The sequence below is a fragment of the Phasianus colchicus genome, chromosome 2 (assembly GCF_987193195.1).
Source record: "Phasianus colchicus chromosome 2, bPhaCol1.hap1.1, whole genome shotgun sequence".
In the NCBI taxonomy this organism is placed as follows: Eukaryota; Metazoa; Chordata; class Aves; order Galliformes; family Phasianidae; genus Phasianus; species Phasianus colchicus.
This window is the reverse complement of record NC_143437.1, coordinates 55,984,311-56,055,092: the sequence shown is the minus strand read 5'-3', so window position 1 is coordinate 56,055,092 and position 70,782 is coordinate 55,984,311. Positions and strand designations below refer to the sequence as shown.

Here is a 70,782-nt window from a genome sequence, read left to right as displayed (position 1 = left end):
CACAGAGCTGGAGAAGAGTCCACACCATTCCTAGAGTGGCAGTAGATATCCCATCTTTATCCTTTGCTCAAGATTTGATTGGTCTCTATCCCAAACTGGGGCCAAAATTCAAAGGACTGGACAAAGAGCATAAGGTGAGGGGAAAGGGATTGAAACATAAGCCAGATTAGGGCTACAAGTCCTGGTTTGGTCAGGAGGGAAACAAGGAACAATAAGATTGAAAAAGGACAGGTTCAACTTATGTGATAAATAAGGAAAGAAGAGTTAACGGGAGTAGAGGATATAGTTCTGTTTTTGAGATCTGCACATAGCTGGCTTTGAGGGAGAAAAAGGGACAGTGTTCATGTTGTTGAAAGACTATAATAGCCTGTATGTGGAAAGGAATCTGTGTATATGGAAAGTACAATACACTGTATGAACAAGCGTAAGTGTGTACCACACATAGATTACAATCTGCACAAAACAAATGAAAAAAGCATTCTGTCTTCACAACAATTTTACCACCTGTAATGATTCAAAATGTACCTAAGTCAGTAAAAGCTACAGATGTGCAGCACCTATAAAGGCCTGTAAAAGACAGGTATGCATATTGTATACTGAATGTACATGCAGCAGAACACTAAAGGCACTTTCAAAAAGACACAATTCCTCCTGGTTTTTACAACAACAAAATCAAAAATTACTAAAATAAAGTTAAAAACAAGTGACAGGTATTACATGAATATATGCTATTTTATTTTCTTTTGTTCTTCTGGGAGTTTCTGATGCTGAAACTTGGATGGGGTTTTGTGCTCGCTAGTCATTCCTGTTCTGGTCATTCATGCTTAGAGACACAAGAAACTTCAACTTGGTTTTCTGTCATCCTTGCTTCAATAAGAGTCCTCTCGCTTATTTATTACATCAGTCACTTGGACTATAAATCTCTGCAGTGGATGCAGCCATTTAAATCTCCACCTGCACAAACAACAATCAGGCCTAGAAAATAAGGAGGCTCATAAATCTCCACACTGGTGATTAGTAATAATTTGTATCTGAAAGGGAAAAAAAAAAAAACTAATTCATTAATCAGGTCTGATATGCTGACAATCTGTTTGGTTTATACACAGAGAAAACACAAACAGGGCACGGTTAGCATAACATGACGTTAGAGGTTAGTGAATTCCCAAGGGCCTGGGGTTCGGAGATATGATATCTTAATGTACTTATCCCATTGTGAGGGGGAAGGTGCTATCTTCCAGCCAAACAGTGAAGAGCTGGTTTAAAGTTTAGATCGCTCTTTTCCTTCTAGATTACCAAGCTAAGGAACCAAGATGGATAGAGAGGGAGGAAAGGCTTGCTAGTTGTCAAAAAGAGTACTCCGCATCCTATTGAAATTTTAATCTGATGAGAGTTTATAGCACTTACCAGGCACTAATTTGTCCCTCCACCATTTTTGTTTGGTTAGTTGTTTTTTGTTTAGTGCATGCAGAAATCCTGATACAGTGCTCCCACAGGTGAATACAAGACCTTCTTCTGGCTTCGGTTACCATGGATTAACTCCAGAGCCACTGTGTGCCACAGCGACACCTTGGGTTGTGAATTTTTGCCCAGAGCTATGCCAATTCTCAGATGGACAGCTGAATAGTTGGATTTTCCCCTGCAATGAGATAAGTCATGATGGATGTGTGTCCAAAGAGAGCCATGTACAGGAGCTCAGTGCCGCAGCTCCTGCATTAAACAACCCGGCTGCTGAGAAAGTTGAGGGGGCTGTGAGGTGTGTGAAGAAGGAAGGAGTTGCTGGGGGGCTTTTGGGGCTCCACGGATGAGTCTAGCTGAAAATTTTACCAAGTTGATCATGGTGAGGAAGAAGAGCTAGGCCTTGCCTAAATGCTTTAGAAAGCTTGTTCTTCAGAGACTATCTGAAGAATCACGAATGCACTGAGCAGCTCTTCATTCAAGCTACACAGCAACATGCTCATTCACACTTTTGGTAAAACTCCTCTTCAATTCCAGCAGCTGCAGAGCAAGTCCTGATGTTCTTGATTGTGCAGCCCCACAGCCAGGGGCCTTGTTTTGCCTGTTTATTCAGGCAAAACTCCCTGACGTTTGAGTATGCATCAAGCAACAAGCAGAATTTTGCCGACATGTAACAGACTGTAACTCCAGCTTCTGCTCTGCCACAAAGTTCTGGGTGCTTGATGTGATCGCTACCCTCCAGGAGCTCCCTCTTCCCCTCTCCTCCAGCACCCACAGCCCCACTGGCCCCAGCAGTGGCACGGTGCCCGGCCTGGTTATGTGGGATGCAGGGTCCCCATCACCCAGCACACTGGGGGATTTTGGGTGAAGAGAGAGGACTGGGATACCCCAGAGGTCCAGTGAGAAGCCTGGAAAAAGTCAGCTCCTCCTGTCTCCAGAGCTCAGGCTGCAATAGCGAGGTCCAAGTGCTCCTTTCCTGGAACACACTAGTAGCTGGACAGGATGCACTCTCCAGTATAATCATCCACAAATCTCCCTCAGATTAGGTTACAGGACAGCATTTAGACGGCACGCATCACAAAGCTCCCTGGAAGGCTTTTGCTGGTGGATCTCTGCTCATGACCCATTTTGGCTTTCGTCAAGAATTGTGACACCAGCCGCCTGGGTCATGGAGGAGGCAGGGAGGAGGAGAGCAGCCCTAGCTGGAAAGGGAAGTGGGGAAGGAAAAGAGGAGGAGGAAGGGGGAGGATAGAAAGACAGGGAGGAGAGAAAGAGGGAGAGAGAATGTTGCTTTGCTCCAGTTGCGAAGATTTCAATCCCAGTCCTGGGCTCTCTGCAAGCGCTTGCTGGGATACCTAACTCCCTGTCCTGTGCAAAGGTCTGTGATTGGGGATGTGGTGTGCTCAGCGGGCAGGGCCCCTCCCCTGGGCTGGATCCGCCTCTCCTATCCCCCAGATAAATTACTAGTGTCCTCACTAAATTCCTCGGCTTTCTCTCTCTCCCGCTCACACACACTCACTCACTCCCTCCCTCAAACACAGGCAGAACAGGGTTGGGGGGCGGGAGGGTGGGGGTCCTCTCTGGACCTATATCACGCCTTAGTGCCGGAGGGGGGAGAGAAGGGGAGGAAAGTGCTGTGCCCCTTCTCTCCTCCACTGCCACCGCATAGGTTTGGGGAGCTCCCCTTCCTCCCCTCCGCCCCCTTTCCCGCCAGCCCTTTGGCATCTTCCAGACCATGTCCACTGGGTCCCTCAGTGATGTGGAAGATCTGCAAGAGGTGGAAATGCTGGAGTGCGATGGCCTGAAAATGGATACTAACAAAGAGTTCGGGGCGTCCAACGAGAGCAACGAGGAGGGATCCAATGGTGAGAATGGCTCCCCTCAGAAAGGGAGAGGGGCCTCGGGAAAGAGGAAAAAGGCTCCCCCCAAGAAGAGCCCTTTAAATGGTGTGAGCCAGGAAGGAAAGCAGGTCCAGAGAAACGCTGCCAACGCCAGGGAGAGGGCAAGGATGAGGGTCCTTAGCAAAGCCTTTTCCAGGCTTAAGACCACCCTGCCCTGGGTGCCCCCAGACACCAAGCTTTCCAAACTGGACACCTTGAGGCTGGCCTCCAGCTACATTGCGCACCTGAGGCAAATCCTGGCCAACGACAAGTACGAAAATGGCTACATCCACCCAGTCAACCTGGTAAGTCACAGCCCGCCAGGGCCAGGCACTCGTGTGTGTGTGGATGGGGAGAGGTGGGTGAGGAGTTGGGATGGGGCATGTCCACGGAGAAACCTTCACATCTTTCTCACAGAGGGTCTGGTGCCTAGCCACACAGTACGAGGGGTGGTGGAGCAAGGGGACAGGCTCCCAGCTGCCTTCCTTTCCTGTGTCCCAGGAGCTGAGTGTCCCAGTCCCTTCCACTGGTCCCTGCTATCCCATCCAGGGGTGGCAGCAGAAAGGCAGGAGCACTGTGCCTGAAATGCCTGAGCGAGACAGAAGCTTTCTACCTTCAGATGGGAAGGTATAAGAATTTGGATAGAGTATGGTATGTTTTAGGAAGGACTCAGGCAGAGAAAAGACCCAGGATTTACGCAGTCTATCCTCTTTATCATAAAGTTTTCTGCCATAACAAACCTCAAGTCGCAGCCTTTTAAAGGCAGAGCTTTTGAGGCTTTGTGCCCAACTGCTCAGAGTGCTGGGTCCAGGACATGTCTCACTCCCCCATGTGAACTCGCAGAGAAGAAATAAATTAATGTTCAGACCCCTCAGAGGGCTCTGTGGATGCCCCAGAAAGCACTCCCCAGCAGCCCCCCTGGTGTTCCCAGCAGAAACATCCAATTTCCAGCTGTATATATAGGCAAGGGATGCAAACCAGGGGTGGTCTTCAGCTGCCGGGGTCACCCCATGGGACGGCTCTCATAGGAAAACCCAGCACTCTGAGCAGTCCCCACACTGCTCACGACCTGATAACAGTACATAGAGTGCCCAGAGCAGCTCGGCTCAAACTGAATCAAGCAATGTGCCTTGCTCCCAAGGTGAGTGCAATTCCCGGGGAGAGCCGGCTGCGGCTGGGAGGCAAGGAAAGAAAACAGGATCCTAGCTGAAGCCGTGCTCCGGTTTAGGCTGTGGATGCCGGGGTTGCCGCTGAGGCTCGATGAGCATCGCGATGTGCCTTTTCATGTATGTAACCCCCTTACCACCCGTGTCTTTTCCTGGCTACAGACCTGGCCTTTTATGGTAGCCGGCAAACCCGAGAGTGACCTGAAAGAAGTGGTGAACACAAACCGCTTGTGCGGCCCGACGGCATCCTGAGCCCCGCGGCCCCGCCAGCACCGGCCCCGTGCGGCCGGGGAGGGGGCACGGGCGCGGGCAGGGCCCCGCTTTGCCCCGCTGCTGCCCCAGGTCCGGGCAGGGCGTCGGGAGAGCGCTCTGCCGGCACGGCACCGCGGAGACTGAACGCAGAGACTCCACCCCGGGAGAGCCCGACTCTATTTAACTTTATTGAGTGCGTGTGCAGTCGAGTGTCCTGCAACAAGAGCCTTGCTGGTTCAAGCGCTACTAGAGGAAAGGCAGAGATCAAACAAAACCTACCACACGTGTATCTTTTGTCTGAGACCTGTGGAATATGTAGATGCCTAGAAAAAAGACTGACTTTGACAGTCATCTCTATGAACTCATTCGCCCTAAAGATATATAGATATATTTTCTTCAAGCAGGTTTTTGCTCTATTTCTGTGAATAAACCTTCCTTTCCATTGAACGTGGAGCGGTGTACTTTTCGTTTCCGACTCACGAGGCAGTGGGAGCACCGCACCTGGCTTCCTGTGGTGGGGCGGGGGGTCCAGCCCTGCGCCAGAGAGAACGAGTGGGGGGAACAGTTGGTACAACATCTTCATACCAAACCCCCCAAGCAGGGGCAGCTCTGAGCTCAGCAGGGAGAAGGAGAGCAGTGAGAGAAAGAAACTGCCTTGCCTCTCTTTTTTTTTTTAATCGAATAACCGCAAAGCCACGGGTTTTTAACCTTCCTGAGGATCCAGCGTGGCCCTTCCTGCGCGGCAGCCGTGGGAGTGTCGAGCTGGCTTACTGACAGATCAGTATGGGGCTGAGGATTATTGCCCAGCTTGGAGTACCAGGGATTTTAGTGCAAACATCTCCCTTCTGTTGCTCAGGGCGCCTGCGGGAGATCGGGCTGAGATAAACAGGAGTGCAGGGTCCTCTCCCTGCACCGGCAACGGCAGTCGGCAGCTGATGCGCCAGATCCCACCGAGCTGTTTAATGTTTCGGGGTTATGACCGCACTGTTTACAAGATGTCTTCAGTTATTTATACTGTTATTATTAGCAGAGGGGCTTTAAATTTCCGCTTCACTTGCTCTTTCGATATCATCCCCCGGTTCCGTTGGATACCTGGGTGCTGGCGGGCGGCAAGTGGACATCTGGGGCTCCCTGGCTACAGGGCCTGCATCTCTCCTAGGTCAACTGAGCAAGGCACAGTCCTCCTGGCAATCCACATCCATCGGCTGGGTTCACATGTGGGCCATGTTGAATTAAGGCTGAAAGCTGGGAGCTGTGCAAGCATTGCGGAACTCGTTACAGAAAGGGCCGAGGACTGCAGGATTGTCCTAATGGTTTTGAAGGGCGGGCTGTTTAATTTCACTTATTCACAGCTTTATCTCCAGCCTGCACAATTAAAAGCAGACCTCGTCACCCAGCTTAGCCGTGCACAATTTCACCAGCAAGAGCAGGGCTGCGCCAGCTGATACGTAGTTACAGGCAGACGTGCACAGATTTGATGTACTTTAAAGCAAAGGGAACACCTTGAGCAGCCACAGCTCCTGTTTCTGGGAAGAGAAGCTCTGCTTTGCTAAGCACAGCTTAGCAAAGGGGCTGGTCCCTGCCACAGACATTGGCAAAGTCAAGGGAACTGCTGTTCTCTTAACGGGAAAAAGAACAGAGCCCTCTGACCTTAAGCGCAGAGCAAATGACTGATAGAGCAAACGCACAAGCACTCTTTGAACCACTAAAGTTAATCGCTGAATCAAAATTAATAATTGAATTTAACCATTCAAAATCTTGACTTAAATCTCTACTAACCAATGCATGCTCTGGGCTCATAGCAAGGTGCTGTTTAAATTCAAGAAAGCAGAAACTGAGAGGGATCTGGGATATGCATAATATTAAGAGTTACATTCAAAATTTTCTCATACATGCTTTTCTGCCACCCTGCAATGCTTACTAATTGCAGATAGCATCCTTCCCACCCTTAGCCATATTCACTGCTCATTGGCCACCTAAAAGGCAGCATGGAGAAAGGGTGAAGTGCCCCATGCAATAGTGCTCCACGCAGTGTGAGGAACACGGCTGTAACCATGTACCAAAAGCTGCAATGTAAGTAGAGTGGAAAGAGGAAGCTGTAGGCACAGTTATTTCTGTTGTCACTGCTCACTTTACGTAGCATTCTGTGGACTCAAGTATTCCTCAAGTATGCTCTGCCTTCCTCAATCCTTGCCCCTGAGCAACCGTTCAGCAACAAAGAAAAAGGGAAAAAGCAGCAAACAACAGACAAATGCAACCAGCAATATGCAGAAAGGTAAATAGCGGCTTTACTCCAACAGTAAATTTTTTTATGGCTTTATGTTCACTTTGAAGGCAAAAAAGAAAAAGATTTTCAGAGATGTGGATGTGGGTGGCAGCCCCTGATCATTGCCTGCCTTAGAATGTGAGAGAGGGCACAGCCCAGTGCATGGGTGCTTGGCATCAACAACCCCCAGTCATTAGGTGAGTTGAGCATCCTTCCTGCATTAAGTGCAATTTTACAGAAAACTATTTGCAATTAAAAAAAAAAAAAGTAAATTTAGTTTGACTGAAGCACTTAATGGTTTTGAAGGGAACTCACAAATGTGTTAAGGAAAGAGAAGGAATGGATATAAATATTAATGTCAATGACTTTAAAGAAATTATTTTGTTTGCTTTCTTTTCTGTACAAAGTGATGTATTTTAATATTTCCTGAAATATAATTATTTATACCCTTTTTCCATGTAGAAACAAAGCTGACTCGATTTATCTTTCTGTATCTACATGGATGTACACGCAGCTGTGAGAGTGTCTGTATACATTCCCTCCTAATAATGTTTGAACTCATTGCCTGATTTCAACTGAATTTGACAGAGGTCTCAAAGATAACCAAATTGCTACATTTTTTTGTGAAAACAGTCAGCTAATAGAGAAGAGGAAAAAAAGTCTTTAAATTCTGCAAATAAAAGCAAGCTTTTGACATGAACCCCTGTCAGATACCAGAGCATCCACACCCGAGCGGCAGCTGTAGGTGAAGAGCCAGGCGCCGCTGCCATCACCCACTGCAAGTCTACGGACAATCAGACAGCACTCCTTGTGCACCCGTGTTTTTTAAGATAAGAGCCATCTAAAAACAGTTTAGTCCCATTTAATTTTTAATATTATTATTCTTTTATTTATTTATTTCCTTTTTCTTTTTTTTTTTTATTCCCGAAAGAAAGCCAGTTCTATGGAACTTCTTCATACCCATTTTTCAGTTCAGCGAGGAAGTAGAAAAATCCTTTATTCGCACAGCTGCTTCCAGTGCTCGAGCTGCTGGGCTGGGTGCTCATACTGCACTGCCTGGCATGAGTTTTCACACTCCGCAAGGTCTTTAAGAACAAGTATTTTTCTATCTCTTGCAGAAAATAAATGTTAGGCTTATCTGATTCTCTTTGTGATGGAAATCTGCCAGTAGGAGACTCCAGCATGGCAGCAAACCCCTCTGCAGCCCCAGCACAACGCCTTGCTGTCCTGGGCACTGATATAGTGGTCAGGTCATGGTTAAAGCTGTGCCCTAAGGTGCACAAAGAGCATACACCAGGGAGCTAACTCCTTTAAGTGTTGCCGAGAAAGCAGGTCAAAAATCTCAGTGCACCTTGGAAATCAAAAGATATAGAAAATCAGTGTGGTTTATTCCATAGGAAAGCTGGTTTTAATCCTGGATGTAATGTTGTATTGGTAACTTTATGTCTGTATCTGCCTGGAAATATATGCTTCCCTGTAAATGTTTTTTTGGTTTTTGTTTTTGGTTTTTTTTTTTTCCAAAAGATAACCTTTTCTGAAACCCCATTGTCATTGTTTTTCATTGCTATTTGTAGTAAAAAATATGAAAAAGACATTAATTAATAGCAAGTAATAAGCAGGCTAATGGATCTAAACTCAAATGCATCTGATGTGTAAGAAGAGAGTACGAGTTGATAAAAACACAGGATATTTCTGATTTCTGATTTCTGTCTGGGGATCTGAGTGTAGATCATCACTCACAGCCTCCCAATAGGGGTCGATTTTCAGAAGAGATTTCAAAGAAATTGAAATCAGCAAACAGCAGAGCACTTTGTAATTTCCATGTATATACACTCACAGAAAAGTCCAAGTACAGAATCTCTCCCAACAACCGGTGATCCAAATCCTCCCTGTTCACTGCAGGTGCAGGTAGCACAGCCCTGTCGAGGCTGTGCTACCTGATCAAACCCACGGGGTATGAGCAACGGAGCACTCACGATTTGGCTATGGGATGAGGCCCAGTGTGCACTATGGGTGGGATGATGGGATGGGAAGTGGCACAACTAGCAACACTTTTTCTGTCCCTTGTGCTACAAAACAGCTGCTGTGCTATGGCTTGGTGACTTCCTGTAACACTGAGAAGATTTCACAGTTCTGATCTAAAATGTATGCTCCAGAAAGGATGGGAAAAACCCATCTGTTACTCTGGTGAGGTCTGCTGTCGGCAGACTCCACAGCAGCCAAGCTCTGCAAGGACCTGATTTTTCTTCAGGTCAGTTTGGACACTGGTGTGTCTGAGCTAGCTATATAAAAATGACTTTGAGGCCTAAGCATGCAGTCAGCGCATTTTCCAACTGTGGTGTGGACATACCCTAGGGTCACGACAGTCCTGAAATGACGCATTTTCTTGCCTCAGGGTTTTGCCCTTAAACTGAAACTTGTAAACAGACAAAATGGATTTCCAAGCCCATGCGCATGTGTGAACCAAGCTGAACAGTCCTCACACGGGGAGTGGAGAGATCCAAACCTTCCCGCAAGGAAAACAAAGATCATAAAAAAAGCAAGAGAATAAAAAAAACAATGCAAACCCTTCCTTTCTGTACAGTCTAAGAGGGCATTTTCCTTAAGCAAGGAGAAAAAAAACAACATTTATTTACATCCTCAGCTGCTATGTAAACTCTAAGACTATATCCAACTGTAAATATGGATTATCTACACACTCAAGTTTTCTCTCAGTTGTTTACATGCTGCTTGAAAAAACAGAAAAAAGGATAAGAAACATGAGGGCGAAAAAGGGAAGGGCACATATTCACTGCAGGAGTAACCTCTGTGCACAGTCAAGAGACAGGAGAAAGGGGAGAAGGAGGCACAGACAGCCCCTCTTCCTCTGGCTGCTGCCGCTTGGTCCTTGGAAGGGATGGGAAAGGCAGAAACTATGAGCAGCTTCACCACAGCCGGGTGGGGCCAGACCACCAGGAAGATTCAGCGGAGAATCTGAGAACCACAGCTGCCTTCCCCGGAAGGAACATCTGCAGAGCCTGCACTGGGAGGAGGAGCGGGCACAGCAGTGAGTTCCCAGGGCTGCACTCACAGAGAGCTGTCCCACTGGGCAGCTTCCCGGCAGCACATCCCTCCCCCAGCAGGGATGAAGCAAAGATCATCATGTGTTCACGCAGTCCAAGTGACAGCATGGCTTCTTGCTTCAGCATCCTGTTTCTTATGATGCTTCTTGACGGCCACCAGAAAGGGAATAGCTTTTCCTCACTGATAACATGCTGTTTTCTTCTTACATAGGGGTCTTTTTACCACTGGCACCTCAGAGACAACACCGAAATTAAGCAGAAGACTCCAGTTACCTTGGAGTGTTTCCCACCACCTCATGACCCTACGTTTTTCTGTAGGAGGTCACTATCATTCTAAGGATGGGGGAGGGAAAAAAAAAAAAGCAGAGAAGAGGCTGGATGAAGGTTGCATGTAAGCTTGGTACAGGTTTAGAAGCAACACTTTTGGCACACAAATTTATGAACTGTTTTAGACACTCTATAATCACCAGATATCTTTGCTCTTTGAAATCAACATAAACATAGGAATTGGAAGAGCTGTCAGGTTTTATTATCATGTACAGATAGTATTTGGATCAGCAAGTAAAACAGGCCATGGACCATTTTGGGCTCCAAAAACGAAGGGTGAGGCAGATGTCACATCTACAGACACCGAAATTTTATTCACTCTCAGCAAAAGGTGAGCACAGTTCCTGGCACATACTATTCCCAAAACATGCTTGGACATTTTCTGGGAGAAAGTTAGCCAGACCAAAAGCATGCCAAGGACCATGCTAACCATGAAGTACTATTAGAAATAAGCCACACGCTTTCACCATGTTTCATTGATCCACATTATTGTACTCCTATAAGCTAAAATAATAAAGATCATTGATTCTCTGTTCTCCTCTAACTTGGTTTCTAGATCAGCCTGCTATCTTCTCCAATGGGCTAGAAATTTTTAGTGGGGACTCCGCTTGCTATGTGAGTCTTGTACCTAGTAGTAACAGGTGAAGTAGGCTAGGATTTATCAGAAGAAAGAGGCCAAGTTCAAGGATGAAGTATGAGATTTTAACAAAATTATATCCAAATTTAAAACTCCTGCTCATTTATTGTTCAACTCTACTAAGCTCTACAGTACCCTTTCCACCTGAGCTGTGTGTTCACAAGTGCTAAATTTGACATATCAAGAGAAGCTTCTTTACTGAAAGGGTTGTTAAGCACTGGGATAGAGTGGTGGTTGAGACACTATCCCTGAATATGCCTAAAAACTGTTTGGATGTGGTGCTCAGGGACATGATTTAGTGGAGGGTTGTTAGAGTTAGGGTAGTATGGTTGAGGTTGAACCTGGTGATCCTTAAGGTCCTTTCCAGCCTGAGCATTCTATGAGTCATGATTCTATAACGTACTCTCAAAGAACCTCTTCCATGCTACTGCCAAGCAGATCCACTTACACTTCATGTAAAGATCTAAAATTGAGATAATCACCAGCTTAAGTGTGCCGAAAGGCTTGAAACAGCTAACAGGTGTTAACATCTTTCCTCTGAGGCAGGATACAAGTCAGTGGGGCCAAAGTAATGCTTTAGGTTGAGTCACAATCTGGGTGAAGTTTTTGTGCTTTCTATGAGCTTGATGCCTGGGGGCTGTACGATGTCATGCGCTTGCAAATAAAATTCATCATCACTCCTGAAAAACCCAATAAACCAACATTAGAAATACAGATACTGAATGCAGGAAGAAGCTTTGTTTAACAGCTCAGAGAAGAGTTCTCACTCATACAAGAGCAGGAAGGAACACTTGCTCAAGTTCCTAACAGGCATTCACAGGATCTCAATCTGGACAACAACGTGCTCTTCTTCCAATTATACAATTTTCATCATGTTTCTCTATTATTGTCAACGAAGGCTGTTAAGCATAGACTACAAGTATTTTCCAGTTGTAGAGGACAAAACTACAGATATGTATTGAATCATTTTAAAGTTTACTAAAGAAAAACCTCATCCTGATCATTTAACTTTTATTTTAGATTATTTCACTATCATTTTTTTTCATGTTAGTGTATCAAGCAGCATATCTATGTTACTCAGTATATATATACTCATAAACTGTATATTTCTTTAATATAAAATGAATAAAAAATATAAAATCATATGTATTATAAAACTTGATGGAACATTTGAGTATCATAGAGTTGGTTTTAGTGCTGCTTATGCCAAGAAGGTAACACTTTAATATAGTACTGTACTAGCATGAGTTATCATACTGTACATGGGCTCATCATCAGAGAAGTGTGATAAAACACAGTCTATAATTTCATCTGATAAATGAAGTCCTGGAGCAAAGGATTCCCACCCTGGCTGATTTCTTGCCACAGGTTTAAGCTCAAGTCCTGCTGGCTGTCAGCATGGCAGCTGTCTCATAATTAACCTGTAATATCATATGCATTTAGCTCATGGTCATTCCAGAAAATGTTATTTGTATGGAATGTGCAAAATATGGATTGATGCTAGGTATCTCTTCTTCAGACACAAATGCTTGAATATAGTCTTCTGCATAGAGCTCACAGTTCTATGCAGCTGCGTAACAATCCTAATCTAGCCTCACTGTGGGCCTCTTCCAGCTCTCTCATCCCACCCTACAAATTTCCTACAGTCTACCTTGCATTGGATTTTATCTGACTGGAAATGGATCATCCAAAAATACAGAAATCCAAATAACCACACATTTCCTTTAAGTTGTTGAATGATTTTTATTTTTTTTACAGACACCTGCAATTACATCTGAATAACAATGTCATAAAATTGCATTCTGCTCACTCCCATTGCATTTGATTACCAAACAAAATATTACCAAACAAAAATATGTGCAGTGTCTTCATATTCATATACATGGTCCTATGCAACCCACAATTCCACACCACAGAACATTCAAGCATAGTAAACAGCCTCCTTACATCTTCATCTCCTCTCTGCTTTCCAAACAATTGACTGAGAAACAAAAGCATAGAAAAAATTAAAATTACACAGCAAGACAGTGGCAGAAATGGCCTCAGTGCCTTACCTGTGAGATGTCAGTACAGCATGTGTGAAGTTAGAGCATGCACTGTTTCTGCAGGTGGGACATCACTAACACCTCAGTCACAGAGACTAGAGAGTTGCAAACAGGGATGGAGACCTCAAATACAAGGTAATGGTGAAATTGGCTGGGACCACACTTACCAAGAGTGGCACAGCTAAAGATAATCAGCTTTGTAATAAGCCTGTCTGTTTAAGTCTGAAATAAAGTGGTATGCACAACTGATGAACTTAAAAATAAAATCAGGATAGTGCCTAATCACGTCATTTGCATTCTATGACACTGTGATCACAACTACTTTCAAAAATTGCATATTTTCCAAGCATATATTTAGAGATGAAATCTTAAACACATCCCAGCTCAAACGGGGAAAGCTCAGGGTGAAAAATCAGTTGAAATTGTGGCATAGTAAGGGCTCATTTCTTCTTCAGGAAAAATATTACTGTGGTAACAGTTGCCTAAATCCAGAATTGCCGTTTTCAAAAGCGAGTCTCATTTTACCGTCTCCACCGAAATGAAACGGATCCGTTCCAGCAAACGCCACAGGGTGGCAGTGCTGCTGCGTGGTGGCGTTAGCGCAGCCCCCTCTAATGGGAAGACAAAGCCTGGGTTAACGATCTGCGAGAATCTAAATTACTTCCATCAGGAGAACTTAGCAACGAATTTCAATTTTTGAATTTAACGTAGCAGAGGAAAACATTCCAACTCTAAAGATTTTCATACTGTTTATCCTAATGAAAGCCATTCCACAATCACTTCACACATTGTTACAGATCCTCAGAAAATTGTCAATCTAGTGTCAATCCAATTGTCAATACTGTGCAGTATACACCCATAAATACATGTACAAACATATACATTTCTCACAAAGACTGACGTGTCTTTATGAACTCAACCAGACCATTTTCTTTCATTCAGGTGCTGTGCCCTCAATTGGCTCCACCGCACCCAAGCCCAATTATTCAAAAGTTCCCAAACATCACGTGGTAGATAATGATAGAACAAGGGGAAATGGTTTCTAACTGAAAGAGGAAAGATTTAGATTAGATGATGGGAAAATTTTTCACTGAATGGATGGTGAGGCGCTGACACTGCTACCCAGAGAAGCTGTGGATGCCCCATCCCTGGAGGTGCTCAAAGCCAGGCTGAATGGGGCCCTGAGCAGCTGAGCTGCTGGGGGGCAGCTCTGCCCATGGCATGGGGTTGAAACTGGGTGGTCTTTGAGATCCCTTCCAATCCAAGCCATTCAATGAGTCTAAGAAGCACAACACACAGCAAAGACAATACGTAAGTATAGGTAAACGACAGCTTGGCACAGACGGGCCATGCCACATGCCAAGGGCTGCCCAGGACAGACAGCCAGTGCCACTCCAACTGCCATCATAGAGCCCTTGGGTATCTCCTCAGAGCACGCCCCATGCACCCACTTTGCAGCAATGACACCGGCTGCCTGTTGGAAGAGCTTAAGCAGCAGTCTCACTTAAACCATTTTGACACAGAAACACAGCACTCAGGTGGACAGCCTTCTACAGGTCTCAAGGGGCTCTCAGTCCCCTCCAATAAGAAACAGACCTCTCGGCTCGGCTTTGTTTGGGCCCAACGTTCCGCTCAAACACCACGGCCTCGCACTACAGCTTTGTACTATGGAGGATCCTATCAGCACGCTGAAAAACAACGCCTATCGCAACTGCCTATCGCAACAGCACGCGCCAATGGCGACCCCCCACACACCCCACACGACACCGGAAGTGCGCCGCAGGCGCAGCCCCCTTCCTCCCCTCCCGCCGCAGCGACTTCCGGTGGCCGCTCTAGCCGGCGTCGCGTCTATGCCCGCGGCGCTGGGGGATGTTTATTGTCGCGGAGCCTCGGCCCGTCATCCGGAACGCCGCCGGGCGCGAGCGGCGGGGCGCCTAGCAACCCCGCCAGCCGCCTCCCGCCCGCACGGTAACGGCTGCCGCGCGCCGCCGGGCCGCGCTCTTCCCCGCCGCCCGCGGGCCGCTGCTTAGCGGGCCCGGCCCCACCGCCAGCCTCTGCCCGAGGGACGCGGCTCCGCCGGGCGGCCGCTGGGAGCCCGCGCCCCTTCCTGCTGCGGGGGTAGGCAGCGCGGCCTTCGGCCTCCCCTCCTCGCGGCGGCGCGTCCCCTCGCCACCTCTTTCCCTGGCGGGAGTCGGGAGGTGGGGGAAGCTGGAGGGAGGGAGTGCGGCTCGGCCGGGGGAGCGACCCCTGAAGGGGCGAAGTGCCGACGGGCGGCCGGGGCGTGCGGCGCGGGGTGCGCTGGCGGGTGGGCGCGAGGCCTTGTGTCCGCGCTTTGTCTGTGCTGTGCTCGGCTGGGAACTCCGGGACGCGGCTCGGAGGAGGCGATTGCTGCCCTGAGTGCTGCGGCACCGGGCGGGCACGTGCCGGGCTCGGCAGCACGGCTAGCGGAGTTCCCTCAGCTGAGGCGGGCAGAAAGGGAACGCGCGTCTTGCCCTTTATTCTAAAGCGTTCAGCTTTTGTGTTTTTCTCGCTAGTTTGTCAGCGTGGAACGGCCACCGAGCCTGTTGGGCCAGGCTTTTATCGCGCTTGGGACAGTTTTCTGCCTATCTTGCTATTGAGATCAAATTGATAGTTCTCAATACCTGGAGCTAGGCTATCGCTTGATGCTTTGAGGGAGACGTGGCACAGAGCTGGATGCAAAGTGATTCACACTCTGGCTATGGCAGATTTATTTTGATGGGAAGAACGTGAGGAAAATGGCCTGTTACAAGTTACTCTCTGAAAGTAGGCTTTCTCATCTAGCTCTGTAAGCAGCTTGGCTTTGTGTTGGAAGACCCCGGGTCTGTGGGCACGCAGTAGTCTAACCCAAGAGACCCTAATGCAGAATGGGAAATTTGTGTCCTACTTGCTCCTGGTGTTGAGGGTATAATGGTTTTTTATATTGTTCTTGGACAAGTGTCTACTTTGGCAGGTTTTGCACATATTTGGAAATTTCTTCCAAGCTGTATATGCTTTGGTTCCATAGGAAACAGTCATGCAACTGTAAATCTCAGAAGTTGGAAAGAGCTAGTCTGAAGGTAATGATCCCTTTTAGAACAATTTAACTTGCCACTGGAGGCAATAAAAAATGAAAGCGCACGCCTCTGGCCCTGACACTTAGAAAGCTGATTGAGTCAGAGGGTTCCTGGACAGGCAGTAGCAGTATTACCCTCTTTTCTTGGGAGTCATCCACCTATCACTGTGACAGTGTTGTATTCCAGGATTCGAGCAGTCCTCAGGTCTGCCAGCTTCAGTTCATAGGGACCTGCTTCCCCAGGGCCTGCACACAAACAGGAGGATGGAATTAATTATCTCCTGGATCCCACTAGGATTTATGTTTCGTGTTCTTCGTTCTCACCTGGACTCTTTTCATAACTTAGTCAAAAATACTTTTCAAGCTATTTGTTGAAATGTCAACAGCAACAGCAGTATGTTCCACTGGGAACACTGTCCATTGGGCTGTTGGAACAGTTTTTGGAATCAGTTGGCAAATCGCTTAGGTTAAAAATAACCAGTACAAGTTGCTTGTCCTTCTGCTGGTGTGACAGATATGTTCACGAAGCTTTTCTGATGTTAGCATCACCGTTGTTAGGTACCCATCATCTACCTTCATAACTCTGAGTTTCTCAGCTTAAAGATAGCCAAAAGCTTAAAATAGTACTTTGTTTATATACCCTTTCCCAAGTGCCTTTCCCTTCTCTTTGATGATGACAGTGGTGTTGGTTTGGAATTTTTTTTTGGAAGTCAGAGCAAGATGGCTTTTTATAGATTGCAAGATTTCAGTGCAGGGTGTGTTTCTCTGTGTGTGTTTATATAGTTTCAAAAATAGTATGGCCTTGGTCCTAATTGAGGATGTATGGGTAATGCTTTGTTCAAGAATTGCAGTGTGCAATCTTTTTCTCTCTCCTTCCTTCGAAATGTTCTTACTCTAAAGTGGGAAGTTTCTCTAGTTTCAGGGTAGAATACACTACTTCTTATCTCAAGAATATTTGGCTCTTAGTTTTTATTGTTCTTATTCTGATGTTCTTTGCTTGATCTATTTGCTTTTCTTCCTTTTTTTTTTTTTTCTTAATGACAATATTTCATTGGTTTTCCTGACATCTGTGTTTAAGAGAAAACAAGCTTTCAAAATGTCTATGACAAAATAGAATAATACAAACTTTTGTGAAGATGCATTTATGAATCTTTTCTCTCTTGCTGTGGATTCTGTTACATTCATACAAGAGAATTTGAATTCAAAGTTAACTTGTTACTTGCTCTGGAGAAAGCTGAATGAAATGCACAATACAAAAGTAAAGCTGTGTGTGTAGAAAAGTAAATGATTTTATCTTCTGTTTTAGTCTGTTACTAAATTAGCAGTGGCTGGCAGAATGTACTTTTTGAAATGGGATTTAAGCTGCCAAAAATTTAAGGTTCAGATGAGAGAACTTTTGGGTGATATTAATCAGGAGAACATAAGTTGAGCTCAGTGAAATCAACTTGGAATTTGTGAACCCTAAACAGGAAAGAACCAGATGTTAAGTTTCTGTTCAGTCCCTCTGCTCTGCAAGTGCATAAATACAGGATAGTAAAAGGCAAGTACATAAGGCTGTTCCTTAATATCAAAATGTCTTTCTAAAATCATGACATTATTATTTTCCCTAGTTTGCAGATATGAAACAAATGTAGAAATTCAGTTTGGAAAATAACAGAATGGATCAGAGCTACCCATAAGGGATCATAGAATGTCTTGGGTTGGAAAGGACCTTAGAGATCATCTGCTTCCAACCCCCCTGTTGTGAGCAGGGCTAGCACAAGATCAGGCTGCCTGGGGCCCCATCCAACTTGGCATTGAATGGGATGCAGTAGGGTGCATCAATAATCAGAGATGAGAAGGGAAAACTGGGGAAGAGGAGCATCAAGGCACTGGTTACAACTATGTGTTCCAGCTGGTTGTGCTACTGGAGAGAAACAGAAGAAAGAACAGGGTTTTTGTTTTGTTTTGTTTTTAATGAACCTTCTTACACTATTTTTGTAAAGATGGTTTTGGAACTTTTTATGTGGTGCATATATTAGTTTTTTTTTTAAATCATTAATTTCTGTTGAAGTGGTTGCTGCACATTTGGATTTCTTTATGACTTCCTGAAGAAGGAGCACATCTTTTTCTGAACAGTTTTTTCTTTGTTGCTGATACAGCGTGAGACATCAAAATGAACACCTGAGGCAGAGCTTGTAGCAGGTTGTGCTCACTGTTCAGCAGAAGCATCCAAGTATAGAAGCAGCTTGTTTCATCTAGTAATTCTAAACCACGCCTTGGAAGAGGTTGGTGCTGTATTTATTTGCTAAATGAGAATGGACATATTGAATCTGAAATTTTCCACACTCAGATTTTGAAGGAATTTGGGTGGTATTTAGCAGCAGCAAGTGCAGTCATTTTAGTGCAGATGAGAGAAATTTCATAGTGAATATTTGAAATGTTCAGCATTTGAATGAAGTGTTTCAGTGAACTTCTTTTGTTAGATCAGATAATGCTACAGTCACAAAAAGGCAGTTTTTTAGTTCTTATGCTGTATTTACATAACTGGTCTTATGAAAAATTCTGTCACTTTTTAACTGAACGTTGCAAACCACAGTCTAGAATATTAGCTACAATTCAAATTAGATTACAGATTTAAAAAGGTCCTCCCTATATGTCTGTTGTCTTGAGCTTTCAGAATGTGGCTAATGAAAATGGGGGTATGGTACCCTAATATCTTACTATTTTTCTCCCTTAAAACTCATTCAGGTAAATTGTACACCTAACTAAGATACATAGTGATTTCTGAAAACCTTCTTACAGACAGTTCCACAACACTGACAGGGATCTCTTGGAAAGAGTCCAGCGGAGGGCCACAAAGATGGTGAAGGGCCTGGAGCATCTCCCCTATGAAGAAAGGCTAAGTGAACTGGGTCTGTTTAGCCTTGAGAAGAGAAGACTGAGAGGGGACCTGATCCAGGTCTATAAATATCTGAGGTGTGGGGGGCAGAGTGGCGAGGCCAGACTGTTTTCAGAAGTGTGTGGAGACAGGACAAGGGGAAACGGCCAGAAACTGCAGCATAAGAAGTTCCGCACCAATGTGCGCAAGAACTTCTTTACAGTGAGGGTGACAGAGCACTGGAACAGGCTGCCCAGGGAAGTTGTGGAGTCTCCTTTTCTGGAGATATTCAGGACCCACCTGGACACCTACTTGTGCGACTTGGTGTAGGGAACCTGCTTTGGCAGGGAGGTTGGACTCGATGATCTCTGGAGGTCCCTTCCAACCCCTACGATTCTGTGATTTTAACATTGAGATTTTTCCTGTAAATTTCCCTTTAGTGATCTTTTCCTTTTAAGTTGTAATTTTCATGTCTCTCAATTGCTTTTTCTTTTGTCCTTAAAGCTTTTCTCCCAGGTTCTATTTAAGACAAACTGCCGGTGTTTCATGGAGATATTCTCGTACAGTATTATAGTTTGCTTAGCAGTTAGGAACCTTTTGAGGTTCTTCTGCACGTTGGCATTATTCTTCCATAATGCAGAGATTGAATATGCCAGTAGGAACCTGGTGAAATCTGGGAGACAGTGCCCATTGCAGGTATCTTCTTGCCCAGCATTAGTTCCTGGGTTCCAGTAAGTGACTTCAGCAAAAGTCAGGACATGGAGCCAGGGTGGAAAACAAATGCCTCTCTCAGGATGCCGTGGCTTCCAGCTCCTCGTTCTACGCTGTCCCTGCCTGTGTGCTGTTCAAAGTCTGCATATGTGCTATCTTTGGATCTGGTGCCATAAATTGCTAACCCAATCTGTAGTAGTCCAGCAAAACCAGATGGAACAAGTCATTTGTAACTTCATAGGATTCATATAATTTTGAATTAAAAAAAAAAAAAAAAAGATCTGGGAATACTAATTAGTAACTGTTTGTTCTCTTCTCTGCCTTCTCTCCCCCACACGTTGCCTTTGGTTTTCTCCCTCTCTTGCCATTTCTTCATCGATTTCTGTGTTAGTCACCTGCCTCTCCTTTTCTTATATTGGACAAACCAATAATTATAAAATAATTCTTTTAGCTGGGAGCCAGCTGCACAATAGAAAAGGTGACTGTCTTAGCAGTTTATCAAGTGCATTACACACATCTGCACTATACATTATTCTGTGTTGGCAGTGAGTTTTATTGTGACATTTAGGAAGTCATAGTCAAGTGGAAATAATGATAATAACATTGATAAGTTTGTGTCTTGTAGATTTGATACGTAAAACAAAAGATTTATAAGATTATAAATGTGCATTGCATTGAGTTATGTGTATGGGTGTTTTTGATACATAAGTCTTCTACTTTTTCAATTGCTTTGAATGTGTAGAGCATGTTGCATATCTGACAATTTTTCTTTGATTTTGGCCTTTGCTTTCTTCTGGGATTCATTTGGGATGAAATTTTACTAACGTTTTAAATGAGTGGCTCAAGAGCTATCTGGGATACTATTGCCTCTAACCCTCAGACTGCTCTCTGCTTAACCTCATTCTCCTGAATGAGAACTAAGATTTTTGCATTCTTATACAAATAAAAATATCAGAGCTTATTAAAGAATTTTTCTGTAAGTCCTTTTTACTTTATACCAATGTTCTTGCTCTTTATTTCCCCCACCTTTCTCCAAATACTTCATCTGGAATTTATCTGAAATACCAGCCATCTTGGCTTTGGTGTGCTTACAGAAGTGATGCCATTAGTTGCAGGATGGAATTGAGCAATATGCCTGCTCCCTGTCTCACAGTCATTTTCTGGTCAATGTGTTTGGTAGGAGCATTACCCCTGGCATGCATAGGCAGACTGAGCAGTTCTTGGCTCCATTAGGTTTGCTGTGTGTTTGCTGGGTAACTGTCCTGTACCTTCATAGTAACACCCATAGTGTTCCTTAGAAACATTTGATTTTGCTGTGTGCACACCGTATGCTCGTTCTGTGTCATTCCTGTGGCAGAGCAGAAGGGGATGAGAGGCTCCTATGTCTCATGGCCTGTTGCTGCCATCAGGATAGTTTGTATAGTTCACCCCATGCTCTTACATTTGAAGAGTTCGGCCAAGAATGCTGGGTGAGAAGTAGGTAAGCTTTGGTCACAGACTGTCTACAGGCTGCAGTGTGTGTAACCTCTGAGTTTCAAAGTTATTCAGCAGGCTCATCCATTTCAATACAAATGATAAGCTGTTCAGAATTATCAATGTAATCAGTGAGAGAAATGCATTTTCCTGAGGCGTCTAGTGACATTGTCAACTCATTCCTCAGCTCATTTCTCATTTATCCTTTGAAGCTATGGAAAATGTTTTAATAAGCTTTGCAGTATCCTAATATAGTTGCTAAGAGCTGTAACATATTTAACCAGTAGATTTAAAAATAAAATACATACATTTTATGTGTTAAGTCTGGCAATGTGGCTTCAAACAAGCAGCCTCCTATTTTATAGTGCACAGGATGCAGACACCCCCACCCTCTCCACACACACTGGACTTAAATGAGTCAGACTGTAGTCACTTCTGCTTCTTGTCTCATTTAAGGGATGAGTGTATACAAGAACAGTGTTAATAGGCAATTTTCTACTGGTATGCTTAACTTTATTGTTTTCATTCTCAGGATGTGATCTTCATGGTGAACTGTTGTGAGAACTGAGTTGTAAATCACCCCAATGGATGCAGACAGTGATGTTGCATTGGACATTTTAATCACAAATGTAGTGTGTGTTTTTAGAACAAGATGTCATTTAAACTTGAGAAAGATTGCATTAGAGGGAGCAAATGTGATATACAAGCGTGATGTTGGGGTAAGAGATTTAACATAACACAGTTATCTGTTTTTACATATGTTCCTTAAGCTAAAACTTCATGCATCTGATATCCACGTATGATGGATAGAGAAGTTTTATTTCTGTAGTTATGCAGAATGTTTGAGTTATGCCAAATGCTAAGCCTGTTTATTAAGTATAAGATATCTGATCTCCCTCCTATGCGTTAGGGTCTAACTTGTCTCCTCCAAATTTGATTTTCTTTTCCCAGAAAATATATCCTGATAAGAAATTAGCAGTGTGATAGTCGTGATAATAATAACAAAAAAATAATGGTGCCGTGGCTTTCAGCTTTTTTTTAGAGAGTAACTTTTTTCTGTGTTAAAATTGAACAGCTAATCCAATGCATGTTTATTTAGCTCTTCTCAGGAGCTTACTTTGTAATTACTGAAAGAGATAAAGGAAAAAGTTCAAGACTTATAAAAAATAAATAGAATATTATTAGTGTAGTTAATTTTTTTTTCTTAGTATGAAATTGAACTGATTCCCAATGCTTCATTTTCATTTTCCTTTTTAGAAAGTATTAATGAAACTTAGAAAACCTAGGATTACAGCCACAATTTGGTCCTCAGGAAAAGTTATTTGCACAGGAGCCACAAGGTGAGTTCATGAAAATCCTTTCTGTGGATGAAATTGATGTGTATTTTAGAACATAATGTTACAGATGAGGAAGTTAGCAAGAGGCAGTGCTTGCCACTGTTAAGATTCCCTCACACTGTATCACGTTCTTGCCAACTAAGCATTTGGGTGGAATTTATCTATGCAGTATCTGCCTTGGACCAAATTGAAATCTTAAGAAACATCATTTCAGCCTTCTGGAAGAACAGTTGGAAAAACTACTTTATGAAAAAAATCCTAGTGATTTCACTTGAAAACTCTCTAAGAAATATGTATATATTAAGCCAGAACTTGAAATCTAGAAAGGAATCATGTTTTTTAAGGAATGTCTCTTTTATTACTACATGAAAACCTACCTGAATTTAATCAGATTATATACTACTGAGGGACTGGAAAGAAGCAAGAGCAAATTTAATTCAGATACAGGAACTCACTGAACTCATTGAGGCTCATTAGGCTAAGTTCCTCTTAAGATGTGTGTCCACACTGTGGATAAAATACAGTGATAAATTTGTATGCTTTTTGTATATGTTCTCCATCTCAAAATGGATAATGTTTGGTCAGTACTACCTTCAAATGATAGAGTTGTTTGTTTTCCTCTCTCACTATGTAACTGTATGGTGAGCTTTTCTCCTAAACTTTTTGTTGTGCTTTCTACTAGTAGGAATGTTAAACACTGCATTCTTTCTATACCTCCAGGGAAGTTAACACACCCATTGTAAAGGAGAGTGGGGTGAAAGGTAACCATCAGTCAGAATGGCCAAATTCAGGCTGCTTGTGGTCATATTTGTCTCTTAAGAGCATTTACATATAATCAAAGTATGACTTCCACTGCAGCTCCTACTGACTTGAACTAAGCGCTGAGATAGTCTTCAAATATGGTATAAAGAATTCTATTTGAATATCTAGACAGTGAAAATAGAGTGTGGTATGTACAGCCGGATGAAATAAAGGCTATAATAAAGACATATAGTCTGATCATCTATTTAGTATGTGTGCACGTAAGTATATACTTTATTAATGCTAGATTGTCTTTCTACTTTACAGTGAAGAAGAAGCTAAATTTGGTGCCAGACGATTAGCTCGTTGTCTACAGAAACTAGGTTTTCAGGTAATTCTAATGAAAATGAAATTGTGTGACTTAAGCAATGCTGGTAGGCATTCATTTTAGAAAGAAAAAATGAGGGAACGTAGAAGTTCAGCAACAAGCATGTTTTCACTCAGATGCCCCTTTTGTTACAGAATACATTTTCCAGATGCTATCAAAGAGAATCTGTCTTACTTTGTGGATTTGAGTTTCATTTGGCAGCTTAGAATTGTGCTTTTTCTTTGGCTGATGAAGAGTATTTGTTAAATGAACCACCCACAATTGTTTCTTGAATCTTACAATGTATTTTTCTATTCATTTGGAAGAAGTGCTGAAATGTATAAGCCAAACTGTCATTTGAAGACAATTTCCTTCATTTATGGTGGAATAGCAAATGCATGTCTATCTTGTTTAGGGCACGTTTTAGCCCTGTTAATTACAGTGGAGGGAAATGCTGCTGTGTTGTGAGATTGCATAGCTGAAAGTAAGTCAAATGAAAAAGTCAGGGCATGAAGCTCCTCTTTTCTGGATTTGGGTTACAGTTCCCAGTCAAAAATACTACTTGAACTGTGTTGTAAGGGTTATGAATGACTCACAGTATGAAAATGTGTTTTAAAACGTCCTGATAGTCAGTTCTGCTGTTTGTCTGCAATTTGTGTTTACCAGCAGGCCATCTCATTCAGGCTGTATTCGACCCAAGCAGAAGTTAGGCAATTTTATTGCTAAAAATGTATGCATTAGAGCCAGGCTCTAAAAGCTGGAGCAGAACATTGGATAATTGGGCGATGAACAGTGCCTCCATTGTAGATGCACAAAGTTTTATAATAAAGTGAGTGGTTTAAGTAGAATGTATTTTAAGGTTTAAAGTAATAGCTGACCTTTTTATAAGGTTTGTTGCTTCCACTCATACTTCTTAGAAGTTTTGACTGAGGAATGGTCACTTTCTGTTTAATTTGTTTCAAATACACTGAAAGAAATATTCTCCATTGATCTTACTGACTATTGATCAGTGCACTTGTTTAGGTATCGTCTGTTGGCTACTTTAATGTAGGATAGCCGTGAAAAGAGAATTACAATGTCAGTGGTCTGTGGTAGGCCGCAGAAGGTGAAAGACTGTAAAGAAGAGGTTGCCAGAGTGGAGATTTGAAATGAAGCAATTTTTGTCTTCTTTCTTATTCCTACCTTTAATAAAATCATTTATAGCAATGAAACACTAAAGATACTTTTTCATTGTTAAAAGAATACTTTGCAATATGGAACTTTTTTTTTTTTGCTTGCTTTGTCTCATGATTTTAGTTTGCTTTCAAATTTGATGTGTTTAATAGCAATGAGTTGTTTCTGCATCTCATTCTTAAAGTAAATTGTACTAAAACCACATAGTGCAACTGTGAAATAGTAGTACAATATAGTACAACTATTGTACTATAGAAGGATAAAGTAAATGATTTGAATCCATTAAGTACTCTTTAGACTCTTATCAGAAATGAATTAATCACATTGATCAAGATACTATTAACTAGTATTCTTATAGTACTCTTTTAAGATTTTTTGCAATGCATACGTCTCTGCTTCTCTATGAATTGAATTTTTAATGACTCTTTCCTCTCTTTTTAAAAAGGTAATTTTCACAGATTTTAAAGTTGTGAATGTTTTAGCAGTGTGCAACATGCCCTTTGAGATCAGATTGCCAGAATTTACGAAGAATAACAGACCTCATGCTAGGTACGGTAGGATTTTAAAGAGTAACAGTGCTTGTATAACTCTTAATCTTTTCTTTTTGAGTTTTGACCTCTTATTTTGTTTCCTAGTTATGAACCAGAACTTCATCCTGCTGTGTGCTACAGAATAAAAACTCTCAGAGCTACCTTACAGATTTTTTCAACTGGCAGTATCACAGTTACAGGTATTTTGATGCTGTAAATATTTAACTTGTTGGGAATATTCAACTTCAGGGACAGTTAGTTAGGAAAAGATGACATACAAAATAGATACGTTGAGTAGATTGAGTGGATTTTGTTTCCCAGTGCTTTTGTCTAAATTGTTTGCCAGAGGAGTTACATAGAAAATGTTATGATTGATAGGCTTAAAAATTACCTTGAGTGGACAAGGTCTGGGGGCTTCATTTGTTTGTATTTTATTTTTTCCATTTTTTAAAAATCTTCATAATACTGTAAACTACACTACGTAAAGCATTGACAGCCCTTTCATGAATGTATGTTTCCAAGCTTCGGATTTATAGAACCATGTAATAGAGCATAGCATTTTGTCATTACTGAGTATGGCCAGTGTTTACAGTGCTTCAGACTTCTGCTCTCTTCTACTGAAGTTCAGCTGGAAGAGAACTGCTACCTGAATTACAGGCATCAATGACTTTTCCCAGCTGTGAGAAAATCTCATTTTTAAGGAGAACCCATTAAAGTAGCATAGAACCAGAAAACACTTTATATCACTTCAGCTGGAATTCTGTCTTGTGGATGTTAGAGCTCAGCTAGGGGTATCAGAAATTGTGTAGAGATTTTTATTTTTGTTTTAATTTCTTGACAAATACCCAGACTTTGTGAGAAATGTTTATCACAAGATTTCAAGAGAATTTTGTTTTTGAGTAGACAAACTCCAGAATTTTAATCTGAAAACATACTGCGAAAAAGTATTTCAAGATTGAAGCATGTATTCTGAACTAGTCAAACTAGAAATTAAATTTAAGATAACCTGGAAGCTTGAGCATCCTTGAAGTATTACAAGACTCAGTGCATCACATCATCTCAGTGCATCACATCATCTTCTTAATGAGATTTAGCCTTTCTGTAAGTCTGTGTCTGCTCCTAGTGCTGCTTCCTGAAGGCTGTCTCGTGAGCTTGTGTTTATACAGTAGCAGACAACTTAGAGAAATGTGCAGCATCTGTCTAGAAGGTGGAGAGCGTTACAGGCTTTTATCTAAGCTTAAGCGAACATTTAACTCAGTTTGCTGAGTTTGAAAACACAAGAATAATCCTGGTCCACTCCATTCTCTTCCTAACTTAACATGCAAGTTCAAACAGTATTTTCCACATTACATAAATAAGACATAGACAGTAAGTAGGTTATTTGTGATTCTGGGGAGCCATTTTGAATGGTTCTCTGTACTTGACATTAACTTCTGAAGTCCAAAGGGGCAGTAAAAAGAAATTGAGTTCTTAGGCATTGAAGCATGTGAGAAATAGCTGGTTTTCTGTGTCCAGTTCTGGGCTCCCCAGTACAAAAAAGACAGGGATCTCTTGGAAAGAGTCCAGCGGAGAGCCACAAAGATGGTGAAGGGCCTGGAGCATCTCCCCTATGAGGAAAGGCTAAGTGAGCTGGGTCTGTTTAGCCTTGAGAAGAGAAGACTGAGAGGGGACCTGATCCAGGTCTATAAATATCTAAGGTGTGGGGGGCAAAGTGGCGAGGCCAGACTCTTTTCAGCAGTGTGCGGAGACAGGACAAGGGGAAATGGCCAGAAGCTGGAGCATAGGAAGTTCCGCACCAATGTGCGCAAGAACTTCTTTACAGTGAGGGTGACGGAGCACTGGAACAGGCTGCCCAGGGAGGTTGTGGAGTCTCCTTCTCTGGAGATATTCAAGACCCGCCTGGACGCCTACCTGTGCGACCTGGTGTAGGGATCCTGCTTTGGCAGGGGGGTTGGACTCGATGATCTCTGGAGGTCCCTTCCAACCCCTACGATTCTGTGATTCTGTGATTCTGTGGTTTCATTTATCTGCATCACCACACTTCTGTCCAGGATGAATTTCTTTTGGCATGTTTGTTGCTTGTTCATTTATGACCTCAATTGTTCATTGTGGAAAAGAGTCTAGTACTGTTAAAAAGCACTGGTAGTTCATTTTCTTTCCTCAAATGTTGGTAAATCGGATACCCAACAGCTGCTTCATCTTGGGATAATAATCATTCTCTGGCTTTCAAATGTCCTGAAATGAATGATTGGAGCTATTTGCAAAATCAAGATTGAAAAGTTTCGAAGATAAATTTGCTTGTAACATACTTAAGTTAAATCCAGCATTATTTAGCAATAATTTTTGTTTGTAGCTATTTAAAAGAAGAATTAAGTGTAGCCAGGTCATACAAATCTGGGTAGTGCAAATTCCTAGAAGAGTAGTATAAGTAAAATTATTTCTTTTATTTCTGACACTCAGCTGCTACATCTTCCCTGGGCTGATTGATTAAGAAATATGAAACTTGTAAGGAAACTAATAGTGTTTATTTGTAGTCTAGCCATTGGCCAGGGTGGAACATCTTACAGCTTCCACATTAGAGTCTTTCTCTTGTAAGTAGAAGTGATGGGAGTAAAAGATTCTTAATTATTCTTATTTACAAAGCAAAGTTATAGTAGCTAAAATTATTAAAGACAATTGTTGTTTTAATTTGTGATGGTCTGATTTATTTCACGTCCTATTGCTTTTTTTTTTCCCTTTTTTTATTTAATACATCTCAGGGCCAAACGTAAAGGCTGTCGCCAGTGCTGTGGAGCAGATTTACCCCTTCGTGTTTGAAAGCAGAAAATAAGTTTTATAACTCACCACTTGATGGTTAGGTTCCCTAACCAAGCACCTTTAAAGACTGCTGCACATTGGACTAAAAGCAAAAAGGAAAACTGGACCAACTATTGCAGAGGAATACAGACTTTTTTCTTGTTCATGGCCACAGTATAAACTCCAGTCCTTTTGGATTTTACTCTTAACAGTGCTGTATTGTAAAAACAGAAGTTTACAAGATATGAAATTGCTGCTTTTAAAAAGACATTCTATTTATTTTTGCAGTAATTTCTGTGTATTCATAAGCAAAGCTGTCACGATGTGCACTACCTTAAAACTTTTTTTTTTTTTTAGTTTGAGCTTGTGTTTTATTTGTGAATAGTCTTTTACATTTTTGTATGCTGAATATTGGGCACCAAAGAAGCTGTAAAAGTTATCTTTTTCACCTGATGAATGTGCACAAATAAAAGTTTGGAAAATATTTCTCTTCATACCTGTTCTGTTATATTCCTTTCCTTTTTTCTATTACATTAAAATTGTATAGTTGCAAATTAATTTGAAACAATGTAAGATAGTCTTTTGCTGATAGCTTCTGTTTCTATTTGTAGTATGTGTAAAATTTTGTGTGTGGGTTAGATCAAAATCTATAGTAGTTACATATGTTTATCTAAGGATGAAATTTGGTTTGTTCCCAGTTCGCTTAACTACATGCCAGATCAAGTATTTTCTTGCTGTTAAAAGAAGACATTTCTGAATAATGGAAGTCTACAACAGGTGTTTTGCTGTAGATGATGAGGAAATCTTACCAACTAAAGAAGCTACCATAGAAAAATCAACCACCTTGTTCTCTTACTGGATACAAAAGGAAACAAAAGTTACTATGTGAGCTTCAGTGTTCTGGAAAGCGTTGTTACTCTTCAACTCAAGAAGACTAATCCAGTCTCAGCCTATTGCTTAATGACAAATATAGGCCTTTTCTACACTCAAGTTATGTATGTTTTCATGACAGGAGCTGCCAACAAGCAATGAAGCTTGATTCTGGCATGTATTATTATTGGTATGAATCTTGGACATGAAAGCCAGTAGATGTTTCTCTCAATAAGTGCACATTTGAAGCAGAAGAGAGGTGAATGCTTAAAAGAAACTGCAAATGCTACTTTTAAAAAATTAAAATAAATATGTATAAATGTATGTATGTCTTTTTTCCCTGAATGAAGACAAGTTTAACACTACAGCTTGTGCTGCAAGTAATATGTGATCGTGTGGGTCCTGCAGACTGAACAATTAACCGTTAGTATACTAGAAGATACCTGTTTTGGAAGGAAAGTGGCAGAATATCCTGAAAAAGCATATTCCTAGTATAATGTATATTGTCTGTCTGAGGGGTGGTATAGAAGTTGGTTATCTGCTGTGTCTCCATGCAGAAATTATGGATAGAGTTGTTTATGAAGTGCTCAATCATACCTTTCAGAACAACAGTGATATACTCATAAAAGCCTTTTTTAGATCAGTGAAGGTAAGAAAACAAAGGATTTGTGACTATAAAATACTAAGTAGAGTTCCACAGTCACAAGACTCTTGTTAAAACACATGCAAAGGAATGCTTGCTATGTATGACCTGTCCAGTTAGTACAAAAGACAGCACGGACCACAGCACTCCTGACAGTATTTTTGTGAAACATCACAGCAGTGGACAAACAACTATTAGGGAACACTAAACTTGTATTAGCATGATTTTTAAAAAGGCATTTGAACAATTAACAAAGTTGTATGACGTTTTCAGTAAACAAATATATTGCTATACTGATGTATGAGAATTTGGCTGCTGTATCTACAATAGATACAGTGGGTGAGGTTTGGCTCTTTCAGATCAAATCTTGAAATGCTTGAATGATACTAGTGTAGTTCTGGAGCTTTTTTGAAGCATGTATGTCTCCTGAATTTATCTATGAAAAAAAAAAAAAACTTTCTAATTAACACCATCATGTAGTAAGAAATCTACTTCTTGTAGGAAGAAAAGGTGTAATAGCCCACAATGTATTGCTGTTCAGCTGGGCTGGTTAGCTCAGTTTGTTAGTGTGCCAGTGGGTTTGAGTTCTTCGTGGGCCATATGTGATTTTCTGTAGCAAGGACACAGCAATATTGGGTACAGGGACAGATTGGGAGAGGAGTGGCTAGAAAGTAGCTCAGCAGGAAGGGACCTGAGGGTGCTGGTGACAGCAGGCTCAATATGAGTTAACAACCAAGAAGACAACCTGTTTTTTGGGTACACTGAACAGCATAGCCAGATAGTTAAAAGAGATTCTCTTGCTATGTTTAGCACTGGTGTGGCCTCATCTTTAATATTGTATTCAGTTCTGGACTGCACAATATAAAAATGATGTTAAGGTCCTCAAAATCATTCAGAGGAGAGCACCAAAGCAGGACATGCCTCCCAGACCTGTCACCTAGGAGGATAGGCAGGTAGTACTTGAGTTGTCCAGTCTAGAGAAGAGGAGGCTCAGAGGCAACCTCTCCCTGCTCTCTGCAGCTCCCTGAGGATGGTAAATGGACAGGGAGGTAGTTGATGCCCCACACTTGTCAGTGTTCAACATGCATTTGGATAACGCCCTTGGTAATTTTGGCTTTTGGTTAGTCCTGAAGTGGTCAAGCAGCTGAAGGATATGATTTTTGTAGGTATCTTTCAACTGAGGGATCTATTCTAAAGTAAGAATAGTTTCTTATAACGTGTTTCTTAGATTCATGCTAATTTAGTTTTGTTTGAGACCCTAAAAACAATCAGTAAATGAGCCAAAAAGCACCCTACCAAACCTGCAGACAAGGCAGCACTGAGAAAGAGAATGATAGTAAATAAAAGATTTATTGAAATATATGTTTCTATCTCCAAGGGAGACTCAGTCTGTTTGTGACAAACATAGTCAGTAATCACAGATGATGAAGTTGGTGGTGTACACTTATCTTCAGGGATATCACTGCGTTCCCAGTCACTACTGGAAAATTGCAGGTCCCAGCCACGAGTTACTGATGCTGTTTATTTCTGTATACACAGGCACAGTGCCTCTCCTCACATTTAGATTAAATCTGTCAGGCAATCAGCTTTTCCTCAATAGCCTTGGTTTCCATAGTTCTACCTGTTTTCTCCTAGATTCTCCAGTTGGATCACACACAGATTTCTGCACAGTGCTCAGCTGTATCACTAGCGGTGCCATAAGAAGTCTATTTCATTCCTTCGAGAGAACAGCCAGTTCTATTTATACAACCTACTAAGGACTCGTTTTTACAGCAGAATGAGAACTGACTCATTGCTGGCTTTTGAGTTGTCATGGCCACTAGATCTTTAACTGCACGTTCTGATCCCCATTTTGTCATTCGCTGACTTGTAGTTAGACAGCATAATCAGAGAAATTTGCACTTACTCTTCTGCAATTACAGTTTTGTGGGTTTTTTTTTTCCCATAGCCTTCTTAGAACTTTGCTAAGCTTTGAGTTCTAACACAGTCCCTCTCACTTTAACACTGCCTGCAAATTTAATAAGCACATTTGTTCTGTAATCCACTCTGTTAATCAAGTCAGTGAATAATTCTAGATTTTCAGAAACTTTTTAGGTAGCCCTTCAGAGAGACGTGATGCATAAGATGCCTCTTTTTGCCCTGTTGTAATGCTATAACGGGATAGAAAGTATCACAATAACAGCAGGGTGACAAAGTCTTTAGCTACAGCAAATGAGAACAAGCCCAAATACAACAAATGCAAAAATGAAGGGAAAGAGCTCCCTACTTTCAAAAGACCTCAGGTAGGTAGAGATCTCCAGCAGATGATGCTCTCACCTCCACTGCCAACCCTTAAATGAAGTCTGGGAAGGGGTAGATCCTGGCTCCACCCCTTCCAATCACTGAGGTGCATTGCATTCACCTGAGCTCCCCTGGGTTGACCCTGCCTTCCCACCAGGTGCTCAACCAGTTTCAGGCCATGATAGCATTTCTTCTACACCTGTATTTTAATAGTTATTTGGAAGTTGTAACTCTTAGTTCTGTGTCGTCAGATGTGCAGGCTTTTTTATAAAAGAGAGGCATAATTATGGCTACGTTTACAAGGCTATGTAAGTCTACGTCTATAGGACTACAATTAAGACTAAAGCTGTAAGGAGTAAAAAAACCCTTGGCCTCAGAATATTACCTTTAGAGGTACCTGAAACTGTTAGAGTCTGCAATTCAACAGTGTTGGAACTATGCCTTCTTCAAAAATACTAGATTTTTTACTTATTGATTTCTGCACTAAATGTTGTGTGTGGAAAGCTCACAGAAGCTCACCATGAAGCCAAAATCTCTGTCTCTGGGGAGACAATTCCCATGGTATATTCCAAGTTAAATTTATTTTTTTGATAACGCTTACAGAATTTGTTACAGCAGAGATTTATTTTGGAAGCTGTGATGCTCAGCAGGATTTTACAGATGCCCATTGCACTCAGTGTGATGTAATAGAAATTATAAGCCAGTGTGGGCTTGGATCACATGTGCAGAAGTATGTTCAGCTATCCAGAAGCAGTACCAACCAGAGCAAGTAATGCTATTGGAAGCACTGACAATCACCATCAAATCACAGATGCAGGAATTTCCTACAATGTGCTGCCACTAAAACTATGTTTTATTCCTTGATTTAATCTCAGATGTTTGTTAGTATAGGAATGAATGTGATAAACCAGTAGCATATTTGAAAGACTACCAGAATCAGCTGAAGATGTCTTGCAAGGCCGGTTTAGTACAATGCACATGAATGAAATGCAGCCACCAGCAGGTGGAGAGATTTCAGTAGACATCAGTGCTGATCAACATGGGAGGTGCCAACACGCAGAATTCAAAAGATGGTGGATCCAGTCAGGTTTTTTTTGCCAAGTGTTTAGAACAGATGGTGTAACTAGTAGGTTTTATTAAAAAAAATGCAGTGTTGATGTAAAAAAAAAAAAAAAAAAAAAAGTGTTACAGTATTAGCAGGACTGTAGTAGCTCTTTACAGGTGCTTGAGAACATCTCCCAGATCTTCTGCTTTTTTCCTAGTGCTTAGTAGGCTTCGCATACACTCATTAGACATTACATGCCACCAACAGTTTAACCAATATTTTAATATCTTTCAATTTCAATGATAGAATGTTTTGTTGTTGTTTTTCTCCAGTAATAAGGCACTAATATTTGTCAAAACTATTCTTCACTGTGGCTCCAACCCAGCTATCCTTGCATTGTTATTCTGTGACTGAGCTTTCAAACATTTTGCATCCTTTTCGTGACTATTTGAAGAAGTTACAGGAATGCACTTACCTTTGTCACTGCTGCAGTGTTGAATAAACTGTTCCTGGTGCAGCCAGGAAAATGCAAGGAGACTCTTAGCTGCAGGGTCTCTTCCATGCAGTGGCAAAGATGCCTCTTCTAACAGCTTGTTATTTATTGGGACTGTAGTGTTCAAACAAAATTCTAGGCAGGTCTTCATTTTTTATTGGAAAATTCAAAGTAATGGAAGCAAAATTTTTCCACTTCTATGGGAAAGTTGGAAGTACATCTGGTCCAGAGTGGGATTGGAACTTGGGATGGGAATCCTGTACATTATTACCAACTTGGCTAATCCTTGCAGCAATGAGAATCTGAAGTCCTTGAGCTTACTCCTGGAGGAGATTTCACCCTGAATCACCTCAAGCTTAGGTGCACGGCCCCACTGTTTGTGTAGCCTGTGTGTGCTTGGTCTCTTCTTGCTTCTTAAGGACTATGTCAATAGTACTTAATGTACCTTTATTGGAAGATTTTACATAATGTTTGATGTGTGTGCCCTAATCTATATCTTGCTGAGCCTTATGTGCACTGTTATATGCATTTCTGAAAGCAGATAGATCTTATAACACTCATGAGGTCTGTCTATCATAGCACTGATGGCTCTTGGATCAGAACAGAAAAAATAAGGCAACCATAAGCCAGCTAGCTCACCAATCACCTAGAAGTTTGGTGGAAAAGCTTCAGCAAGATTTTTGGTTGTTTTAGCTGACATTGGATCTTCACAGTTAAAAATCCTGTGTTGTGATGACCATTTTCCTGACCTTTGTACAAAAAGTCCAACAACATTTTGACACTAGTTCCCTAAAATCTTGCAGTGTAAGAAAGTTGTGGCATAGATTTGGCCAGTAGATAGCTAAAGTCCTGAGGTAGCTAAATTTCTAGTGACTTTGGTAAATCATGACCTTGGCGTCAATAGTTTCTTTTCAGGTTTTGAACACACGCTAACTGTATGAATAGGTGTTCTCCTCTAGAATTACAAAATTAGTGTGTAAATGTGTGATAGTCTCAGAATCTGATCAGAACTGATTCAATCTGTCCAGAAGTAGAACTTCACTTCGATCATTAAGTTCCTTTAGTGTAGAATGTGGTCAGGTGGTTTTAATGCTATGAGACAGTAAATAAAATGGGATCATGTGGGTAGTCCAAAGTAGTATCAGTACTCCAGCTGACCGTGTCACTCTTACTTCCTCTATTAAATGCTGAGAGAAATGCCACTATGTGGCTGCTGAGACAGTTAGTATGCTTTTAAAGTGTTTGCAAGTTCTTGATCTGCTAATTCTTTATCTGCTAATAAGTATTAATCTACTCATAATTCTACAACAGTTCGTTAACCTTGTAGGAAAAAACAGACTTAAGTTATTTCATGGGAGCCATATAGCTAACCCTTTATAAGGCTGGTTCAGTAATTTAGGATACATTTGGTGTGAAATAACAAAGAGTTGGAGTGACATATGTCTTTGGCAATCTCTTCCTGTGAGACAGACTCTTCCTTCTCCTTGGCACCCGGTAGCTCCTTGCAGCTCTGAGCACTTGCTGAGTATAGATAACAAGGACTGTGCACAGCATTCTGGCTTCCATGCACCTCCTGTGTGTCAGAGTAACCTAGGGGAGGTGAGGGATTCTGGTTTGAAACAGATGGAGCCTGGTGTTCCAGTGAGTTACAAACTACAACAATCTTTAATGCTGGCCATAAACTACCATTGAAAGAAGCTCTACTAAGAAATAAGAGAGAGATTATCTTGTGTATAACAAAGATACCATATGTCCCATTGTAGTGTCAGTATTTTTTTTTTCTCGGAGTCAGTCTTTTGGCAAAGGCTGCCTTGGTTGCCTCAGCTCTAGTAGAACTGTTCTTTCTCCCTGTTGGGTAGTTCCACTGGCACCAGCTTCTCCCTGCGCTGGCTCATCCAGCACAAGGGGGTCTTTGTGTATTTACTGGAGAACAAAATAATAAAAAAAAAAAAAAAAGATAAATAAATAAATTAAAATTGCTATTGAGTGTCAGTAGGACACGTTGCATGGGAGGACTGCCCCCAATCACCACCACCACCCCCACAGGCTTTGCAAGGCCCATGCCCTGAGCCACAGCCAGAAGAGCGTGGGAACTATGCTGTCTTTCGGTTTGGGGCTGGTAAAAAAGTAGGTACACATCCTCTTTTGACACATTATGGGAGTCTGTGAACTGAAAAGGATGGGGAGATTAAGAGCACACTGATAATAAAAATTGAGTCTACAGGGCCACTAGGCTCAGTAAACACATGCAAAAAGCCCCCATCTAACAAAGCTCTCCAAACTCACATGGAGGCTTGAAGTACTGGAGACAGGGTCATTGTCCTTCCCTTTTCCTGACTGCAAGCCAAGGCATACAGCCCAAATGGGAAAGCAGGGCTCCCTCCTCCTCAAAAGGCCACTCAGCAAATGTGCTGGGGAGTCAGGCAGTCATTAGTGTTGCTGGAAACCACCATCCCTTCTGGGTCAGTCCTCCCACAACAACAAAGCATTTATTTTGCCAGAGAGATTAGAGATGTGCAAGCTCAAGCCTTGAAAAAACATGACTTTTCCAAAAAAATATCAACTTGTATTCCCTTTTTGTTAGAACACATCACTGAGAGGCTTTGTCTCTCTGGCACTGTGGGGATGCAGTCATGCTTTGTACTTACTCTTTAGCCAGTTCCATGGATATTTGCTCCAACGAGCATCCTTTCGTCTCTGGTATAAACACAATAACAAACGCCAAGGATGCTAGGCTCATTACTGTGTAAATGAAACACACCCAGGACAAGCCAATAAGCTCTATAAAGGAAAAAAGAATTCTTTAATTTTCAAATATTACTTTTTCTGCTGCAATCTTTCTATAGGATACAGCCCCAAACACATAGGAGATGTTAGAAAACAGGTTGTTATTCTTGGCTTTTTCATTTGTGCCTGGCTATAGCTTGAAATGTTTTTGCTTTTTCAGTCTTTATGAAAAACAAACAAACAAACAAAAAACTAAGCAACCCATATTGACCCATTTAGCATAAACCCATTGATTTATTTTGTTTGCTGTCACTTTGGATAGAAAGAGTGAGCAACCATTGTTGCTGTTTCATGCCAGGGCACTGGGGGTCAAAAGTGCCTTGAAATTCCACCCATGTCTGGTTTTTTTGCAAATTCTTTCATGAAGCAATAAGAGCATTTTTCACACTGTGGCAGTTGTCTCAGTTAATCCCACCAGGCTGTCAGTTCTGCTGCAAGCTGTGGGTTCTGCATTAAAAAGAGACGCAAAGATAACTCCTAATGGGGCCAGCTAAAAACTCAGAGTTTTTGTGGTTTGGTTTTGTTGGCTTTTTTTTAAGTTTAAGGGGGCAGAAGGGACCTCAGGCTGAAGGAATGGACTCTGCCACTACTGTCATGTTCTTGGAAAGCTCACCTCATACAAGCTTCTGTATAGACAGGCCCTTAGTGTTCTTCCCTGTTAAATCTAAACCAGAATGCTGAGACACTTGTCAGTTGTATCATGAGCTAAAAATTGCAGCTGAAGCTTCTGTTCCAACTGCTATCTTACACATCACATACCTGCTGGCCATACTGACCTGCACATAAATTTGTCTGAAGACAGATTTTCCAATTCTGCCTTTCTACCCCAGACTAGGAACTTGTAATTGCATATAGTTTCACTTTCAGAAATCCAGATCACATCTGCTAAACCAGCAAAGTTGCTGTGGATCTGCATTCACCGTAACTGAGACCAGAGCAATGGCTACGTATGCATTAACAAGTAGTGCTGCATGACAGGAAAGTAATTCCAGGTCATCTAGTATTCAAGATGCACACCATCTGATTTCAGGAACATCTCCTTAGCTCTAGTGTGGCCCAAGGTCTGAACACACATTCGCAGATAGAGAGCATTCACAGTGCATTTTCCCATTTGGTTTTGTTGAAAAGCAGTTCAGGACTGCTCTGTGATGGAGACCAAAGTGTCACAAGTGTAGACAACTGGAAAAATTTCTTCTGAAGAAGCTAAAGTGCCAGTGTAGACACACTGAACTTAACCTGGCATATTTTGCCCTAGTTCTGATAAAAGAGAACTTTTTCTCTCCCTCTCTCCCTCTCTCTCTCAGAAAATGCCAATGTGAAATTCATTTTAGTCATAGATCACACTTAATTTAAATATTCAATTTAAAAATATATCTGACAGGATGAAATCACCTCAACTTTTTGTGGATCTGATAACAGTTTCTTGCCTGCCTCTTCATCTGTTGCTGAGTTATGTAGAATTAAAGTAAATTTGGAATCTCAATACTCTCATATAGTTTGACTTTCAGCCCATATTTTCTTCAGAGAAAGATCGTAAACCAAAATTTGCAAAACTTCCTATGAAATTAAATTAGAAAAAAATATTTGCCAATCAATGAATTTCCAACTTGGCATTTAAGCCTTTCCCTTGATTATAAATTATACTATGGCAATCTACTTTCTTGTATTAAAACATGAAACACTTTTACCTTCCAAAGACACCTCTTTCTAAAAGAAATTTGCTCAAAGTCAGGATAATCCTGCAAAAAAAAAAGATTGATATCTATAGAACGTTCTCTTTTTTTTTTTTTTTTTTTTTTTCCCCTGAGGAAAACTATGTCTGATCCAAAAAGCTGTGATCTAATATAGAGCAGAACTTTCACTGACTTTAGAAGGAGCAGGGCTAAATCCTAAATATCATATATTTTCATCTTATTAAGGAAATGACTTTTTTAAAATGGTCTGTGGGAGACACAGAATTGCTACAGGCAGACTCAGAAAGGTGTGGAGGAAACTAACATAACATCAACATAGATCACCCAAGTAAGTCTCCGAGTTTGGCTCCTGGGCACAGTGGGTGCAATTTCAGCAGCACTGTTTGCATAATTGAGACTTATGTTATGTCCACGAGGAGAATATCAGCTCAGGAGAACACAGAGAAATCTTACCAGTGACAGTCAAAAATGTCAAGGAAATGAGAAGGTTTATTCCCCAGTTCATGCTAGATGTCAAAGCCATGGCCCGTCCCCTGATCCCACCAGGGAAAATTTCACTCAGGACCAGCCAAGACACTGAAATGGAAGGAAAAAAAGAGTAAAATATCTTTGAAAGGATGACTTGCTGTAACTTCAGATGGCTTCAGTTGGAGCCACCTGGCAGAATAAGGCAGTTTGAAGGATGCTTGGCGTGCATGGGCCCAGCCCCATGAGGGCCCACCCTGAGCAGTACCAGTGATGGGAACATTGTCACCTTCCAGACATTACCTGAGAAATAAGAAAGTCTGGGAGGTAACTGAGCCCTGACAGCACATCTGCTCATGAAAGGGAGCACTATAAACAACTCAGTGACATAATGCTGATGCGGCTGGAGCAGCAAACCAAAGTAATCCCAGGCTTCAGAGCATCACTGGGTGTTTCTTCCACCTTATAAATCAGCCCACCATGCTGAGGGAATTTCACTTTTCCAGTTCTCTGCTATGAATCACTTGAGATCACTAAGGGATAACCGAAGGCAGACGTCCTGATTTTTGGCTCCTTCGTATCACACCATAATTAAGTGACCTCAGTGCTTGTGTTTCTGGTCGATAAAAAATTAATTCAATCATATAGAGCTGGCTGAATAGCAATCTTGGTGGCAAGAAAAAAAAAAAAAAACGACACCACATTTTTGCACCATTCTTCGTTACCTAAAACAAGGATTAAAGCAAGCAGCTCAACTTCTCTAGCTCATAAACAAGATGCATTGTCTCAAAGTTGCTTTGTGAAGAAGTCGTAGGCTAGCAGGCAACCAGCAAAAGGGCAGAGAGGTACATGCAGACAAACTATATCTTCAGGCCCTAGGACATTACAGGTTGGTTCTCTGATAGATGTTTTCTGCAAGATAACAGATGGACACACACACCAGGTGGTCTTTAAGTTTTATTGAGAAACCTGACCTTCTGTGACCAAGCATGTGTCGTTCTGTGTTGTCCCTTTGGATGACTGCAGGGTTCCTCTGTGATTGAGGTGGCGAGGGTATGAAAGGAAAAATGCTGTGGAAGAGACTATAAGGACCAACTGAAAGAGAAAGAAACCTGAGCCTTAACTCAACAGAGTGGATTCCAGCAATCTCAGATTTAGATCTCTTTGTACCACAGATTCAAATTCAGTAATAATTTTTGGAGCTGACTCTTTTATGGAGAGTTACAGTGAGCTTCCCTCTCATGCTGGGATCCTCTTGGCACAGTGGTGATATTAGCCTATGTATAGGACCAGCATTCAAGACCATGATGCATTCAAGAGCTTGATGCTGTTACAGAGACACATGAGCATCATACAGTGAAAGCTGTAGAGAGACTTCTATTTTGCTGACTTGAATCACAGCAAATTCAATACACTCTGCTGAGAAAGCAAACTTTCATCTAAATAAATGGTTTAGTCTGAAGTTCTACATGGTCTCTAAAATAATTAAGGGGAGGTGGGGGGGGGGGCAAGTGAAAAGAAATCTGGTATCTGAAGCAGATATTCTTCACTGTCAGTCCAGCTTGTCTGGCTCCTGAGCAAAGTCAAACCTTAGCAATGCATGACAACCTTGCAGCTGTGTTTTGTGCCGCTTCAGTATCAGGGCTGCTGAAACACAGATTGTTAGCCACAGCGATACAACACATCACTGCAGGAAGTGCCAGGCATAAAGCAACACAGAGAGCAAGCAGGATGCAATACACTGTTTCTAGCAGCAGGTAACCAGCCTGTGGGCTTCATTACCGTAGGATATCATTACAGCCAGAAGCCGATCAACACCGGAGAAATTGATTATACACCAAGACTGGCAAAGAAAATGTTCATAGTGCAGGGTTAAAATAGACTCTGAAATAATTCAAATTTGATTTCTGCAGAGGACAGGCCAATCTCCAGATGACAGGATTAGGAATAAACCTTTTCCCTGGGAATTTTGTTCTATTTTTGCTCATTCAAGGGCTTTCTTGCATTCAAGCACTTGGCAGTGCCTGCTTGCAGATGCTCTGAAGGTGGACCATGTTCCATTTCTGCTAACGGGGCAAACCCTGAGCTGGGTTAGCATGAGGGGCTGCATTGTACCACAGCTGAAACTGCGATGCTGCAGCAGCTCCAATGCCATGCATTTTTGCAAGGATAGGTTGTCCCTTTTTGTCTTAATGTGATTCATCTATGGGGCTGAAATGTGATGTTTTCCTGCTAAGAAACCAAAATTCTTGAGCATTTGCATCAGCTAGAGTAGTGCTTAGCCATTATTATTTCAACAATCTATTTAGTTCAGGCAGGCTTACCAGATCTGTTCTTCATGTCTGCTAATGGTAGCTGCTTCCTCTGGCATGCCTCTGACCTCCGCTTAACTGGCTAGGAGTGGAGAGGTTTATTTCCCCGAGAGAAATAGCAATTGTAGAAATCCAACACTTATTACATTCTGTTTATCCCCTTCCCCAAGCTGAGGCAGCGATAACGATCGATTTTTTGCTTTTAGCACCTCTCTGGGATTGTTTTTACTATTTGTACCGTTGCCAAAAAGCAGCAGCTGCTGTAGGTACAGAGGGATGTGGCTTTCTCCTGGGGAGCCGGGAACTAGGCTCTGCTCCCAGTCACAATGGCTGCTGCTACCTTGTGCATGCAGCCCTCAGAAATTTAACCTGCACGCTCCCATAGTCTCCGCAGAGAGAACTGGCTTCTGTGCCTCCACCAACCTAAGCAGTTGCATTGTACAGGGGAAAACAGCCCTTGTTTGAAACCAGGGTTCCAAATCCCCTCCCACCACCACCTTTCTGTCTTCTAGAGAATCCTACATTACTGCAGAAAGACACTGCAGTAAGAACCACACTGAACACACACAACAGTTTTCAGTGACTGATTCAGCAGCCCCAGCTGCTGTTGGTTGAATAGATGGGGAAAGAGCTGGTGCCTTCCAGTTCAGGTGGGATAAGAAGTGAGGCTCAGAGCCCAGAAGGAGTCTCTGTGAAAGAGGATTTGTTCATGCAGAGGCTGCATGTAGCATTCACTTCACCGACCTGTGGGGAAATTGTACAATTGAGTGATCTCTTGTGGCAAAATCTGGAGAAGAAAAACCACCTAATGGTTGTTTGTGGATGTGGTTAATACAAAGAAAACATTGGTCTGCATTGGAAGGCTTTTAACTCTGAGCACAGAAGTTCCTTACCCAGATGGGAAGAGCAGAGGATGCAGGTACAACACAGTCACTTGACGGATTGGGACAAAGTACAAGAGACTGCAAAGGAATAATAATTATAATGATGGTGGTAGAAGATTTCAGCTACTCCCATTCAGACTGTATAAACAGAAAGACGAGGTACATTGCTGGGCCTACATTTTATATGGCATAGATTATGGTTCCTTTTAGCCATTTGCCTGATAATTAATGAGAGAATAAAAATGTCTCGTGTTTTAAAGCTGAGCAGTTGTTCAAGGTGTAACTGTCCCAGAGATGCTCTGTAACATTTCAAAATCAAAATCAAAATTATTGTAGAAATGAAAAGAGCCTACCATAATATTTTGTTTCGAAAGGAGAACGATATTAGAAAAAGCATGATTTCTATAAGGAAATTAACAGGGCTGTTGGAGTGAGTGCTCTAGTGTTGGTATGGAGAATGTTTGTTATCTGATTAGAGGCTTAAAAGATAGGTATATGACTGAATAAAACGAAAAGAAATATCTCAGCACAGTAAAACAACTGAGTGAAGAAAGCTGTTAGAAATACAGTAGTGCCTCCCATAAATGTCATACCCCTGACTTGGATGTGCTGTGTGCAGGTTTGGTGAGCTCAGAGCTATAAGTGCCACATAGAAAGCTGTGGAATTGGCCCTGAACACAGCAATTAGGCAGATGAGGACTCCAGCTTAGAAAACAGTGGAGGGAAATAGACCTTACTTATAACATTGTGAATGTGAACAGGAGAGAGGTTTACATTGCTTTTTAAAAGACACAAACCAGGAAAAGTTGAGTGAAGTCAGCAGGAACAGCTGTTAGGGGAGACAGGAGAATATGTTTCTCCTGGCAATGCTTATTTTAACTGCAAAACTGGCTTGAACAGGATGCTTCATATGTGAAAAATATTATTGAGTTAAAATGACGAAACACTGGATATTAAAACAATATTTCCCTTTGTGTGTGGAAAAGGATTCATCAGGACTGTCAAACAACAGTAGAAATAAATCTCCAGCATTGTTCTCAAAGACCCAGAAAGACTTGCTGTGCATGTTGCAGGTGCCTTCTTTTTACATGTTCCCTCAGCACCTGCTGCTGGCTGTAGATGGAGATAGGTAATGGACTGAGAAGCCCTTTTGTTTGAGCCAGTGTAGACAATATAATAAGCTTTACATTAGGGCCATAAGTAAAGAGGTGTCTTAGACCCTTGTGTGATTTCTTCCTTATTCTATTCATGCAGTAAGTAATAAACAATAATAATAATTAAAAAAAAAAATCTCAGACTTACTTCAGAGAAGCAGAAACATCTGAGAATATCTAAGCAGTGCTGTGAGGTTGAGATTACTCAACATTCAAGATGCATGAATGAAAAATGTCCTTTTTTTGTCCTCATCCCTGCCAGGAGGCAGAAGCAAATTGGAAACTGCTCAGCAGCTCTCATTAATGAAATATTAGATCCATTGCTATTGATTTGCTGCTTAGCATTTTTTTTTCCTTTCCTGTACCTGTATTCTGAGAGATCAAGCTCTATGTGGTGAAATTTAGAAGCAGCTGTTGGAATTGTTGAAAGAATTCAAGTTGCTGAGGTACAAACCCTGGAAAGAGATTAAGTGGGTTTACAGTTTAGCAGGGAAGTAGCAAGAAGTACATAAGGCTCTGGAAGGAGTGTAGCAACCAGAGATCCAAGCGAAGAGAAGGATGGGATTATCCCACCAGCAATGCAGGCAGACCCTCTAAGAACATGTAACAAATTAACAAAATTAAGGAAGAATGCAAGCAAGCACCTGTGGGGCTGCCATGAGAAGAAGGAATTCAAAGGACGTATCTTTACCAAGACCACGTTTTTCCAGGCTCATGACCTTGCCTGAGATTTTCATGTACATGGTTTCTGGACTAAAATTCTGCCCACATTTTTTTTTTTCCAGAGACCAAAGCAGACACTGTATCTATTTAATGAAATCTAATTGTCTGTGTGGCATTGCCCCAGAATATGAGATTGAAGTGGCTGCTCAAAACTATTAGCTGGCAACCACAGAGTAAAATGCAAGGCTTTATTCATTTGGAGAGCAGGTGAGCAGCCAGCAGAGTACCTGCTGCTTCTATGTCCACATGGAAAGGAGCTGAATGCTTCTACTATTGAGGGACAGGGAAGCCAGGAGAAGCCACAGGTGATCTCATGTTTCTTGCTGGATCCCGTGTCTGCTGCTGAAGTTAACACATACCTCATTCTATGGCTTTTGAGGTCCTGTAAAGTTCAACTATTGCTTCTCTCCAAGCAACTTTACAGCTTCTGAGGCCTAACACTGCTGATGATATGAAGGAACATGATATGGCAGAGCTTAAATTCTTCATCTTTTCTTCTGATATAGTACATTTCTATTTCTAATGGTTAACACTTTAGGTTCAAGTATCATATGGTAATACAAGTGGGATTTTATCTCTGAGGATGTAATAGAGTACATAAAAATAATTATTCACAGTTCAAACTGTTTGCACCACTAAAAGATGGCCCAAACAGGCCTCACAGTGTTAGAGGGAATTCACTCTTCACTCTTGCCTCCTCCCGTTCATGTTCAAACTGCAGGAAGGTTTTGGGAAAGAAACTGTGAGACCAGTGCACTGGCTCCTTCCCCTACTTCCCAGGCCATTTGAGGAGGAGGGCAGCAAGACATGCATCACCTCTGATTTTCTCCCAGTATCTATCTCCCGTAAACTGTTTATCACCATTGTGATCTTGCATTTAAACTTGCATTTCAACACATATTTTTATTTGCTATTGCAATTTTAATCTCTGTGAACTTGAAAAAATACATATTGTCCGGCATGAATTTTCCGGTTTATGCAAGCAGTTCAATATTTTCTTAGGTCTGTTTTCAGTGATACTCAATTACTGTTCATCTGCTTGCAGTTTCAAAGGTGTCAAAAACAAGAAGACTTTTCTAATATCAGTGATTCCTACCCAGTGATTACTAGTCAAGAACAGAGAGGTGTATAAGGATCTAAGAGTGATGGAATTGTCTCAGTTAATGTGATTTGGGGCCCATCTTAACCAACAACAGTGCATTAGAAGGATGCATCATAGCTCTAGCATAGACAGGTATATCATTATCTACACCTCTTTTCTGGTCCCCTAATAGAAACAGATTTAAGATGGCATAAAAGATGACAATTCTGTTTGCAAATGGATTTCACATCCAGCATCTCTGTCTCTCATCCTTTGTTGTATAGACACTCATATGTACCCATCAAGACAGAATAGCTTGAAAAGCAAATAGAAAGAAAAAAAAGGAGAAAAAAAACATAAAAACAATCTTCCAAGAGATAGAATGTTGACTATAATAAATCACATACAGTCATTCAAAATGGTCTTTTAATTAAAAACTGAAATGTGTATTCCTGTTTATAGGTGTTTATTTGTTCAGAATATTGAATCCAGGATAATCCTGTAAGGCATTTGCAGAGGAATGACTGCAGAAGCCAGAGGCCCTAATCCACAAGAAAACTGAACATGAATTAATTCATATTTTCACATATTTCACATCTGAAAAGAAAGGAGGAGAGAAATTACCCAGCTGGGTGGGGCAAATGAACCTGTTTTTCTAGTATCTGATGACCTATGTTGGGCCTTGGAAGGTGCATAACAGAAAAGTGCTGTTGGGACATAACAATTGGGGGAAATTTAAGCTTTTGTTCTTGCAAAACAGAGATTTGTGTACACACTTCAGAAAACTCCCAGTGGAAGGGGTAAAAAGCCTTCTAAAATAGAGACTTATTTACTGAAAGGACCACAGTGGTCCATTTTTTCAGTCCCTCTCTATTCACTGCTGCTCATGCTTTGCTTTGGTTTGTGCTGGAGGGAGGAAGTAAGGAGGAATTTTGAAGACTCTGGGTTCACCCATCACAAGACACCTTTCAGTGCTCCTTCACTCATAAGAGTGGATTTTCAAACAAAACAAAAACTGGGTGCCTTCTTGTGCTCCCCTTCCTTTTGAGGAAATCTTCCATGTTTTCCTCCCAGAACTCAATAAGGTCCAGGAACTCAGATGCCTAAGTGAAAAACCATCCCCTAACTCCATGCAGTGCCTTACCCACCAGGCCACCCTCTGTACTTTGTCTGCTAGACTCCACCTTCCTCAGCACTGCCTGTAAGTTATGTGGTGGCCCAGTTTTACTTTGTTGGTATATATTTTTCTCATACTTTATAATGCATGCTTTTTTGATGGCCTCTACAAGTGAAATAAAATATTGTCCTTGCACTCAAAATCCTTCTTAGAGTTCTAATTTTTTTTCACAAAGCTGGCCCAGGATAAGGTTGCCTCTAAAAAATTTGTCCCAGCCCCCTCTCTCCATGGAAACTGAATATTATGAAGCTTGACATATGCCCTATGAACTTTTTCACAGATCTCACTGTAACAATGATTTTCCCTGCAAGAACATGCTCAAGGAAAACTAATGTAAAATTGTTTATTATCTTTGATATGATTATCAAAGGCCACTGTTATTTACTGAATGCTTAGACATAACACTTGGCCTTCAACATAAGAACAACAAATATGGCTGATAATAGACAGCCTCGATGATTGCAGGAAAACTCCTACATGACAGTATGCTAGATTCACTTGACAGTGCACCACTTAGCTGAAGATAATGTCCTAGAGGAACAAACAGGAATTACTAGGTTCAGTTACTAGTTAGCATCCCAGCAATATTCACTATGCAGATTTTTTTAAGTGGGTCTTGTAGAGATATAGCACTTATTTTGGTCAGCAGCTACTAACTAATCTGAACTGAACAAGTACTTCTTTGGTATGGATAATTTTAAGCATGACAGCTATTCCTCTTAAGCCAAGTAGTTCCTTGGTGTTCATAGGTTTATTAACATAAAACCATTAGCATGTCTATATAATTCAGTGCACTGAGATCAGAATATTGACTCTGATTACTGTTTAAATCCGACATATACTATGTCAAAAGATATGTAGCCATCTATCTTTTCTAGACAGTTCTCTTATGGCCAGATTTTGTGCTCAGCAAGTGCAAATGGAAGCACTGTTGCTGAGGAGGCATAAGAATATGACATGAAGGGGCATGGTGTCGTTATCCATTCTGAAAATTCTGCTTTTCAGAATGAAAAGCCCTCAGTCTAATCTTCTAAAAGACACTCCCTCATTCACCTTCTTGAAAGTACAATAATGAACAGGACAAAGTCAGTGAAACAGAACACCAAAGCCAGTGAAAACGACTTCCCAATTTTCAACTGTGCAACTCAATGTACAGCCAAATTTCGATGTAATGGTTAAACAAGACTACTCTGTTCCTTGCAAAATTGGAGCTCTAAAACAGTTAAGGATAAACTCTTGCTGGCTTTGCCATGCTTCAGTAATATAAAAACATCCTTGCCTAATGAAATTTTTCAGGCTTATAAAAGGCCTCCTGGAATTGTAGATCCCAGTAAGTTAGATAAAACAAACCCATTTGGCTGGTATTTTAAAGAACCCCTCCTTGCAATTTGAAATTCAGTAATTCAACATCAAGCTATCCAAAATTATCTTAAACTGGCTTGCACTTCACTTCTATTAATCATACTATGAAGACACAAACTGATTATTCAATGAAGTGTCATGTTAACAAGAGGATGTAAATAAAGCTTGTCCAGGGCAAGATAATAGGATGAGTGGGCAATTCACAATCCTTCCTCTATTTTTCACTGTTATGCCTGTCTTTCTACTGCAGCTTGGTGCAGACTGTGTGAAATAAAGGCCATACAAAGTAGTACTTGAATAACACAAGAATAATGAACCAGATAAATTCTAGAGGTGTCATATTCAAACCACATATATGCATGCATTAAACTATGATTCAGTACAAATGCGGAATGCAAGGAATCTTATCTTAAAATAAAGAATCCAAGACCATTTTTAATTAAGTAAAATAAGACTTTCTATACTGATTCACAGTGCAACATTTCCATTTCCCAGGTTTATTTTTCTGGTTCAAATCCAAGAAAGCATTTAAGCATTTGCTTATTTTTGAGCACTTGATATAATCCCCACTGCTATCTCCTTTTCCAAAGCAAATGACAAAACAATGTGAAACCAATGTTGTTCATTTCTGTAAAATATAAAGCTGAGCCACAGATGTTCTGCAAAATGTAGAAGCTCAAAAATAAAGCATTGCAAACAAATGTCATGCAAGGCAATGCTAAGCACGAATGCCTGTTAATGTCAAATTAATGTGCACTATAAATTAGTACAATAGCTGCATGTTTTGTAGAAACCTGAAATACTGCTCTAACACCAAAGATATTGATGTGAATTGTAGGCACCCCTATCTCTCTCTAGTTAGTTTTCCAAGTTAGTGCAAGGCCATATGGCTTCCAAAACAATAGGGACAACTGACTAAATCAACTGAGAGTTAACATTTTCTTAGTGATGGCTCTCTTGTCCACAAGGTTTTTTTAATTTCTGGTAGGGCATTTATTGGCCTAGTATATGTCCAGGAGCATTTTTTTACAGAGAAAAAAACAGCCTATGCAGTCTGGATCATAAACATGACAGGAGACATGACCTCTGTGGTCAGGTCCCTGGGCTGTTCAGTGTCATGTGTGAAAACAGCTGTTCTGGGTTTTCTTACACATACATATAACTGAGGAGGAAGACAGAAAAGGTTTTGCATTTAACCACGCTAATGAATCATGTCTTCACTTAGGTAGCCAATTCATCTAAAAATCACAGAAGCAAAGTCCAGTGAACCAAATTTGTTTCCAACATAATTCTCTGGACTTCCAGAGAAATGTTCCAGGTCTGGGTTTTGGCTTGGCTAATAGAATAAAGTGTTTAAAGAAAGACAGCCACATAAAATTTAATAAGGGTAGTGATAGATTGAAAAAAGGACTTATTTCCTTCATTACCACCATGGTTTTCCCTTTTCTTGAGAATCCTTGAACTTCCATCATTCTTCCATCTTCCCTATTTTCTCCGGCACAGGTATAAAATTTTGCATTTGAATGATGTAAACGTTTCACAGCAAAATATAGGCAAAATAGGTGGGTTTCACATGGGAATGTAATTTCACAGTCCAATGTAGCTTCCAGAGCACCCTAAAATCCCTCAATAGCCACTGAGGAAAGGAGGGCTGCTCCAAAGAAGAGGTCAGGGAGCAAGGATCTGAAATCCCTCCCCATAGATGGAGAGAATATCTTCCTCTGCTAATTATCTGAGGAATCTGACTCACATATCAGTTAAATGTCCAAGCAGGTTGGAGATTCCCTTTCAGGGAAAAAAAAAAAATTAAAAATATTTAATTATTTAAATAATTTAAAGCATCAATTCAAGCTGATATAAATTAAACTCTGATAACTCAACATAGCAAATCTTCCCAACTTTAAACTAGTAACAGGCATTTGTCAGCTCAAGTTAGGGCTTCATCTATAAAAATTTGCTCTTAAGATTTGTCCTCAACAGGAGATTATCCTCACTGATATCCCCACGTGGAGTTTGTTCTTCTTGGGGCTGACAGCCCCACGCAAAAAGCTGCATGGAGATGGTGCATGCCAGCAGGGCTTGCTGAAAAGTAGGGTCACTGCTCACTCTTGGGGGCACATGTGCCAGAGAACATGAAACTGCAGTCTCTCATATGGGAGGAATTTTAACAGTGTAAAACCAGAAACTCAAGGGCATCTTGGTAGCCTGCCATCTTTCCCTGCTCCAGGATCAGATGGGTGCTCAAATCTGGGTCTCACACACCTCATATTTAACTTATTCCACTGGAAAAACAAGGTTTGCTGTAAGTTCTAAATCTTCCCTTTGGCCTCATTATGCATGTATTTGTCCACTACAAAACAAACAAACAAATAAACAAAGAAAAACACTTATTTTATATTTTCCTTTGGAGTTTTCCTTTGTGCCAGGCCCTGAGACCCAGAAGACATTCCTTCAGATGCAGGTACTGGTCTGCTCTGGGAGCATTACGTGTGTGCTATTTGGGCTTCGAGTGCCAGGGTCAGGGCATTCCAGTAGATCTGAGAAGTCCTCTAGAAGAGGATCCTGTGATGCCCTTCAAGATCAGAGCTCTGAGAGTCCAGCCCTGGGCTCTGAAGAGCTGCACAAAACTCACAGATATGTAGTAATAGCACATTTTATGTCCCAGTTCCACAAAGAGATAAATACCTATGGACTGTTTCCATCTACACAGTTTTGAGGATGGATCTTCTCAAGATAATTCCTCTCAGTCCCACTTGTAGGTACTTCCACTGATTTGCATTCACATCCTCCACAGAGCTGATGAAGTTTGCACCAGCTAATCGTTCTGAAGTTCATTGGCTAACTGCATAAATAACTTTGTAGTTATATAGGGACCTGTTCCAAGTACTAGCAGAGGAGGAGGAAAGAGATCTTCTGAGCAAGACAACGGTGCTGTACATCCAATCCAAATACGTGCATTCAACATCTGTCTCTCAATTAAAGCATTCCGCACTCCACAGCAAAAAAAAAAAAAAAACAACCACCTGTGAGCAGCACTGGGCTTCCTTTCTTGAACTGCATGCAGGACTCCTACATTACATGTAAGACATACTGCCCAAGTCCTCTTTCTTTTACACTTAATTTTAATGTGCTAGAACAAATTTAGGCCTAGGAAACAGATGCCATTTGGCAACAGACTCAGTTTACTTGCTTTTCACTGCAGGACTTTCTGGAACCCTTCTGGTTTTTGCAGGATGAAGAGGATTAGCTCCAGGGCACACTGCATTTCTGTATTAACGTGCATGGTGCTACAATCTTTCTTCTACCTACTTGCTGGTGAGATCACCCAGAGCAAAGACATGGGCTTATGCTTTCAAAGATATCTGTGGATGTATGAGAAAACGTGGAGGCAAGCTGCCCACACGTGCGTGATATTTAGTTTTTGACCCTAAATGGTGCAAAAGCAGCGGATGAGGACAGAGGATCAGATCTTTGGTAAACAAGTGCCATCCAACACCCAAACCTGGATGTTGTTTTTTGGGTCAGTGAGAGAAGCACTTGAAGTTCTTGTGAAGTTCTTGATACTCATTCTATTTCAGAAAGGCTAAAGGTGCTCTACAGTTGTTAAGAATGAAAACTCTCTTGTGTACGCTTCATCCAACTCCAGGAGTCCCACATTTACAGGTTTTTTTTGTTTGTTTAGTTTAGTTTTTTTTTTTTTTTTTTTTTTTGTTTTTTTTTTTTTAAGTAAATGTGCTATTCCAGTAGTTTGGATTTCCTCATTCCTACAGCAGTTCCAGTTTGATCTGTGCCATATGTGGGCCTGGCCCTGAATAGAAGTTTTCTGTGTTTCCTCCATGTTAAAATCATTTCCAGGGTCACACCTAGCTTTTAGGTTCAGTGACAAATTGGTGATCTACCTCTACACTGCATTCATCTTGCTTGCCTGCACGCACAGCTCCCTGTGCAAGGCCCGGCAAGTCTACTTCTTTGAGGCTCAGATTTCCAGTGGTGCCAGCAGCCTGCCTCTCTGCAAACAGCCATGGAATGCAATGCAGGGACAGACCTTCATGTTCTTCACTCTTCATGTAGACTGAGATTTCCCATAGTCTCTGTAAGTATCTTCCATCTTCATATGACCTTCCTGATGTACAGAAAAAGGCAACTCAGACAAGGCTATCTGGCAGATAAGATCCCTTTGCTAGTAACTGCTTGGAAATGCCTCTGCAAACACCCCTGAAGATGCAACACTGATTTGCTGTACCTACAAAACATCCTTAAGATTGTGTGAAATTGAGTGTGAACAAGCAGTAGATTCCATTTCATCAAGCGTAATAAATCCAAAACAAGCAGCAGAAATTCTCCTTTCTTCTTGCCTAAGGGTTAGTGATATAACACAGAACACCCTGTAAACAAAAAAGTGACTATGCAGATGCTCAATGATCTGTGAATTCTTTAGTAATGCAAAAATGGCTTTTATCTCTCACTGTTTATTTATGAACACTCATCAGTGTGTTTCCTGAGTGCTTTGGTAAATGGCAGTGAATACATTTAGTGTATGTTTCATTTATTAATAATCCATCTACTTCATCTAATTTGGAGATAAATGATAAATAATGGAAAAATACAGCATTTACAAATGTTTGCTGCACACATTTGGACAGTAACTAGCTCTTTGACTTGAATCCCAGAAAAATAAGGAAAAAAAATTACAACAAGTTGGTAGAGCTCGGGTTGTATGATCTGCCCTAAGAAGGATGCATCATTTTCTTAATGGCACTACACAGATTCTCTTTTATCCCTGAAGAATGTAGCAAGGACACAAAGTGGCTGAATTTGTTCCAGAAATGGTCCAGTAGGGTGGAGAGAAAGCACAAGAACCTCTCTGTGATTTGTCCAAAAAAGCCTGATAAGATCTGTAGATCACACATTCCCAATATTGCCACCACCCTAGCCAGCATGTATAGGAGACATTAATTCAGAAAATCCAGAGGTGTGGGTTGGCAGTACTTCTGCCTACAAAGCATCAGCCAGCTGTGGCTCAGTGAGTGCTGAAAGAAGTGCTACAGCCTTGATGCCTTCTCGGCAAGAACAGCCCCTCGGCAGAACAGGTGATGGCAAACAGTCTGGTCTAGGCCATAAATTGGACTGAGATGAATAACATGAACATGTTAAAACTGTTTATTTTATAGAGGCTGGGGGGCCCAGTTATTCTTTACACTAAGAAAGACACACTAAGAATAAGAAATCTAGGCTTTCAAAATACAGGTGTTTGGACTCTAAGTAGCAGATGTTGAAGGCTGCATATGAGACAGGAACCATGGCCTCCTCCCCAATTTAGCCTATGCAACCACAAGAGAACCAAGAGAACATTTGTAGACTTCAACAACTTCTTGATTGTCTTACTGTAGCATTTTCTATACATTGTTAGTTTAGAATGAGCACTGTGTGTACTTGCATTTGGAAATGTCCGTACCCCTCCTGTATCTTACATTCACTTCATTTCACTTCACTTTGCTTTGCTTCACTTCATACAAACACACCATGGTTTTATCATACATGATTTTTTTCAAGCTGGAGCTGAGACGGTGCCCGTTCTTACCCATTTGCTGTTTGAGGGCACTTTCTCAAGAAAGAGGTCAGGAAGCAAACAATGGCCTGAAAGGTTTCTCAGATTAGCCTGGCAACACACCTCGGTTTCCATAGCCATCAGGGAAACAGGCATTGTTATCAATAGCGTCACACCAGACCAGCCCAAATGACCAGGAACCCAGTTACAGCCAGGTCAACAGGAAAGTAGACTACAGCAACAGTCCAAGCATTAATCCCTGCCCTGAGGGTCGTTAACTCTGTGTTTGAAACACCCAAGAAAAACCCAAGAGCAACATTTCTTTTCAGGGCTGCAGCCCTGGTTTTGAGCTTGTGTCACTGAAAACAGAATCTAGTCTCCACAGGGTCTGCAAGAGAGGGAACAACACCACAAGAACAAGGCAAAGCTTGCTGCCCTGGCTATAAATGTTTATCTCACATGGCTCTCCCAGTGAGCAATGTTTAAGATAAATAAATACTGCAGGGGAGTTGCTGTTACTGTAATTGTTGGGCTTTATTCTTGTGAAAGTTTTTTATCATAATAGTGCAGCAGAAGTACAGTGTGTTTGCAAGTCAGGTTTGAGCCAGAGCACAGGAGCACATGAAGTCAGTTAATAGATAATTAACTCTGTGCATGTGGGGTTTTTTTGCAGCATGGCTTAAAAAAATCAACACCTTCAAATACAGTAATACGCATCTGCTATTGAAACAAACTGAAAGAAAAAAAAAATGAAGAGATTTAGCTCCTGGTACCTGGAAATGGCACAAATGTTCTCCTCAGGAGAAGGTTGCACAGCAACCCTCCTTCATGTTCTTCCACCTGTGCTGCTTCAACATGGGTGGCAATGATGATGCTGCTGAAGTTTGCTCACTAACTATGATGCTTTAAATTTCTCCACTATATCTGAAAGCTGTTATACAGTCAGGAGGTCAGAGCCTCAACTGGACTTAGGCACATCGCCTTTTCATGGATTTGATGGTGCCTTTACATGCAGAGGCCAAGAGCTCTTCATTGTCTCAGGTTTATGGGTTAGAAGCAGCAAATATCTACATCTCAATCTTCCCAGTGTAAAGAAACATCAGAGCATGAGGAGGAAAGACAGACAGGAGCCCTGAAACTATTCTGTACAAGTCTTACACCAGCTCCTAGCTTCGCTGAAGGTGAAAAATTAGTTCACCTTCAAGGGAGATAAATGCAGTAATTTCAATGTGTGGGACCTCTTTGCAAAAGGCACGCTCTAGGCCCATCAGGACAGTCTGTAATAGTACCAGTGCACATTAGCAGAAAACACTACTTGGCCCATGTGGGAAACTGCCTGATGGGCATGTCATCCAAGCACTTAACTTACTTGTAAATAAATAAATACAAGGAATCATAGAAAAGAAACACTTACTTGGTCCAAGACCTATGGAAAATGCAGCAACGTAAACAAGCAGGCTGGCCAGCGAGACCCATTTCAGGACAACAGAAACCTCCCCACTCTCTGTGTGAGACCCCATCATGCTTTTGCCTCCTGCTGGGGTAGTCCTGTTCAGTTCTCCTGTCCTGGTGACATCAAGATTTCTCTGTATGTCGAATAAGAGTCTTTCTGGTAAAGCCATACTAGAAAAGAGGTCCCTGAGGCTCCCATTGGTGACACCAGTGAGGTTTCCTGTACTCTGATAGGTATCCTCTGGAGACTGGCTTCTACAGATACTGGTGAAATTCATGTGTATGTTACGGTTCACTAAGCCCATAGTGACCAATGATATTGCCATAACAGAAGAGCCAATACACAGAAAAGTTTTACTTCCAACTTTATCCACAAAAACTGTGGCTGGAACTGTGCTGACCACTTTAACCACTCCAACTCCAGTAGAAGCCAAGCTGGCAGCTTCATTGCTCTGAAACCCAACTGACTTCAGAATAGTTGATGCATAAAATAAAATATTAGGTTGCCCAGTTGTTTGCACAAAAAAGACTAGCGTGAGCCCTACCAGCATTCGGGCCCTCATGTTGTTCTTTGAACGAAACAGATCCACGAAACTATACTGATGTTCATCTTTCAAGGAAGACTTGATCACAGTGAGTTCTTTAGTAGCATCTGAAGTTTCCCGTAGCCTCTCCAGTATTTTTCTTGCAGCTTCATCATTATTTTTCATGACAAGAAAACGTGGACTTGGTGGAAGGAAATACATGGCAATAGCCTGCAAGGCACCTAATGGAATTACAAGGCCAAACATATACTTCCAGCCATGAGATACGGTGGCAAATGCATAATTTGAAATATAGGCAAAGAGAATTCCTATCACAATCATGAGTTCATTTAACGAAACGAGAAGGCCTCTTCTGTGCTGCGGGGCAATCTCAGCAATATACACACATGTCGCAATTGATGATAATGATATGGAAATACCTATGGCAATTCGTCCCACAATAAGTATTCCATATGATTCATGGGGCAGTAAAATCAGACTTCCCATCACAAGTAGAGATGATGCAATAATGATAGCAAATCTCCTTCCAAAACGATCAATCAGGAATCCACCAGTAAGTGATGCAAATAAGGCCCCAAAAAGAAGGGAACTCACAACAATTTCCTGCTCTTTGCAAGAGAGTGCTAATATGCTACTCATCTGAAGAAGAGCTCCAGAGATAAGGCCCAACTCATAACCCATTAGAAGTCCACTTACAGCAGCAATGGCAGAAGATAGTAAAGTAAATGTTCCACAGCCTGAAATAAGACAGAAAACGAAATTGAAAGTGTGACTTCTGCAGCATTCACAATCAGTACTAAACATATGATATAACCAGTACAAAACTTTTTTTGTAATTTTTAGGCAAAACAATTAGGTACAAACAAACCCAGAAGCAGTAGCTATATACAATGCTATATATAAGTGTGTGTGGAATTTCTAATTCATATAATATTCTTTAATTTTAATGCTTTTAGGTTTCTTATATCTCTAATTTGAAGTCAGTAAGGTTTTGGTTGAACCCTAAATAATTAAATCTTCTGCAGAATATCTTTGCAAAAGGCAACATTGACAATGCAACCTTTTGATAGGAAAACAATTTTTGCTTTGAGACATTCTCAAGGTGAGGAAAGCAATAATCTTCCAGCCAAACTGTTTCAACCTTGACTTGAATAACTAATAAAACAATCCCTCGCCACTTATTAATTCCTTTGTTTCACCTAAGGATGCCATGACAGCTGCTGATATCAGTGTTTTTTCTTTGCCATACGAAGGCTGATGCATACTGCCAGGATATTCAAGGGAAACCAATCCCCAAGGTACAAATTTCCAAACTTTATGGGCTTTGCTCATCATTTTTTTGGAATATCAGAAACAGATATTTCACATACTTAGGACAACCTCAATGTTAAGAATAAAAAACAGATGGCAAAAACATAAACCAAGTGGAGATTATATGCCTTTGAACCTCCACTTTAAAATAAACTCATTTTATACACTACAATCCATTGTTTATTGTTACAAGATAGATTTCACTGATCATATTCTACTAACTGTGAAGCCTTTTGCACTCTAGACTTTGAGGAATATTTCAGTTTGTTGTTGTTGGTCTTGTTCATTCTCCCAGCATGATTTTCCCCTCGCCATGATGTTGGCTGCAACACAGCTAGGAAAAAAAGTAAACTGATTTCTGATTTCCTGCTTAGCTGGAGAAATCACATGTGCCTGAGGAGAGGTAGCTTTTGCAGCACAACAGAGTCCATATTTCAGTTAATTCTCCTGTTATATAGTATAACTGAAAATTATACACAGACTGTTTATTTTTAGCTTATTTTTCTAAGACATTAAGGTTCTCTGTTCATGCTGACTGACTGCCTGAAGGTCCTTGCCAATAATTTTGAGCGCGTTGGCGAGAATCAGCCCCATTTGACAGAGGTTATTACATTTCTGAGGAAAATCAGGCAAGTGGAGGAGGAGAGCAGCCTCAGCAGGATGTTTGCACTACTAAAACAAATAATGCCAGAGCCCAGGCCCCAATACTGGAAGGGGGCCATGGATCCTATTAAATTGCTGGCACAGTCTCTGGCATAGTATTGCCCATGCCACCTAGAACTCTGCTAACAATTCCTGGACGTGACTTGGTGGCACAAGGCCACCATCACACCCTGCAGCTAGCCCACAGGAGTTATTTCAGAGCACAGAAGAGTTTAAGTGTCTGAGTATAAGCCATGCCTCCAGGGGCAGGGGGTATGTGTAAGCCTGATAAATGTGTTAAAACAGGTACTGCCCATCAGTTCTCCTCCCTGGCCACTGGTTGCTTTCCTTGGGCCAGGCAGAAGCTCAGAGGCAGTAGCCCCATATCAATGAGCATATCCAATGCACCTTAGCCTGCTTTGCCTTGTGCTGAGCAGGTTGGCAGGTCTAGATAGAATCATAGAATCATAGTATCATCTAGGTTGGAAAAAATCTCCAAGATCATATCATCCAGTTCCAACCATCCACCTATCACTAATATTTCCCACTAAACCATGCCCCCCAGTACAACATTTAAATGTTTCTTGAACACCTCCAGGGTGAGGTGTGACTCCATCACATCCCTGGGCAACCTGTTTCAGCACCTGACCACTCTTTCAGAGAAGAAGTATTTCCTAACATCCAATCTGAATCTCCCCTGGCACAACTTGAAGCCATTCTCCCTAGTCCTATCACTAATTACATGGGAGAAGAGGCTGACTCCCACATCACCACAACCTCCCTTCATGTAGCTGTAGAGAGCAAAAAGGTCACCCCTGAGGCTACTCTTCTCTAGACTAAACAGTCACAGTTTCCTCAGCCTCTTCCTTCACTCTTCATAAGGCCTGTGTTCCAGACCCCTCAGCAGCTTCATTGCCCTTCTCTTAACACACTCTGGGGCCTCAATGTCTTTCTTGTAGTGAAGAGCACAAAACTGAACACAGTACTCAAGATGAGGCCTCACCAGAGCTGAGTACAGAGGGATGATCACTTCCATGCCCCTGCTGGCAACACTATTTCTGACACAAGCCAGCTAGGCGAAATACAGGCGAAAAATGCATGGTTGTGCATGCACATAAGCGTGGCACTGATTGTGAACAGAGCTAGAAGCATAGAATCATAGAATCATAGAATGGCATAGAATTGAGTTGGAAAGGACCTCAAAGATTATCCAGTTCCAAACCCTCTGCCATGGGCAGGTTTGCTGATCATTAAATCAGGTACTAGACCAGGCTGCCCAGGGCCCCATCTCAGCCTGGTCTTGGACACCTTCATTGATGGGGTATCCACAGCCTATCCAGGCAGTGGGTTATGTACATGACTTACGTCAAGTTATGAGTGCAGTACTCATTTTATTTTGCAAAATCTAATCTCTCCATTCCTCCCACCCCCCTCCTTTCCATTTTTTGACTTGTTTGCTGACTATATATTACCAGCTCTGGAAAACGTGCCCGTCCAGTATATCCTGACTGAAAATCAGGGCTGAGGACACAATAGTGTTGTGCTGAATGAATGAGCTTGGGTATCAGAAGTGAGATTGTTAATTTTTTTCACAGTGCTCTGCCCAGGCTAATTTCCAGTACTGACGTCTGTGCTTGCTTTGATATCCCTGCATTTTACAACATCAACCCATGAAGATTTAACCTAAGATTCTGGTTTATTTAAATATTATGAAGCTAAAAGAGATCATTGTGGTCATCTAGTCTAACAGGAACTTAACACTTTGGACACAATTAAATGTATTCTTATTTTAATTAGATCACTTGAGATATTAACCTTTGATTTAAAAATTTCTGGTGTTTGAAAATCAATGTCTTTAAGTCATACATTGTTCCTGTGGTTAATTGCTTTAATTTTAAGTTATCTGTAATTTATTTCTAGCTCTAATTTCTGCATCTTCAGATTACAGCCATCAGATCTTATTCTCCATTTGCCTTCACTTACCCTTATTCAATATGTACAAAATTACAGCCTGTCATCAAGTCATCCCATAGATATCTCCTGGATAATCTTCTTAGCCTGTGAGTCTTCATAAGTTTCTCAGTCTCTTAAGCATTCAAAGCCCAGTTCACTGAACTCTCTCCATGTTGCCAACTTCTATAATAAACTGTTAATAGGACCCAGTGCTTCTGTAATAGTTGCACAGTGCCAAATGGGAGTCTTCTATAACTCTTCCACTCCTAATGCAGATTTCTCTCCATACCCATTAAATGATTGTCACAGCAATGCACAGGAACTCATCTTCAGCTGGTTACTCTCCAGCACCACCCATTTCTTTTTTGACTGAGTTCTTTCCAAGGCACTCAGTGCCTTTCCTTTTTATATGGCCTGACATCTTACATCTTAACTACAAATGAAAATTACATAGCATTTGGCTGTGTTAAAGGACATAGGATGGGTTCAGGTTCCCTGTGAGAAATAAACAGCATCTTTAGATTTCTTCTGTTACTACTTGTAAAAAATAGGCACTTCTAGATGTTTGAAATAGGTAAGATGCCTATTTCTCTCCAGTGACTATAAAAGGAATCTGTTGCTTGCTCAGATGCAGATGCCTAAAGTTAGCTGTGAGGAGCCTCAGACATGATATTCACTTGCAGTCAATAGGTCAGGCCATCCAAATTTCCTTAAATCAGTGATGAATTCCATTTATTAATCACCTTTATCACCCACAAATGTTATTATCTTTTTCCAGGCAACAGAAAACTGTTAAATAACGGGAACAGAAATTGATTTTAAGGATCTCCGCAGAAACAAAGCAGCCTGGGCAGTGTCACCTACTTATGCTTTGAACTCTGTGTTCTGCACAGCTTTTAATTCTTTAAATGTGCAACCGTCTGTTTGGTATGGTTCCAGTTCCTTATTCAAAATGGCAGTGCCAAGACAAATATTTTAAAGGAGTCTGCCACCAGCGCTATTCCTTACATCTCACAGTGTCCTCTCCTCAACCCCTGGTTCCCCAGAGCAGTGCAGTGGAGGTGTTTTTGTTTTTTTTTAATCTGAGAAAGATTGCACAAGCTGGAGATGGAGCTTGGACACTTGAAAGTTGCTAGAGAAGCAATGTATGTGTGACTTAAGGTTATACATAAGTTTTGCATCCCCAGGTAAAGCAGCTTCACGTTTGTTTTTTGCTGTGTCAGCTGGTATCCTTGCTGGTGACACATGTTCACAGTGGTATAGAAGTAGCCATGGACTGTAGCTAAAGCAGACCTCTGAGTGGAAAGAAGGTTCTAATGTATAGATATCCAACCTTTTGACTTGTTTGGGCTGCACTGAGTAATGAGGAATTGTTTTGGGCCGCATATACATAATCTCCTCTGAAAGTAATTCTTCCTATTTATTTCCAAGGAAACTATAACAAAAACAAAGTGCACAGTAACATTATTTGATAGAACAAGTTCTCAGCTACAAAACACTATTTTTCCATATAGTCAGTGCCACTGATATTTTACGAACGCTTTCTTTCTTTCCTTCTCTCTCTCTTTTTTTCTCTCTTTCTTTCCTTCTCTCTTTGTCTTTTTCTTTAGCTTTATCCCTTATTCCTTTTATCCTAAAATGCTTGTTCCTCTCATTTTTAGGAGAAGCCTGCAAAGTATACGGTGATGTGCAGCCCAAGGGAAAATCTGTTTTAGTGATGGCTTACACCAAAGAGAGAAGTTTCTTCTCCTGCCTGCAACAAGCTCTATGGCTAACCAGTGTGTGACTGGTATGTGACAAGTGATTAGAAAGTCTCTTGTTTAGTTTTCCCATGTAAACAAAATGCTTTTTCATAACTGTTACTCAGGTCAAAAGCAGCACTACTTGGCAAACAAACTTATCTTCAAGAACATTTTCTGGAACTGTTTATACTTTGTTCCTGAAAAAGAGACCAAGAACAGTTGCAGTATAGCTGAGTGTGCTGCTGATGGGATGGGATGGGGCTGAGTTAAAAAGAGTGTGCCCCTTTCTACTTCTGTTCAAGTACTTGGGAAAATAGACTCCTTCCAAAGGCAAAATACTTGGTTTTTCACCAATACAAGTATTGGTGTACATTGGTGCCCATGAAGTACAATACATGTACTTCATGGGCATTATGGATAAATGATCTGAGCCAAGGACATCTAATTTGCCCATGATAAATATTAAAACTACAGCATTTGTATCTGAAAATTTTAAGCTATTTTTAAGAACTTTTTTTTTCCTGCATCTGAGTGCCAATTGACATACAAAAATTTTGCCTTCATGAGGAAATAGTGTTCAAAATTCCCCAAACTGTCATCAGGGTAGCATTTTGCTAGTAAGTAGCATGTGGATCATGTGATTCTGTAGCATAAATATTTAATAGCATATGTTGGGAATCACTGCATAATTAAATTGTGGATTTGTTTCTCATCAAAGGTGATTATCCCATTTTCATGCCATCGTGATCTTTGCTGCACTGTCACAGTTATTTTCTGTCTCTTGCAGGTGCACAGTGTAAAGAGATATATGTTACCCCACTGATCTGTTCTAATGTCTTTATTTAGAACCAGTACTTCTTCAATAGATACACTACTTATATGAGCTAGGATAACTTTGAACTAGCCATCTATCTAGAAGTTTTGTGTAAGATGTGAAATCATTACTCTACAAAACCCTATGGGAAGAAATAAAATGCTGCTTTGGGACGAAGTTATGCTACAATTAGAGACGGACATTCTCATAAAATATTAATTGTACTCCAAAATAGCATCAGGGCCAGGTAGTGTCATAACTGTTTGACAAACACAACTCTTGCTAGCATGAAAGACAAACCCAAAGCTTTTTTTTTTTTTTTTTTTTTTTAATTGAAGTTAAAAAAAGAGGCAGAAGGAAGCTAATGTATTGCACATTTTCATGCATCTTCATTCCTACAATGGTGGGAAATAGTGTGTGCTTTATACATTGTAAGCTTGGTAAATGTATTGTGTGAGTAAAATTCATATTTTATGAACAAATTATCCTGGAATCAATGGAAAGAGTGCAATGCAGAGCCTGGGCACCTTTCTTAGTGCTCTGACATGCTTTTTCATTATGTCAACAGGCAGCCTGGCTCTTCATTATATTAAATGGGATCTGGTGTTTCCTTATTTTCCAGTAAGAATCACCAATTTCCTTTAATTCCTAGTGAATTTCTCAGGTTACTGCTTTAATTCCTGAGGGTAAGCCCAAGCGTGTAATTTGCTCGTCCACTTTTAACCATAGCTCTCATGCTGCAGTAACTTCGGTCTCAGCTTATTGTAACTGCTGTGCTTCCCTTTGATAACGCCATCCTGTAACAATGTGCATTGCTCCCCCATACCCTAGGGTAATGTTAAGTACATCTGTCTGCCGACTGGCTTTCTGTTCTTCATTAACCTCTGTTTCCTCTGCTCCCAGTTGTCAGTAGAAGCTGCTCGACTGACTGTTACTGCACTCCAACAAAGCATCTGTGCCTGTAGTATCTGAGTATCCATGGCTCAGTCAGCTCATTCATTTTTAAGTGAACAAAACTTGCTTGTGACATCACAGTCATTTCTGGCTTGCAGTGGCACTTTCCCATTTGGGCACAGCTGTCTTCTGTGTGAGAAAAATCACATTTGTGGGCCATTTCACTAGATCTTATTGGCAGTAGAAGAGCTGTGGTTAGATGCGAAACTATGTGTGACTTACTGCTGGGTGGGACAGCAAAGGTGAAGAGCTATGAAGTTCAGCTTCAGCACTTGAAAATCTTTTTCAGAAGAAATTCTGCAGTTAATTTCTGAATGTCAGCATGGAAACCCTGCTTCTTCATGAAATACTTGGGTAGAAGAAATAGGAAGGGGCACCTGGCACCCTATCCCAAAAACTCCCTCTGCATGAGCAGGTGATTCTCACATGGCCTTCCTGGACTTCTCCTCCTAGGAATGAATCGAGCTTGCATGGGTTGAAGCAACACTCTTATCTTATCTTGGATGCAGTGGGTCCCCTGATTACTCAGATAACTGATTCCCATAAAAGAAAGAGAATTACACAGCAGAGAACTCATACACGAACAATGGGCTTGAGGGAAAAGTATCGCATATGCCACCACCCAAAACTGCAGACGGTGTTTCCCTCCTTACTTGCTATTTCCCCACTCACACTGCTAGGAACTGGGACAGTGTGTGCCCAAGTCCACAGGCTTTTCTGCTGTCTTCCCGCAATCCTGCAAGCTACACACGTGCTGCTGATCAGCAACAGCTGGTGCCCGGTCCCGCCACCTTACCTGCTGCAGCTGGCAACTGGCGGAGGTGCCCGCTGCCTCTGCCACCTTCCTCATCCTCCCCTGCTTTCATCGCCTGGCACTGCTGGCCCAGCTCCTCTGCACTCTGCACGGGTGCCATCGTCGCCTCAGCTGGAAGCCTCTCAGAAGGTGGCTGTCTTTCCCAGACCGGACAGGAAAGCCCAGATGATTTTCGTCATTGCAACAAGTTGCTGGAGCTGGCTGAAACCAAATGCGGACCGCAAAGTGGTTTGTGCACAACTTTGTTGCTATTTCAGAAGGCTTTGCCCTTTGCAGTGACACAGGCTGTTGCTATTCTTGGGAGCCTATTGCAGGCGAGGGGAGGGACATCTGTCGGAAGCATTGCTGTTGCCTTTTAACAAATAGTTGGAAACATCAGACATTCATGCACAGCACGGCGCACATTCCTTACCCACTAGCTTAAGGGATCTCTTTTTTTCTCTTCTCCCTCATGATCATACACGTGTTTTTTTTAGCAGAGAAGGCACATGGAGGGGAGGATATGGAGTGTGTGCTGTGTCAGCTGAATTTCAGGCGCTGAGCACACATGCATGCAGTGTCACTTCATTCTTTTGAGGCATGAGCAAGTTGTGCTGAGAAACAGCAGCAAGGAAAGAAAACTATGACATTCCACTGCAGTCCAGGAAGGTAAAAGGCAGGACTTTTTCATAGCATAGATGCACATGCTATTTAACAACCAAATATAATGGCAAGCCAATCTCTCTCCTATAACATTTAGGGAAAAGCTGAGATTGTCTCATTTTTATGGAGACAAAGGCTTGATTTTGAGAGCTGCTGGAGTTGCTCCATGCCTATTATCTTCAGCAGAGGCAGTGACCAGAGGTGGACTACATGAGCAAAGGAAGGCTACAGCAGAGGAAGTAAGCTGTCTTTGTGGTCTGCCTACCTCATCCTGGTCCTGGCCCTGCTCCTCATGCAGGAGCCTCTGCATGCTCTCAGCAAACCCACTGGCCTTAGTGTGGCAAGTCATCCAAGTTAACCCCAGTGGGAACTGCTGTTGTATAATCTGGCAGCGCTGCAGGCTCTTTGTTTGTTCTCTTTCTTTCTTTCATGACTTGTTGTTTTGTCTTGGTTGGTTTTGTTTTAACACAGTGATGTCTGCATACAGTGTGGGAGGGAAGGAAGATGTGGAAAGTTGGTGGCTTTGACAGTATTTCTAAGAAGGAGGAGTGCTAAACATTTTTTTTTTTTTCCTGGAGTAGGCATGACACACCTTTTATCAGTGCTTGCCTAACAAGAAAATGTGACAAAAGACTGTGATACTTCCCCTTCTGACAGATATACCGCTGTCAGCTTCAGACACTGAAGAAGCAGTGATGCTGCAGGAGTATGGATTCCAGGGGGTTTGGTTTCGGCAGCACTTTTGGTACAGAGATGATAAATGAGTATGGCGACCTCTGCTCTAATGTGCAATGTATTTTCCATGTAAAATGCTCACCTGCCAAATAGGACAGGATGCTGCCAGGACTGGTAACAGCTTCTTGCCTTTTCCAGAGAGATGTTACTTCATCATGTTTTACACGTGAAATAAACAATGTCATATTCTAAAGAATATATTGTAAATGAGAGGCTGTTCAGACTGGGGAAGGAGAAGAACTCTTTCCTAAATTCAGCTATGACAAGATTCCTCCGTTACAATCTAATGTATGATCAACCTCCTTACATGGCCATACCTCATATAACCCATAGTTCAGCTTAAGTGATGCTCTCTGGAAACTCATTTAACACTGTATCTACAGTTGTTCCCACCTCCCAGAGATCTTCCTGTGTAGTGGTCCTGGAGAAGTCAGAGAACTGCCATGACCTCTCAGGTATTTGCTCTAGGAGCATGCTTTCCAAGGAGAATGCTCACTCCCCAGCCCAGAGCCACTTCCCAGGCAGGGATCTCCCTGGGCAGAGATTCCCACTGCCTACCGAGGAGCCAGCAGAAGAGAGGTTCAGGTTCACAGAGAAGTGATGAGAGGCTCACTGGCTCTTAAGAGAGCTCTGGAAAAATGAATGGAGAAACACCCAGTGGAATGTTAGGCATCCTGGACAGCCTGAAATGATATATTTCCAAGTAGAAAATATTCACCATCCTTAGGTTATCAGATATGCAAGAACTGACTACTTATTTTTACTATTAGTTTTTGGCATCCAAATGATAGGAGGCTGCTTTGCTGGAAATTGGAACTGTTGAGTGTAATTATCTAGACAAGTTTGCAGCATAGCATCTGTAGGACTGGAAATATGTAACAGTCCTCACATTTGTGAAGATCTACAGTCTCCCTTTGTCCTTTCACTCCTCTGTTCCACCCATAAATGGTCCTGAAAAAGTCTAGGACTGCCTGTGCAGGTATCTTCACTTCCATCACATTTGTAGAGTGTGCTTCACCTGTGAGCTGAATCAGATTCATCAGCTAGAGGCTATTACTAATTTTGACAGAAGTGAGAGGTCTAATGTGACTGCAGCTCCCTAAATGTTCAAAGCCTCTCCTCTACATGTAGTCCTCCAACTAAATATACTAGTTATGTACAGTTGTCAACACCTGTGTACTTGGGAAGAATTTATCATCAAAGGCATACTACCCGTGGGAGCGAATAATACAAAGAAAAGGTTGCTCTTCATCAAGTTTCCAAATCTTGTGATGAGCAAACTTTAAGTGATGAATGTTAAGTAAATACACAGTGCATTCCATTCATTTTTGAATGACACGGGGGAAAAAAAAGAAAAAAAAAAAAGATATTTTAGGCAAACAGTGGGATTTGTTTCAACTGCATTTCAACCTGGAGTTCAGTGCTATCTACATTCCCCTCAGAAACCAGAGGCTGGGCTGATTTTGAAATGTTCACTTCTGTGTTTACTCAATAGCTGGGAGACCGATCTCCTCCAAATTAACACCTCATACTCTATTTTTCCTTCCTAACTGCCTTTACTTCATGGTACTTTTAACAGCAGCCATAAAGCAAGTGGTGAACTTTTCCTCCTGTGGTAAACTCAGGAGGTGGCAAGATCTGATTTATGGTCAAGAAGCCACTTTAGAACAGAGATCACAATGTCCAGCCAGAAATAAAGGAAGGTACTGACAGGTAGGCAGTGTTGAAAGGGTGAAGGACTCTACAGGCATTTTGAGCCTGGCCACCCAGAGCAGTGCACACTTACCATACTGAGCCTCTTCTGCTAGTGGTGGGTCACCAGAGGGGTTGTGCAGGGCTGCTTCTCTTCAATGCTTTAATCAATGACTTGGATACAGGACTTGAAGGTATAGTAAGAAAGTTTGCAGATGACACTAAATTGGGTGGAGCTGTTGACTCCCTCAAGGATAGAGGCCTTGCAGAGAGATCTTGACAAATTGAAGGTCTGGGCAATCACAAGTTGCATAAAATTTGACGAGGGCAAGTGCTAGATTCTGCACCTGCAATTGGGCAGCTCTGGATATATGTACAGATGGAGGGATGAGAGGTTGGAGAGCAGCCTTGTGGAAAAGGATCTGTGTGTTCTGGTTGGCAGCAAGTTGAACATGAATGAGCATGGAGCCCAAAGGGCCAACTGTATGCTGGGATGTATCAGGCTCAGCATTGCCACCATGCGAGGGGAGGAATTGTCCTGTTCTGCTCTATGCTGTGCAGCCTCAGCTCGAGGATCAAGTGTGGTGTGGGTGCCACAGTATAAGAAGGACATAAAGCTATTACAGAGCATGCAAAGGAAGGCTATGAAGATGGTGAAGAGCCTAGAGAGCAAGTATGAGGAGTGGCTAAGGTCTCCAGGTTTGTGCAGCTCAGAGACAAGGAGGCTAAAGGGAGGCCTCATGGCAGCCTGCAGCTCCTCACGAGAGGAGCACAAGGACAGGTGCTGATCTCTGCTCTCTGTTGACAGCAACAGGACATGAGGGAATGGCATGGAACTGGGTCAGGGGAGGGTCAGATTGAAGGCTGGGAAGAGGTTCTTCACCAGAAGGTGGTCGGGCCTGGAACAAGCTCCTCTGAGCAGTGGGCACAACCCCAAATGCTGGAGTTCAAGCAGTTTTGGACATCACTCTCAGACACAGGGTTTGAATTTTGGGTAGTGCTGTTGCATCTTTGTGGATTCCTTCCAACATGGAATATTCTGTGATTCTATGATCTTGCAGAGGCACCAGGAAGTCTTCAAGGCTTTGACTTGCTCTCTCAGCAATACCCCATGCAAAACACATTATGTGAGGATGATAAACACTTCCCTATAAGAGGTCTTGGGGGAAAGTGTACCCAGCAAGTAGAAATGTGAAATACTTTATTTTGAGATCTGCTGTGTGGAATTGACAGGAGGGATTTTTTGAGACATCATTGGTAGCCCTCTGATAATGAAGAGCCACAGCTCAGCAGGTGCAGGAGTCTTGTTTCACAATTATGTCTGGAAAGCTGAGATATTAATATTTTTGGTATTAACTGGCATCCCATAAGAGGGACTGCAAATAGGTTTGTTGTAGCTAATGAAAGCAGACAGTGGGAAGGAAAGTAAACAGCTTATGCTGGTCCTGTAGCCAAGACAATTGCACAGGGATCTTGAGACACAGCAATGGTGAAACACTTGCTGGTAGTCTCCACACTGTGGTCCCTGAGCCCTATCCCCACTCTGTTTTCTAGCAGGAACAAACAAGCAAACAGCCAAGCAAAAGTTCAGCGCAACAGCTACAAACAGAATAAGGTGGCAAGGGGCTGCCAGAGGATTTGCAAAGTGAGAACATCATGACACCATTCTGTCCTTGTCATAGCTGTATGGATAAGGAGTCCTGATGAAATAGGGACTGGGGAATACTCCAGAAAGATTCCAAACAACAGGAGAGACCAACAGTGACACTCCAAGCAGTATATAAGCAGCTGTTCCATAACTGTGCAGTTTGAAGCTGAGAAGAAGGTCACACCATTCAGGATAAAAAAAGAGAGGAAAAGATAAAACAGCCTAAAACAGGAGAGAGTCAGGAGACAGTCCAGTAATGTGAGTATAACACTGTCATGAGATTCCTCTGTTTGTTTTGTCCAAATGCATTTGGCAAGAAATCATCTTTCTGATATTCGTACAATTCCTTGTTTTCAAAACTGATTAAGCAGTTTATAATTAGAAACATGATGAGGCTGAAAAAAGAAGATAAGATATTCACATTAAATTGCTGAATAATGTGCCCAGAAAACCTATGAGGCTCAGGTCTGCATTTTTTCTAAAAGTTCTCTGGTCTGAATTTGTGTTTGTCTGCATTTCCAGTGAACAAATACTTCAAATTTGGGATGGTGGAGAGATGGAAAAGTCAGCGTTTAGCCAATGGGAATGTACCAAGAGCTGAACAGCTTTCTGAATCAATTTTCTCAGGCCATTTTTATAAGTGGTGGAATAAGGAAGATCATCTTAGTTCTCTGTAGATTTTATGACTCATGAAAAGAAGATAATGGAAGTCTCCCAATTCATTTCTAATTAAATATGGAAATAGAGATTAGGACCAGAACTATGAGATTTAGTTGACATATCAGCTGAAGTTATGTTTCCTGAATCTGTGGTTTCTGGGCCTTCCTCTCAGGATAGATATTTCACTGTTTACAAATGAGTTTCCTAAGTTAGCCAGCAACTGACAGTGTGAGAGAGGCTGGGAAGAAGACAGGAGGAAAAAGACATACAGCAAAAAAAGAAGCAGAGCAACAAAGCCAAGAAAAGCATTCCATTTATTCTAGGGGAAAAAAAAGGGGCTAATCTAAAAGTGGTCTTCCCATTAGTTGCGTTGACACATGGACACTCCCACACAAGGGAGAAAAATTACCAACATTCCAGTCACAAAGAAATGGAAAACTGATTAAAAAGACAGTGAGAACTATCTTCAGAAAATGAAATGATCCATCCTTAAGATGCTTTGAATATAGAAAAGATAAGTATTGTCACTATTATGCAGTAAATGAATTGCAATTCAGAGCTGGCAGTGCAAAGAGCCTTTTTTATAAATATAAGATAGATTTCATAAATATGATATTATGTTATTTAATTTGTCTCACTTTACAAAAGAATGAAATCAAAATATATCAGTAAATGGATAGTAACAAGAAAATGAATGAAATAGCCTGATGGCATACAGTGAGTTCATGTCAGAGCTGAGAACACAAACTTCTTCATTCTCAGCCCCATGTTTTACTTACTATCATGGAACTACAAAATTGCAGGGGTTGGAAGGGACCTCAAGAGATCATTGAGTCCAACCCCCAAGGGTCTAGGTTATTCTCTTTATGTTTAGTCCTTACTTTTTGAGAGGCACTGATTTTTACCAACATGCTTTTATCTAACTAGAAAGTCTTTAAAAAAAGTTCTTGATTTCTTCCAATTGCACAAACAATGAATACAGTCCTGAGCTCACTGCACTTCACAAATTCCTCCAGTGCTTTAAGATCACCAACTGACTTGTTCCACGACTATTTATTCCTGCTTTTCTTCTGTTAACATCTTCTTTAAAAGTACTCTGTAAAAGTGCAACATGGCCAGGGCCAGCAAGTTCAAGAATTATATTTTGGTAAAAGCTTAAAATCAAACTGAAGTTATGAGTGGGAGGTTGACAAGTACAATAGAAACAGAAATGAGATGGGGAAAAGGGAAGGGGGGAAGGGGAATAAGAGGAGGGGTGGGGAGGAGAAGGAGAAGGAGAGGAGAAGGAGAGGAGAAGGAGAAGGAGAAGGAGAAGGAGAAGGAGAGGAGAGGAGAGGAGAGGAGAGGAGAGGAGAGGAGAGGAGAGGAGAGGAGAGGAGAGGAGAGGAGAGGAGAGGAGAGGAGAGGAGAGGAGAGGAGAGGAGAGGAGAGGAGAGGAGAGGAGAGGAGAGGAGAGGAGAGGAGAGGAGAGGAGAGGAGAGGAGAGGAGAGGAGAGGAGAGGAGAGGAGAGGAGAGGAGAGGAGAGGAGAGGAGAGGAATAAAAACAGATTTTTACTTCAGATTTTTACTTTCATAGCAGTGAAGATTTCCTACCATAAATAAATAAATATACAAAGTTTATTTATGTCATACTGTAAACTCAGGTTACAGATAGCGTGATTGGAAAGACTACTATGAAATATAAGTCTATTTTTAGAGTTAGGGAGATTCTGAAGTTTTAGATTCCAGCTCCATGGGAAAAGGATATTTCTGCTTCCTCATGTGAGGAATTGTTAAAAATGTGCAAACTGTAGTTCAATTTGCCTGTACTGGTTAGGGAAAGAAATGTGTATTAAGAAATGTGAGCCACTATAATGTATTTCTGGTTGCTGAGAAACATTTTATCCCACATGGTCTGTGTCAGTCACATAGGAAATGCAGTCATGGTTTTAATTATTTCTGCTGAGAAAGTGTTGTGTTTTCTCCTGCAAATCTTGTTGTTGCAAAAATAAACAACTAAATGTCATTAACGCCTCAATTCTTTAATGTCTTGCTGTTTTTTGACCACAGTTGGCAACCTGAAAGGAGTCTTACAGGCGTTCATTGATACCAAATGTCCGAGTAAAGCTTTCCAAGGCCCAGCAAAAGACTGAGACCATTGCAGGCAGATGGGGAATGAGACCAGCTCCCAGCGTGCTTTGCCAAGATGTTACCATGAGTTGTCAGTGCTTTGAAGGAGGTGAGTTCCTGGGGCATTTTCCTCACCACACAAAAAGAAAATAGCTCTGGCAGCTCTTATAGACAGACATGTGGCTGCTGAAGAAAGTTGCATTGGGTTTGGCTTTTAGCATCCCCACCCACAGCAGGAGAAACTTAAAGCTCAGCAGATGGGCTGACAGCTCTGGTATCTGCCAGGACAACAAACCAGTGATGACTGTGAACTAATTGAAGGCATCTGCCCCAATATCCTCCTCTGCTTCTTCACCCACAGAAATTTGGTCTTTTCAGTGCCAATCAGGGAGGCAAGAG

At 41.6% G+C, this 70,782-nt stretch overlaps 3 protein-coding genes across 8 annotated transcripts; 2 read left to right on the top strand and 1 right to left on the bottom strand.

Moving 5' to 3' along the window:
- The first annotated feature begins 2,686 nt into the window (after positions 1-2,686).
- On the top strand, positions 2,687-7,291 carry TCF21 (transcription factor 21). The gene is made up of 3 exons (XM_090135765.1): positions 2,687-2,833; positions 3,188-3,640; positions 4,664-7,291. Exons 2-3 carry the CDS (start codon positions 3,191-3,193, stop codon positions 4,751-4,753), a joined length of 540 nt encoding a protein of 179 aa, XP_089991891.1. The 5' UTR covers positions 2,687-2,833; positions 3,188-3,190; the 3' UTR covers positions 4,754-7,291.
- Positions 7,292-14,280: 6,989 nt separating this feature from the next.
- On the top strand, positions 14,281-29,345 carry TBPL1 (TATA-box binding protein like 1). Of its 5 annotated transcripts, XM_031610682.2 has the most exons (7): positions 15,067-15,208; positions 21,740-21,926; positions 22,465-22,547; positions 23,613-23,676; positions 25,271-25,374; positions 25,461-25,555; positions 28,115-29,345. In XM_031610682.2, the coding sequence occupies exons 2-7, from the start codon at positions 21,792-21,794 to the stop codon at positions 28,183-28,185; spliced, it is 552 nt and encodes a 183-aa protein (XP_031466542.1). In that variant the 5' UTR covers positions 15,067-15,208; positions 21,740-21,791; the 3' UTR covers positions 28,186-29,345. The 5 variants fall into 5 exon arrangements, 2 of the variants coding, with proteins under 2 accessions (XP_089991890.1, XP_031466542.1); XR_016464352.1 differs by lacking the exons at positions 15,067-15,208; positions 22,465-22,547; positions 23,613-23,676; ... (1 more) ...; positions 25,461-25,555; positions 28,115-29,345 and adding exons at positions 14,281-15,058; positions 18,305-18,430; positions 18,948-19,104 and having other exon boundaries at positions 21,740-21,877; XR_016464353.1 differs by lacking the exons at positions 15,067-15,208; positions 22,465-22,547; positions 23,613-23,676; ... (1 more) ...; positions 25,461-25,555; positions 28,115-29,345 and adding exons at positions 14,281-15,058; positions 18,305-18,430; positions 18,948-19,057 and having other exon boundaries at positions 21,740-21,825.
- Positions 29,346-31,016: 1,671 nt separating this feature from the next.
- Positions 31,017-63,164, bottom strand: SLC2A12 (solute carrier family 2 member 12). Of its 2 annotated transcripts, XM_031610711.2 has the most exons (5): positions 62,879-63,160; positions 54,084-55,403; positions 38,417-38,539; positions 36,131-36,263; positions 31,017-35,405 (listed from the first exon to the last, which is right to left on the bottom strand). In XM_031610711.2, the coding sequence occupies exons 1-5, from the start codon at positions 62,994-62,996 to the stop codon at positions 35,309-35,311; spliced, it is 1,791 nt and encodes a 596-aa protein (XP_031466571.1). In that variant the 5' UTR covers positions 62,997-63,160; the 3' UTR covers positions 31,017-35,308. The 2 variants fall into 2 exon arrangements, with proteins under 2 accessions (XP_031466571.1, XP_089991888.1); XM_090135762.1 differs by lacking the exons at positions 31,017-35,405; positions 36,131-36,263; positions 38,417-38,539 and adding an exon at positions 49,027-51,244 and having other exon boundaries at positions 62,879-63,164.
- Positions 63,165-70,782: the final 7,618 nt, after the last annotated feature.

Coding starts and splice junctions, on each gene's coding strand:
- TCF21 (XM_090135765.1), top strand. CDS start 3,191: ATGTCCACTGGGTCCCTCAGTGATGTGGAAGATCTGCAAGAGGTGGAA. Junction 3,641..4,663: donor ACATCCACCCAGTCAACCTG/GTAAGTCACAGC, acceptor TCCTGGCTACAG/ACCTGGCCTTTTATGGTAGC.
- TBPL1 (XM_031610682.2), top strand. CDS start 21,792: ATGGATGCAGACAGTGATGTTGCATTGGACATTTTAATCACAAATGTA. Junction 23,677..25,270: donor TACAGAAACTAGGTTTTCAG/GTAATTCTAATG, acceptor CTTTTTAAAAAG/GTAATTTTCACAGATTTTAA. Junction 25,375..25,460: donor AATAACAGACCTCATGCTAG/GTACGGTAGGAT, acceptor TTTGTTTCCTAG/TTATGAACCAGAACTTCATC.
- SLC2A12 (XM_031610711.2), bottom strand. CDS start 62,996: ATGGCACCCGTGCAGAGTGCAGAGGAGCTGGGCCAGCAGTGCCAGGCG. Junction 38,540..54,083: donor TTCCATAGGTCTTGGACCAA/GTAAGTGTTTCT, acceptor CTTCCATTTCAG/TGTCTTGGCTGGTCCTGAGT. Junction 36,264..38,416: donor GACATTTTTGACTGTCACTG/GTAAGATTTCTC, acceptor TTTCCTTTATAG/AGCTTATTGGCTTGTCCTGG.